This window comes from Microtus oregoni, unplaced genomic scaffold (genome assembly GCF_018167655.1).
Source record: "Microtus oregoni isolate MIOR12 unplaced genomic scaffold, Mior012 000036F_ref0000092, whole genome shotgun sequence".
In the NCBI taxonomy this organism is placed as follows: domain Eukaryota; kingdom Metazoa; phylum Chordata; class Mammalia; order Rodentia; family Cricetidae; genus Microtus; species Microtus oregoni.
The window spans coordinates 10,002,334-10,074,267 of record NW_024543095.1 but is presented as its reverse complement, the minus strand read 5'-3'; the positions used below and the strand labels follow the sequence as shown (position 1 = coordinate 10,074,267).

The following is a 71,934-nucleotide window of genomic DNA, read 5'->3' as shown; positions in this document are numbered from 1 at the left end:
TGGACAGCACCATTCCCCATTTCTTCAATAGGATTTATTTTTGAAATATTCTAATGAGTATATTAAATCAGAATAATCAAATTTCCAGAAGACAGAGTCTTCTTTCTCAGAAACAGTCCTTAAAGGGCAGTTGCTGTGATCCTGGCTAGTGAGTGTTTGTTTCTTGGTGTTGTTAATATTGTCCTGCCAAGCCTTCGTGTTGAGGACAGAAATGAACTCTATCCCTGATTTAATGTGCCGCTGACACTGTTGATCAGGTGCTTGGGGAATTTTTGTGTCAGGTTCTATAGTTATTTTCCTTACCACCTCCTCAATACATGGTTCACAAATGTTAATAAAATCTGAATCATGAATAAAGAACGAAATTGAGAAAAGCTAAGGCAGCACAGATCAGAAGGTAATGAATTAAGTTTGGGCCCATTTCTTCTAACCCATTGTGGGCTCCCCAAACTGCAGCCCCTAGAGGCTCCAGAGGTTCTCAGGCCCAGACTCAGACACCTCCCCGCCTTTGTGCAGCTTCCCCAAGGATGAAAAACAGTGCCACGCATGACCTTTGTTCTCACAACAGAAGAAAACAGCACTGCTTCAATACAGGTGATCACGACTGAGCTAGACGTCCCTCACACTTTTACCACCAACAGTGTCTGAAGTTTGAGATGTACTCCATTGCCAGAATATGAAGTAATAAGTGGATATTTTTTTAAAAAAATTAAAGAGCCAATCCAATAGTTTTAGGAGTACTGAGGCATTTAATGCTCATATCTTACTCTCTGTGCTTGTTTGAGTCTTTCAAAATGGCTTCTCTTGTGTCCATGTTTGCATTCCTTCAACGGTCAGTTATGCTGCATCTTACTTTCGTGTACAAGATGCATAAATGCACGCGCACCCACATACGTGTGCAAGTGCAGAACCGGTAAAACCCCTTCGGGACATTAATTTTTTTAGAATTGAAAGTTAAAATACTTCTCATAGCTGATATATATGACATGACTTTTTCTTTAGTCTAATTTCTCACTTTATCTCATTTTCTGTGGTCTGATCATAGTATCCTTTGGGGATCCATAAAATCTTTATCCTAGGCTTCTCCCCACCACAGGACCAGTAGATATTTTCAGTCCTTGACACACTTACTTACCTCTTTACACACAAACACACACACACACGCACAGAGAGAGAGAGAGAGAGAGAGAGAGAGAGAGAGAGAGAGAGAGAGAGAGACATACATACAGACAGACAGACAGACAGACAGAAAGCATTTACCAGGTTACTCTTCTCTCAGATCTCAGTTCAAGTCCATACTTGCCAAGAGCATTCTCCAAGCACCCCTTAAGCTGGGTCTAGTCTCCTGAGAGATGCTTTTACAATCTACACACCTGTGGTATCTAGAACACAGTAGACATGCTAGGAACATCCGCCCCATAAGAAAATCTATAAAGAGCATTTCATTGGTACAGCTTAAAAAGAGCATGAGTCAGACCGGGAACCAGGAGTTTTAGGCAGATGAGCAGCCAGTGGAGAAGCTGAAGCACCGAAGCGTTCCCTGAGGTAGCCATGCAGGGTTTAAGGGAACAGTCAAAGGGAATCTTGGTTTGGGGCATGAGAGATGGGTTATCTGAGGTAAAAGTCAGTATATGAACTTCAAATGACCTCCCCCAGATGTTGAGAGAGAAGCAGCCAAGTGCAACGAGTTAATTATGAATTCCAGGTCTCGTCTTGAAATGTTTCAAATAACTTTTACAAGCATGCATTTGACAGCATAAGATGAAGTTCATTACCAACAAGCAAAAGGCATGCAGAGTGTCTGTAGACAGCTCTGTGGTCCACGTAGACGGTCTTAGGCTTATAGCTTGACAGGCATAGAAAATCATCCATTGACTTCCAAAACAAATATCTATGACTATTATGGAAATCATGTTAATAAATATTATTCATGTTAAAGATGATGCATCAACCTGTGAGTACCTTTTCAAAGTTGTAAACTGATCTGGAGGAACATGTAGGTGCAATTCTGTTCATTATTAGAGATAGAGAGCTGAAGAGAGGGGATATAGACAGGCCAATTTTAGTTTTAGATTTCTGAACTTTTGCAATTAAAAACACATAAAACAAAGACTCTATAAGAAACTCCCCCTATACTCCACAAAGACTGACAATTTTTATGAGTGTATGTGTCTATTGGGATCTTAGCAATGTTAACAGCACTTCCAAGAGTTGGAATGTTTACTATCTTATTATAGCAATCCTCACAAAAGCCACAGAAGCAGGTGGAACCAGGCAAAGGGATAGCTCTATTATCCCTCCTTGAAAACTGAGGAAACAGGTAGGGAGCAAAGGGCATGACCTTTGCTGGCCAGGAGCTAAAGGAAAACAGCTTGCAAAGACAACTCTGGCTTCCTATTCTTTCCCCACTGTGTACTCTGTCCCATTTGTTCGTCGTTCACAGGATGGAAAACCTCAGCATTCAGAAGCTGAAATAAGGAAATATCTTTGGGTTAATACACTTGATTGCTCATAAAATGCTTTGCTCTAAAGTGTGCTATAACTTCTGAATTACAATACCTAAATGGTGTGAGGGTTTCTTGTTATTGCAGAACAGGAAAATTTACTGCTTTCATTTAAACTAACACTTTCTGGAGAGAAACTATGGTAGCTGACTGTGTTTATTATATTTGCCCCCAGAACTAATGTCTTAGGAAGTCCTGCTGGGTTGCAGAATAATGTTCAGGGCAAAATATTTCTCTATTTAGAGACATGGAGCATAAAACATATTTGACCACAATAGTCCTGGGCTGTTACATTTCTCTTAAATATAAACACTCTCCTAGAGGTCCGCATCACACACGTCTTAATCTGTCACGGTGCTTGGTGTAGCTTTTCTCCTCCCTCGCTGTAGTTTGTCTCTAAACACGTCTATGACAATGCCCCAGATCAGCACAGGCATGCCACCGCTTGTACCTGGTTCTTCCTTAAAACTGGCATGGTTTGTGACTTGTTTTGGCTAATAGAACGTGACGTTGCTGATGTTTTGCTGGCCCCATAACTACCTTTCACAAGAGCTCAAAGCACTACCATTGTCCTCTAGGTTCCGACTGACACTTGACACTTCAGGCTGGTGTACTGAACGATGTGAGTTCACATGTAAAAGGCCCTGGAAGACTCGAGTTTTAAGACGTTTCGTGAGCACCATTTTAGCAGCGACGACTTTCATTCAGTTAGTGAAGCTAGAGATGCCACAGCCCTTCTCAGGCATGAGGGGCGAAAGCTTAGGGAGAGTCACCCCAGGTGCTCAGGACAAGGCAGGCTGACGTCAGAGTCCCAGCACTTAATCCCTCATTCTGGCCCTGCAGGAACCCAGAGTGATTCGGACTACACCCAACACCCCCCTTTGTGTCTTTCTCTGGTGTGCTAGACCCTGCTTCTGCTGGTTTTTGGGCTGATAGAGGACTTGATGACAGCACTCCAAAGGATTTAGGCGAGGGAATGGTTTCTCTATTAGATTCAGGTCCCCAGTATCCTCACAATCTAGAAGTTTGACAACAGAGAATGGTTCAAATACATAACTTGGAAGATGGGAAAATGTGCCAGAGCAAGAGAAGGCAAGAAAGGGAGAGAGGGTGGTGACACTGAAGAAGGCATTCTGATCTGTTAAGGCTGTGCTAGGGATGAAGAGCATTGCTTGGAGGTCTAATATGGAAGACAGATTTTCAAGCAGAGCGGGTACTGGTCACTAGCAGAGACAGAGACAGGAATCTGGGTGTTAGAGAGATCTGAGGTATCAGGAAGCCTAAGTTTTATGAACAGGAAGTCCTGGCACTAGAGAAAGGACAACAGGGTAGAATCAGTCACAGCAGCTTCCCTTTTAAACATGGGCAGTCTTTATTTCTTCTATTCACACGGCTTCTTTGTTCTTATTGGACAAACAGGGCAGCTGTTATTCTCTTGATGGAGGAAGATGAAACCAGATTATGGAAGCTGCTCGCCACTCTCTTGTGCAAAACCACTAAAGATGGTGACCTGGAAAGTCTCTGTGAAGGCTTAGGTGTGGGAGAAAGTTATGATGAAAATTTAAGGCTCACCCCTTAAATGTTCGGTGCTTCCAATCTCTCACTCCTGTGCTAAAACAGCTTCCTATTTCAGGCCACTTGCCTATGTTGAACCTCCTGATTAATGGGGTATCTGGCTGTAGGATCCATACCAGCAACACAAAAAGTATCAAAAGACTTCAGAGGGCATTGAGTGGAATGTGTATTAAACTTTCAAAGAGCACACACACACACACACACACACACACACAATAGTCTTGAAACAATGACAAACAGTTGGTTCAAATGAATAAAAAAAAGCATCTTTTATGAAGGTTCTTTTCATTCTCGTAAATGACGTCAAAATTATATCTGAGTACCAAACTCCACCTGCTGAGTTTACATCTCTTAGCATTTGTTTTCTTTATCTCTCTATTTCTCCCGCTTTGTCTCCATCATCAACGTAAAGAAAGAATTTAAAATATTCTGTCCCATTAAATGTCTAACTTCTGGCTAACTTCAGGCAAAATCATATAGAAAGACATCCCAGATTTTTATTTTTATTTTATTATCTTTATTGAGTTATATTAATTTTCTTTTGCCAGTCTGAGTTCTAGTCAACCCACATGGAATCAATTGTTTGGATGTCACCATCACAGACAATCTTGTCACCTGAAGTTAAATTACTATCTATGTAACTACCCTGGACTACAGCTGCACAAGACTAAACCCAGACCTTAAAGAACTAAATTCCATGCAGGATTTCCAGGGCTAATGAGGATCAGTCTTATGAAACCTGAAAGCAAAACTTGATCACTAAACAGAAAGCTGCTGCTCCTTCCCTGACCCTCCCCCACTCCCACCTCACAGGACTCCAAGGCTCCTGCCTCTGTCCAGTCACTCTTCGAGTCCTCCCCTCCACTTATGGTGATCTGACACTTCATCTCCATAGTTACCCAACCATCCTACACATCTGCCTTTTCCCAGACACTCCCCCCCCCCCCCACTTAACTGAAACCTGCCTCTCCCTCTGAGGACACGGTTTCCCCATTTGAAGGTTGTTCCATATCCACTTGAATGGCCCTATGAGCACCTCAAACTCAGCAAGTATAAACTAAAAGATTCTCTTTCCTCCGTCGTTCAGTTTCTTCCTCTGTTACCATAACACACACACATTACCTGTCACTCAAATCAGAAACATGAGCGTTAACCCAGCTTCTACCTCTTCTTTCCATATCCTACCATCTCCATGTCCTCCAGCTTCCCTGCTAAGCAGCCTTCTAGCCCATTCTTCCTTCTGCGTCCCTGCTATTACAACCCAGCTCAAGTCTCCCTTCATCTCCTGCCTAGGTTATCGCCCCATTTTCCATTTTCGAATCCACCCAGGAAATCTAGCCATCAACCGGTTCCCATAGCAACCACTTTAACACAAAGTCGATCCTGCTGTTGTCCAGGGACTCTCCAACCTGGCTGAGCTCCCTGTCAGGAAGAGCCGACCCTCCATAGTCCGTCTCCACCTACTCTCCCAAGGTCCTACTTAACATATTAATAATACTATTATTAATATTAATACTATTAATGAAGCAGCAGGTCCTTTGTTGCATCTATCTAAGCCTTGACTCAGTGTTTCTTGCACTCCCCACTCTGTCCATTCTTCCCTTGCTAACCTCCTAAATGGCAAACATTTGCTGATGCTACTCTACCAGGAATCATTTCCCGGACTGTCACACCAAGTCCAGTGCCCCTCCATACAATCCCAACATCCCCTTCTTTGTTTGAATTAACCAAACGAGTAATATATGTGTCCTTCGTTCCCCTAGGTCTGTTCGCCCTGAGGCCATAGGTTGAATTTTTTTTTGCAGTTCCTTCCATGGATATAGCACAGTGACACAAGCATATTAGATGCTTAATAAATATTTAATGCACTAAAATAATTTGCACTTAAAGTGGATTATGTGAGCCCCCGTAGTCCGCATACATATATAGGCACGCACTTATTCTTCCTCAGCAGTGGAATAGATACTAAATATTTATCATCTATTCATCTAGCGTTCTTGACCTCTCTGCTATTTAGATATGTTGTAACTTCTTGAAATGCCTCAATTTCGTGTTCAGCCAAAAGCAACCCTCTCAAGCAAGCTGTAGAATCTGGTCCATGAAAAATATCTGGTACAGGTGGTATGAGAAGAGGCCAAACTTGGGAGAACCTGAGTTTTACCGGAATTTAGATTATACACACACGCAATGATTGGCAAAACATAGATCTAGCTTTTCAGCCAATGTAAATTACTAAAACACAAAATGAATTTACAAGTGTCAGGAAAAAAGTGGCTGGAACAGGGAGAAGAATTTAATCAGCACCAGCTGCAGAAAGTGAAAACCACCTTTAATATAAAGACTCAGTGAGCAGGGGTAACTGAAAAAGAAGAAAAATAGAATTTCAGCCTTAAAATGTCACTGGGGAGGGGGAAGAAGAAAATAAAAGTTGTGCTCAGAAGGCAGCAGGCTCATTTGTTTGGCTGAACTGCAGCATAGGATCTAGCAGAGGAGATGTGGGCAGTCAAGGGGACCTGCACAAAGGCCGTCTACCAAGGGGAAACGAGACTTTAGGGCTCAATGGGGAGGAAATCTCCAAATCAAGCATTCCTTCCCTCTTTTCATGGAGGAATATTTTTGTTTGAGTACTCTTGAGATATAACCCTAGCTTTCTTTCTATTGTTGTGATAAAACATTCTGGCCTAAGGCAACTTGGAAAGGAGAAGGTTTATTTCATTTTACAGGCTATAGCCTATCCCTAAGAGAAGCCAAGATACGAACTCGAGGCAGGAACCTGGGGGTGAAACTGAAGCAGAAATCGTGGAGGAATTGCTGCTTATTGGCTTGCTTTTCATGGTGTGCTCACCCTGCTGATAAAGATCAGGAACGTCTCTGCAGGGTTGGCACTGCACAGTGGGCTGAGATTGTTTTATCGCTTCTTAATAAATAAAAACTGTCCCACAGACATAGACCAATTGGAGGGAGGAATTTTCTCGGTTGAGGTCTCCTCTTCCCAGAAGATGTTAGCTTGTGTTAAATTGACCAAAACCAAAACCCAAACAAAACTAACCAGCACAATGGACACCCAAGCACATAACCACTGAACATGGCGTTCATTTCTTCTTACCCCAAGTCTCGTGTTGACATCATAATATAAAGCACAGCCCAACACTTTTAAATGCCCCCACGGTCTTTTAAATTGTTAACACATTAAAACTTCAGTGTCTTCTTAAAACAATCAAAGTCTCTTAACTCTGAACTCCAACATCACTTATATACTTTATAATTCCAAGGGTAGAAGAACCCGGGCATGCTTAGAATCATAACAAAACCCAAATTTAACAGTGTAAACAACTTGGTGCTGGTATTCAACTCATGGTGTTCTGGGCTCTACAAGGCTTGGGAGTCCTCATCTCTCCAGGTCTGAAGGTTATAGCACAAGCGGCTTGTCTCATAGGCCGCTCTGGTGCACTGCTCCACACCTACAGTGGCCGTGATGGTCAGTTTGTAGCACTGGCATCTCTGATACGCTAGGCCTCCACTGACATTGAGGATGCACCTGCACTAATGGCCTTCTGGCTTATCTGGAGAGATTCCAATCCAGCTATAAGATACCAAACCTTAGCTTCTATTCATGATACCTTTAATCCTGGGGATTTTATGCCACCCAAACGAGTACTATGTAGGAGATACATGTTACCAAGTTCAGCTTCTAGGTTGGGATGTGTAACATGAAGGGCCGGCTTGTTGGGGTTTCTGTCCTGCCTGGTACCCCACAGCTGGCAAGTCCCAAAGAAAATCACACAAAGATCTCCATAAGTTATAAAACTGATTGGCCCATTAGCTCAGGCTTCTTATTAGCTCTTGTAGCTTATATTAACCCATTATTCTTATCTATGTTAACCACATGGCTTGGTACCTTTCTCAGCTGGGTAGACTACATCTTGCTTCTCAGTGGTCTGGGCAAAAATGAGAGGAATGGCTTCCTCCTTCCTAGTATTCTCCTGTTCTCATCACCCCACCTCTACTTCCTGTCTGTTTGACTCACCTATACTTCCTGCATGGCCACTCAGCATTTATTTAAAACATGATTGACAGAATCCAGACAATTCTCCTGCTGGGATGCAGCCCTGGCTCCTTCTGTACCACAGCTTTTGTGTTCTGGCCCTGAGGAAATATTTCTGAGATTTCACTTCACTGATGCTGGTCCATTATTAATATTATATGATATTTCTGTTTTGTTTTTGGCCCCAGCTAATCGGCATTGATGGCCTTAAGCACGCTTCACTTCAGGGGTGCTGGTCTCTTATGAGTCATAGTTGATTTTTCAGCCACAGTCCACTGGTGCTGAGGGGGCAGGTAGGCTCCCTGGGGTTTGCAGCACATTCAGGCTAGCTAAACCAGCAAGCTCTGGGTTCTGTTAGGGACCTTGTCTCCAAACATCAGGCAGAAGATCTAGTATAGTGAAGGGATGGCAGGATGGTTCTTCAGGGAAGGCACTTGCCTTCCAAGCCAGGAGTCCTGACTTTGATCCCCAGGAGCCACGTAAAGGTGGAACTTGAGACTCCACAAAGTTGTTCTCTAATCTCTACAAATACATTATGGCATGTAGTACTCCCCCACGGACACAAATAACAACAACAACAACAATGTTAAAACAAAGGGTTGACTATCATTAAAGAAGATACCCAGTGTTGATCTCTTACCTTCAATGTGCAAACACACATGTGCACATACATTATACAAATCTATCTCTCTATCTATCTCTCTATCTATCTATCTATCTATCTATCTATCTATCTATCTGATACACACACACATAGCACACATATACCTGTTCACACACATACAAATGAATGTATACATTGCATCAATACCAGAAATATTGGAATTTTTAATGTATAAATGTCTGTGCTGGCATGATGCAAATAAGCATTTAATATGGGGATAGGGAGGATTGAATAAGTGGACTGAAGGCAAAGATGGTATGGTGTGGGATTCCCCTCTGTATGCTGTGATTACCATTGATTAATAAACTGCTTTGGACCTATAGCAGGGCAGAACAGAGGTAGGCGGGGTAAACTAAACTGAATGCTGGGAGGAAGAAGGCGGGGAGTCAAGAGATACCATGTATCCATTGCCAGGAACAGACATGCTGGAACCTTGCTGGTAAGCCACAGCCACGTGGCAATACACAGATTAATAGAAATGGGTTAAATTAAGATGTAAGAGTTAGCCAATAAGAAGCTAGAGCTAATGGGCCAAGCAGTGATTAATTAATACAGTTTCTGTGTGATTATTTCAGGGATGAGCAGGCGGGGACAAACAAGTGGCCTCGTATAACAATGGGAGATGTAGATGAAACTAGAAAACCATATTTAAAGTCAAGTTCAGCTAGTTGCTAATTGTGAGACATAAGGTATAACATTGAGACAGTAAACAAAAGCTGTCTGGGTGTTTGTTAAGGTCTAATGGTAGGAAATGAACAACTGAATGGGATATAACTATAGGATATAATAAAAAGAAGAGAGAACAGCACTGTGCAGTACAATTAAAGCCAATTTCCCAGTCTTTCTCCTCACAATAATTATATGATATGGCTGCTTTTGTGTCAAGATCAATGCCTTGGGTTCTGCTTCTATTTTCTTTATCTCTAACTGTCAACATTAAAAAAAACTCCTTTTAGATTTATTTATTTTGTTTTATATGTGTGCATGTGTACATATATGTTTGAGAACCACATGTGTGCCTGGCACCCAGGCAGGTCAGAGAAGGGTGACAGATCACCTGGAACTGGAGTTATGAGTGATTGTGAGCCACCATGTGGGTGCTAGGAACAGGGCCTGAATCATCTGCAAGAACAACAAGTGCTCTTAACTGCTGAGCTGTCTGTCCACCCCACCTAACTGTTAACTCCTACTTCTTTAGCAATACTGTCGAAAATGAATCATTTGAGACCCTCCTGTTTCTAAAATGTCCCTCACCTTGGTGTAACAGCCACCACAGAAAATCCTGCTGGACATTCTCCACATAATTCGTTGCCCAGTGTATTAACGCTTTGGCTGGGATATTCTGCCAGTAGCCCCAACTTGTTTAGTAATATCTGAAATTAAAAAAAAACAGGTTTATTCTCCTGCCAATATTCTCATTACAAGATATTTCAATAGAAGTTTAATTAACAGGGAGCAATACAATAAACAACACCAGCAAAAGAAGGATGGAAACAATAATCCTCAGGCTTGCCAAACTCTGACAACTCCTTGTGTACATTTTTACCACCTCACTAGCAATATTTGGGGCAGCCTAACTAGCTTGGTTTCCCCACTAGCTGCTGTACTCCTGGCTCTTTTTTTCTCTAGGCATCTCCGTTCTGGAATCCATCTTCAACAAGTTAGCATCTCTGAGAGGGTCCTGGCTGGCTACATACATAGTGTGGGATTGAGAAACTTGCCCTTCAGAGACCCTGATAGAAGGTCAGAGAGAAAAGGGTCCTCCATTCTCTGACTTACGCAACCCCAGTGGAGCCTTCATCCTCTGAAGGTTATTCCAGTTGTTATCTGGCAAAGTTGTCCAGTACCAGTTGGCCTCTATCAGCTCTACCTTAGGCTTCTGGCTCCCATTTTCTTAGGGACACCATCCCCTCCCTAGTATTTTGCTGCTACCACTGACCTTGACTCTTCTGTTTCCAGGTGTGCTGGCTGGTTTTATGTCAACTTGACACAAGCTACAGTCATTGGAGAGGAAGGAGCCTCAGTTGAGGAAATACCTCCATAACATCCAGCTGTAAGACATTTTCTTAGTTAGTGATCAGGCAGGAAGGGCCCAACCCACTGTAGGTGGTGCCCATTCCTGGGCTGGTGGTAGTTGGTTCTATAAGCAAGTGGGCTGACCAAGTCATGGGGAACAAGCCAATAAGTAGCACCCTCCATGGCCTCAGCTCCTGCCTCCAGATTCCTGTCCTGTTGGAGTTCCTGTCCTGTCTTCCTTTAGTGATGAACAGCAATGCTGAAGTGTAAGCCTAATAAACACTTTCCTTCCCAAGCTGCTTATTTGGTCATGGTATTTTGTTACAGCAGTAGAAACCCTAAGACACAGACATTGTGAAGATTTTCTCCTATGTATGGTTGTTTGAATGAGAATGGCCCTCGTGGGCTCATATTTGAATGCTTAGTTCCCAGTTCTCTCTCTCTCTCTCTCTCTCTCTCTCTCTCTCTCTCTCTCTCCCTCTCCCTCTCCCTCTCCCTCTCCCTCTCCGTCCCTCCCTCCCTCCCTCCTGCTTGTGGATTAGGATATAAGTTTTCAGCTTCTACCCCAAGGCCGGCTGCCATGCTCCTACCATGATAGTCATAGACTCCAACCCTCTGGAACTGTAAGCAAACCTCCCAATAAATTCTTTCTTTATCAGCTCCCTTGGTCATGGTGCTATCACAGTAATAGAACCACTATACTGTGTGTGTGTGTGTGTGTGTGTGTGTGTGTATACACAAACACCATACAAATCAGCCAGCCAAGAAAGGAGCCACTTACATTGTGCCATCCCTTAATCTCTACTCCATTGTTTCTTTATTTTAGACTCAATTCTCTTCTACTCTTCCCCTGTCATAGACTGGGTAGAAGGACAAAGGCTAAAGTAAAGGAACATGGGAGAAATCTATTTCTTCTTTGCAGGTTGATTTTTTTCCTGTTGTGCTTTATGTATGAATGTTGCTCAATTACCCTGGCTACTTGTATATATATATATATATATATATATATATATATATATATATATATATATAATCAGCATGGTTACCCTCATGTATCCCAGCAATTCCACCACCAACCCCAATATGTCAGTATAGCATTTGGTTTCTCGTCCATTCTCAGACTTCATTCTTCATTCCCTGGTGAAGATCAGTCGCTAATTTGTCACCCTACTGACCACCAGCTGTTAGAGTTAAATCACGTACACTGCTCTCATAGGAAGACTCCTCTCTAAACCCCCGAAGGCCAAGTTCTCCAGCAGTCACCTTGTTTATCACAGAAGATCGCACACCTTCTACCGCCACAGTGCCTACAATCCTTTATCAGCTTCCAGTTCCTCTTCTGCTCTCCTGGTCCTCAGTAGAGTCTGACCCTACTGATGCTGTGGCTGCCTGTTCCTAACGCTTTCCTACCTCACACCCGCACATCGTCTCCTGTCATAGCACCTACCTCTCTTTCAGAGAGTCTCTTGTATCTCACTTAGAAAACCAGTTACTTCTGTTACAAAAACTCAAGAAAAATTTTCAAATGAATCTTCCCTGCTTTGCCTCTTTAGTGACCAGATCATTACTGTTAGCAGGAGCTGATCCCACAGAGACTGATACTTGAAACAAACACTCCCTCACAGATTTGGACCTTGGTTATTGTGTCGCAATAACATAACACAGGCATTACTTCAGCTCCGTGGTGAATTACAGTGTGTGCCCTAGTGGCATCATCATTTAATCAGGTGTTGTGGGCTATCCCATGGGCTATCCCAAGAACCTAACCACAGTTACAGTGATATTGGTTTAGAACACTGAAGCTTCCCTTCTAAATAAGTACAGAGGAACTTTTGGGACCTTACTTGTTCATCCCTGGCATCTGTAGACATTGTCACCCTTTCCCCCTATGTGGCAATTTCTTCTGAGTCTGGAAGTGCTAGCTGTTCTGTTTCAACAATTTGGAAAGATCCAGAAGAAATTATCACCTGGAAGAAGCTAATCAACTGATAATAATCACAACACAACACTGATTTTCTAAATGTTTTTTTTTTTATTTTGTCCCAATCTAATTTTCAAAGCCACCATTAAGATATTCAGAACAAACGCTATGGATTTAGGCAAACAGAGAACTATTTAGAGAATTGGGGCCTGCCTCTGACATTTGTTAAATGTACATTAAGTAAAGCCACCAAATTCCTCTGAGCCTCTATTTCCCTAACAGTAAAGAAATAGTTGTAACAAAGCTTTTCATCTTCCATTTGTAAGACATCTTAGTAAAGGGTGGCCACTCAGAGCAAAGTAGATGCATTTGTAGAACTTCTGGGCCAGGGGAGGACCAAAGTGACAAGAACAATTGACACAAGTAAATAAGGCATGGAAACCAAGGTAATTAAACAGCATTTAGACAGAGCAGCAAGCACCGAGTGAGAAGACAGGGTGGCAGAACAGCCACTCCCTGGTTACGGCCGGTTGACAAAATAGTGAGTGGAATCTAGTAGTTCAAGGAAATCCATTCCAAGGCCAGGCTCTTATCCTGGGGAGAGAAACACCAACAAAAGGGCAGGGATAGAAGTTCCAGGAAAGCCAAGTTTTATGAAATGAAGGGTACAAAAACACTTGGAAACTTAGGTGTCAGACCACAAGGACATTGTAGGTTGACTAAACTGGGTACTTCAAGACAAGGGATTAGAGTGACCTGGGCTGCTGAGGTCATAGGTCTAATCAGCAACATATCTTAGACCACTGAAAGCTCACACAGGGTCAAGGTGAGACAGATGATAGTGTCAATACTGTGTGAACAGAAGCTAGGGTGGGGGTGTGTTAGGGGAAAGAAAGGAATCCCAGCTTCTCCCTGACATGGTGTGTGTCTCACTGACGGTCACACATGGGCTGGGATCTGGCAATGTTCAGATGTTGATGATCCACTTTATCTCTTAAAGTAAGGTTAAAGTTCTGTAAGTTAAATCAGTTAATTAGGGCTCTGTTTGTTTGGCTGGATGCTCATTCCCAGAGCAGGTCATGTCCCCTGTCCATAAGCCTCTTCTTTCTCCTTGCCAGGTGCTATGTAAATACTAAATGCCCAAGTACCTGGAACACAGGGTATGTAATAACCTAGCAGGGTCCCACCAAGGCTGGCGGGATGCTAGGAGACAAAGCTGCGGACATGTGCCCCTGTGTGCAGGAGGAAAGGACAATAGCTTGTCCCTTGTGCCAGTGGACATCCTTAGTCTTCTGCTGCCTGCATCTTAGAAGACAGAGTGCAACCTCCTCGGTGCCGCGTAAGAACCGTGATGAAAAGACAAGCAGGCGTAAGAGGAAACCAACAGATGAGGAATAGCCAGCAAAACCTTCAGAGTTCCCATTGAGAGGCGTCCAGGGCTGTAAATAACAAACATGGCAGTCAGGGAGGGCTAGCCGCTATATTAGTAGGCTAATACTCATTTGATTGACTTATCAATCCTGACATCTCCAGCACAGTGCATTGAAGAGAGCCTTCTAGAATGGAAGTCCAGGTGTCCCATTCCCAACTGCGTCTCTTCCTCAGTCTCTTGCTGATGGTGTGAGGAATGTGACTGGACAGGGCCACCTCTACCCTTGAAAATTGTCAGATACCAACCTGTGTGTGACTCCCAGTGAGACCCGCTCACGCGGGGAGAAGCTGGGATCCCTCTCCTCCCCCTTCAACACTCCTTCCCAGAAAAGGGTGCTTCGCATTTCCTAATTAGGCTATATTCAGTGTCTACAGGACTGGTGATGAATGAGATACTGAAGTGTAATCACAACTGATATTATTCATGTCCCAGGAATGTGCAGCCGAAGCTGCCTGCTAATTCCAACAGAAAACAATGGTGTGGTTGACAAGCTGCCCCTGTGCGTCGCGGATTCGGCTCCAAACTATTTCCTTGTGCTTCATCACGAAGGTAGAAGAGGTATCTTGAGAGACAAAATAAACATGCTATGAATTCCTGTCTCTTGGTTGTGTGTGGCTTATTATGTCTTATACAGACTGGTATGACCTGTTAGAATGGGCGAAATGGGGCCAACTAAAACACCCTTCACACCTACCTTGAGATGTTTGGTTGCCTAGAGGCCCAAGTAACTGCACAAAGGGTAATTAACTTAATCATATGTGTCCTGCCTGGTATTGTGCTGAACTATGATGAAGCAGATAAGTAGTGTCTTCTGAATTGGTTTGTAAATAGGTGAGATAAAGGGGAGGAGGGAGGAGATGGGAGCAGGTGCCCTAGAAGTACAAGATCACCCCTGGCTGCGTAGTTATTGAAACACTGTCAATAACAAAAACTATACAACACACAATAGTGAATAATATAAGGCCCAGACAACCCAGGGTTATAATGGAGATAAACAAAGCCTTAATGACTAATCAGAGGAGCAGATGATTAGCTCTAAAGGGAGCAGGGCTACCAAAGGGGTGGTCTAAGGATGAGTAAGGGTTTGTGAAGGACAGGAGATGGGTGCCCATTCCAGTAGCTGGGACAGAGTGGTGAGGAGCTCAGAACTGTAGTAGCCCAGAGGAGGGGTAGCAGCCCAGTGGGCAAGATCCTTACACAAAGGTGATTCTGCTGCTGAGATGCAAAGAACATTGAGTGGACAGATGGAGGGCTGGAGGGAAGGCAGGCAGGGAGTCCCGAGTAGGGCGAAAGACAGGATGGTGTAGGATAATACACCATAATGCCCTGTTCGGAACCTGGGGGTGGGCAGATGAGGCTATAGCAATAAACAGGGCCAGGCCCAAAGAAGATGTTTGCAGTCAGCTAAATGTTGCATGTTTATCCTAATGGTTGTGAGAAGCCATTGTTAAGGTGTTCCCATGTATTTGACTTGATGACTAACCAAACCTTGGAAGAGAGTAAAGGAAAGACGAGAGTAGAACATTATGAGGACTTTAACCAAAGGTGGAATTGGGTGTGACTGACAGGTAAATAGCTTCATAGGAGCCCATCCATTTTATTAAATATCAGGGGGAAATTGAATAATTACATTATTCTACTCTGCATTATTAATTGCCAATAATCACTCTCTCTTGTTTCATTATTTACATGAGACCATTTCCTCATCGGCTATCAGTTCCTTCAGGAAAGCTCAGAGAGGCCCATGTTTAATTCATCTGTCTGTTGTCCACAGTTTCCAGGACAGGCCTTGCACATCTCAACCATTCTGTAAGAAAGAGATGAATGGAAACCACTGAAACTGTGTGTGTGTGGGGGGGGGGGTGTAAATGACAGCATTGCACCAGGAGAAAGCCCTTCCCCTCCCCCATGTAGCAGAAGGTCGCTTTTCCTCTCTTTGCTCATGAGATGCTTGGGATCCACAAGAGCTTCCAGGACTACCCTGTCCTCCATCTCCTTAGCGATGATAAGAATAATAGTCTATGTAATTCCCAAGTAGACTGCCAAACATTTAAAATGAACCTAACTCATTAGCCAGTCACCTAAAGAGCCACATGGTGGCCAAATCTGGACCAAAGGAAACAGGAGCCTCTTATTAAAGATTTCACATCTACTCACCTATTCATTGAGAGGTAAGACTCCAGAGTCACCAGAATTTCCTAAAGCAGTGGTTCTCAACCTTCCTAATGCTGTAACCCTTTAATACAGTTTCTCACGTTGTGGTGACCCCCAACCATAAAATTATTTTTGTTGCTACTTCATAACTCTACTGTTACAAATCATAATGTAAATATCGAATATGCAGATATGAGACCCCTGTGAAAGGGTCCTTTGACCCCAAAGGGGTCACGACCTACAGGCTGAGAACCTCTGTTCTAAAGTCTTCTATGTCCAGTTGTTTCCAGTTCAGTAGTATTTTGTATATTGAAGAAATATATTAATACAGATGAGCTGAGTTTATTTTGTCATGGAGACTTTGTGTTTTCATTCCAATAATGCAACCACAATGGACATAAGGTCACTCTTATCATCAGTATGGGAAAAACGACATGGAGTCTTGGGCTGGAGAGATGGGTCAGCAGTTAAAAGTCTTCCCTGCTCTCCCAGAGGACTTGATTCCCAGCACCTCCATCACATGACTCACAACTTCCTTTAACTCCAGCTCCAGGGGACCGCACACTATCTTCTGGCCTCTGAAAGCATTACACATAAATTGCATACATTCACACAGACACACACACACATATACATTCATAAATGTAGTGATATTTTGTGTGTGGTCTAACAAATAAAGCTTGCATGATGATCAGAGTGCAGAGCTAAACCACTAGAGGTCAGGGAGTAGTGGCACACACCTTTCATTCTAGGAGACAGAGGCAGAAGGATCTCTCTGTTAGTTCAAGGTCACCCTGGGCTACATGAGATTGAATCTGTCATAAAGAGAAACAGAGCTCACACAAAAGTGATCCCAGCATTTGGGATCCCATGTCTTTAATCCCAGCACTAGGAAGGTGGACAGTAGTGATATGGCTGGATGGGAAGAGGAAAAACGATGGGAGGAGACAGGAGCTCAGGGCATTCGGACTGAGCATTCAGTCTGAGGATTCATAGGGACAGGATTGCCCCTTTGGTCTAAGGATTCAGGAGAGATAAGAATTAGTGGCTGGCTGCTCTGCTTCTCTTATAGCTCAGCAAGCTTTATTTGTTTCATCACAAGCAAAATATCACTACTAATAAATAAGAATAAATCTAAAAAATGGACTATTATACTTTTGTGTGTATATATATACCCTTCATGCTTTAGATTTTGGCTTACTTCGCTGGATTGTTAATTATAGTTTTCTGTTGTTTATTGTTTACTGAATATTTTCATCTCTTTGTTTATGAATTAATTTTTTAATTTTATTGTTTTATTATTTAAAGAGGCTAAATTCATAAGCCCTAAATTATAGAAAAACAAGTAAAAGACAGGAATGAGCTTAAAAAGTATCAGAGCACTTACCCTCTTCTCAGCATTTTCCCCCAAGATTAACTTTTCTCATTGTATATATCCATTAGACAGGACGTTTCATACAAATGCATGCTACACTGAGCATACGCCCCACCCTCTACATTTCCCTTTCTCCCTCCTCACCCCTCCTACTAGGTTTCCTGTTCTCCAAGACAGCTACACCCTACTTTCATATCATACTTAGACACACAGTTTTTTATTGTGTCTATATAAACCTTGGTAACCACATATAAGAGAAAGAAGACTCCATTTGTCTTTCTACAAGTGGCTTGATTTTTTTTTTTTTAAAGAGTGATTAGCTCAGCTGCCTCCGTTTTCCTGCAGGTATAATTCCATTCTTCTTAATGACTGGAAATAATTTCATTGTATATATATGCCACCTTTTCTTCCTTCCTTCCTTCCTTCCTTCCTTCCTTCCTTCCTTCCTTTCTTTGTTTTTTTAAAGCAGGGTTTCTCTATGTAGCCCTGGCTGTCCTGAAACTTGCTCTGTAGACCAGGCTGGCCTCGAACTCACAGAGATCCACTTGACTCTGCCTTCTGAGTGCTGGAATTAAAGATGTGTGCCACCACTGCTAGCTACCACCTTTTCTTTATCCATCCCTCTCTTGTTATACTCTATGTTGATCTATAACTTAGCTACTGTGAATTGATGTGTAAGTGGTTTTCTGATTTGGAGTGGTGTAGCTGGGTTTTTTGAGGACTCTCCATAGCAGCTGGACTATTTTACATTCCCACCTGCAGTGTATGAGGATCCCCTTTCCTCCTTACGAGCATTGTTTTAAACAAAGAAATCTTCTTAAATAGTTGTAGATTTGCAAATATACCATTCTCACCTATTAGCATTTTTACGTCAACATTATCTACTTGTATAAATTGGTGAATCAATACTGAAGTACTATTTTAAAGACTTTACTTTGTTTTAAATTGTGAGTGTGAGTGTGTGTGTGTGTGTGTGTGTGTGTGTGTGTGTGTTGCCCTGGTGCCCTTGGAGGTGACTGGAACAGGAGTAATAGGCAGTTGTGAGCACTTTGGTGTGGTGTGAGGAACCAAATTCGGTCCTGGGAATCCAACTCAGGTTCTCTGCAACAGCACTCTGTACTCTTAACCACTGAGTCACATTGCCAAACATGAAATGCTATTTTAATTCAAGTCCTCATTTTTTTCGAGTTTCCTGGGTATCTGCCAGTATCTTGTCTGTGCCTGGATCCCATACCACACACCTTGTTGCTTTTACTTATGATGTCTTCTTAGGCTAGTATTTATGGTGATGTGGGATGGTGGTCTGTGTTCTGTCAATTAATCAACACTAATTGGCCAGTAGCCAGGCAGAAAGTGGGGGGGGGGGGGGCACGACCAGATAGGAAGTAGAGGTGGGTCAATAAGAACAGGAGAATTCTGGGAAGGAGGAAGCCCATTCCTTTGCAGTCCTGACCAGCCACAGAGAAGCAAGATGTGACTGCCTCACTGAAAAAGTTACTGAGCCATGTGACTAACATAGATAAGCATAATGGGCTAATATACATTATAAGAGTTAATAAGAAGCCTGAGATAATGGGCCAATTAGTTTATAGTTAATGTAGACCTCTGTGTGATTTCTTTGGGACTTAATGACTGTGGGAACCAGTCAGGGAAGAAAACTCAGTCAACATTATGAAGCCACTCTCTAGTATTGTCTTGGGTTTTGATGATCTCGGGGGTCTGTTTAGAGACAGGGTAACCCAGCTGTCCTTAAATTCACAATCCTCTCAGCTCAGTCCCCAGTTCTTTGGGCTTGCAGTCATGCACCTCCACATCTGGCATTCTCCAGAGTCTTTGGAGTAAAATTTCCCTCAGTTAGAAACTGGTTTCTATTTTAATTTTTTTCAACATTGGATGGAGGCCATGCCTTGGGAAGGAGAAGATCACAGAGACAAAGCAAATTCTAATGACATCACACAAAGGTTGCTATTAGCAACAGGAGTTGTGACTATTGATGTTGATCTCAGCCACTTCTCCGGGAGAGGGTTTATTAGCTTTGTTTACTGCCCTCTTCCCTTCAAAATGTGCTCTTTGAATGAAGTCACATAAATGGGCCTGCAATGAAGCAACTAGGATTTATAATCTACTTTTTCAGTGACTGAGTAACTACGTAACCAATTTGACACTGTTCTGACAGGAACTGTACCCCGTTTACTTGATTATTGAGTCATTCACATGGTCTCGTGGGTATTGATTATATGCTCTGAACGATAACTCATTCTACTTTATAATGCCGCTCAGATTGTTCTAGAGCTGACCCCTGGGAACTTTCTGTCAACTCCTGTGTTCCTTTCACATAATCATGGTGTTTTGCAGGAGTCTTTTCTTTTTCTTCTTCTTCTTCTAGAACTACCAGATACTCAAGGTTCATTCACATGTTTCATCAGCCCCTCCAAGAAACAGCCAGTTCTTTAAGGAGTCCTGCTTCTCTTATTGGAGAATGGGGTTAAATATCAAGATCTGCGTGTTCTTCATGCAGCTGTGATGCTATGGCTCCTAGGGTCCACCCCACGTTTGTATATCCATGTGTTGACATGTGTCCATGTCGACCCATATGCATAGTCATAGGTCTATAAAAAATTCTATTTGGAATCATCAGTATCTACATTATGCTAAATATATATGTGCTAACATTCCAACTCCAGCCCACGGAGACACGTCTTGCAGGCCTGCACCCTCTCCCTCTTACATGAGGACCCAGACTCCCATTCCAGCTCTCTATTTCCCAACTGATGAACTCCAGTCTAGTTAAAGCACTTCTGTAACTTTTAACCTGTACCCCAATAGAAAACAATGTGGTAAACTAGCATGCCTTTAATCTCATGGACCCATTCCTTTCCCTAAGATTCACTTAGGTCGACACTTTCCCATCCCGCCTCTGTGAAGTTGTTTCATCATTTGCCTCACAGATAGATTGTTTTGTCATACTTTAAACTCCATCCAAAAATCTTCCAACCTCCTAGGTGACTTTTAAATCTTGCATAAAGTTTGTCATTATTCTGTAAAGTCCCATGGGTTTTAACACATGTATAGTCTCATGCTTCTAGCCTGATAGCAGCACAAAGGAGTTTTATTGAGTTGATGACGTGCCTGGGAGTTTCGTAGCCAACTCTTCCTCTTACCTGGAGTCCCTAGAAACCATTTATTATTTTTTAGCCTGTCTGTAAGAGTTTTGCCTTTTCAGAATGTCATTTAGATCAGGTGATATTGTATGTCACTTTCAGTCCTGGCTTCTTTCCCTTAGCAACAGGTATGTGAGATTCCTCTGGGCTTTTGTGTGATTTGATAACCTCTCTGCAGTATGGGTGTCGTGCAATGTGCACTACCAGTCTGGGGGAAGCTATAAGCCAACTGCTATAAACATTCTGGCGCTGGCCTTTATGTGGCTCTTGACTTTGCTGGTAGTGTGAGGTGTGTGTCAACTGGTGATAGAGTGTTTAACTCTGTCAAAGACCTACCCAGCTGTTTTCTAAAGTGGCAATTACTGTTTTGAATTCATGCCTTCAGTGATAGTTTCTATTATCTTACAAAGTTCTCTGGACCCTTAATAGCATTTGTGTGTGTGTGTGTGTGTGTGTGTGTGTGTGTGTGTGTGTGTGTGTAGGGGTGTCAGGATGAGAAGGGATGATCACTTTAATTGGTGTTTTAACATCCCATTTGGACACTGTTTGAAATGCTACAACCTTGTCTGTAAACACTGAAACCTAAACAGAAGACTTGAGTCACTGCCGCCAAGTGTTACAGACAGTTGGAAGCGGCTAAGACTCAAGGAGAAAGGCTGATTCTCCGGGGTCCTCTTCGAAGTGGAATGTGGGATGTAGAAACCAGGACACTTGCGATAATGCTGAGAGGAGAGGAAGGGAGGGAGGGAGGCAGGGAGGGAGGGAGGCAGGGAGGGAGGGAGGGAGGGAGAGGCAAGGCAGGTTTTTACTTTTGTTTTATTTGTTTGTTTGTTTAGTGTCTGTGAATAAAGTCAGGAGCCTCCTTCCATCAAGGGAGTACAAGCCACTTCAAACTGTCCAGGACGTTTGTGGCAGGACTCAAGGGGCTGCTTATCTAGCGCTGGTGTGTGTGTGTGGGGGGGGGGAGGACTAGGCCAGGATATCTTGAGTCTACAAAAGGAGAGCTTGATAAAGCAGGTGGCTGAGTGTGGACTTAGATTAGTTGATTTGTATTTGAAAGGCAGACACTAAGGCAAGTGGTTCCCTGTCTCAAGGAATTTGCCAAGCCTTTGAGAGACTAAAGTCAGCAGGGCTCCAGGAGGTTAGAGTACCTCCACCCAGCCTTCTTTTCATGGAACTGATTTTTGGGTCTAATGAGGCAGCTTGGCCTTCCTTGTTCCTGAAATCCAGGCTACAGCAACCTCCTCCAGATGCTTAGGACACCCCCTCCTTCACGACCTGTTTAAGGTGTGGTTACTTCTGGTGTGGGTGACTGTGGTGCACCTGTTCTGTCCTTCATGCTTTGCAAAGCTCATCCATGCACCTGTTATATGACCCTTTGTGACCCCTCTGGAAACGGAAGATTTGCCCTGCCCTTTTACTGCCGTTTAACATCTCTCAGCTCTTCCTGCACGTCACAGAATCTAAATGTTTACAGATGCCTCCTCTGTTCACCATTGGGTGATCTATGCTCTGTTTCCCTTTCTCTGCTAGGATTTAGGTGCTAGGCTTTCTCTCCCAGCCTGACCCTGATGCTTTCGCCACCCCAGGCTCATCTGCTCTACAGACTCCATAATAGGAAGCGTTCCCAGGGACGCGGAGTAAATGGGGCTGCTCCCGCACATACGTAGCTAAAACAGACACGAACATACATTTGAGAATAAAGGCAGACACATTCATCTTCACATCACTTTCAAAATATGTGCTGCAGAAACCTTCCCACACCAAGGCCACCCTTACAGATAAAACATAAAGCTTAGAGAGCTGGCGTACAGTGACCCTAGGTCACAAGACCTCCTGGTGGGGAAAGCTGGGGACTGAACCTGGTTGCTGAATCCACAGCATGTGTTTTTCTGGAAGCCGTGACCTTCCCACAGTCATAACTCAGGGCACTTTCCTATCCTTATCTTTGTGACAGCTCCACTGTAAATACAAGGAACATTATTTGTAAAAAAGAAAAACCCTAGAACTTCTATATTAAGGATCTTTATTACTAACAGAATGATCTAGCTGGGGGGATGCAGTATTGATTGGTTTTGCATTCCTATAATGAAATGCTTGAGATAATTAACTTTAATTTTAATGTTTTATTTGTTATTATCGTGTGTGTGTGTGTGCTGCAGCACACCAATGGATGTCAGAGGACAGTTTTCAGGAATTGGTTCTCTCCTTCTATTATGGGTTTGGGGTGGAGGTGAGGTCACCCCGTTCTCACAGCCAGTGCTTTATACGCTAAGCCATCTTGCCAGTCCCGAGACAATTAGGTTTAAGAGAATAGCTTTATTGTCTGAAAGTGAAGATTCTCGACCAGTTGCTTTCAGTCTATGGTTAATGGAATCAGTAGCAACAGATGAGAGCATACGATGGATAAATGATAAGACAGGCTCCTACACTCCCCTTCAAGAGCATCTCTCAATGACAAGACCTGGCTCTGAAGGTCTATAGTACCTGCTGGTCTCGAACTCACAGAGATCTGCCCACCTCTGCCTCCTGAGTGCTAGGATTAAAGGCGTGCACCACCACCACCTGCCTCCGACGATCTTTAGATGAGCAGATACCTTTATGTATTTTGCTTTCAGGATGAGAATCGTCAGAGGAAAACCAGGCAAGGCCGTCATCTGGTAATCATCGCAACTAGTGGTATTTTGGGGCAATATTTGTCTTTAAGTTCTGCAAACTCTGTGGACTAGGAGTAGACATTTATTTATTAACCTGAAAGCACATACACTAGAAATGCTTGCTGTGAAAAGTCACCATCTACCAAGCTGCCGGGGCTCACAAGAGCAAGTCAAGGGGCCCATTCCTTCCAGTTACCCCACTGACTGCTGTGCAGATTACCCATAAACCTGGTAAATAGCCCCAGAGTGCCAGCAATCCTCGAGTCCACCTTGTTCTTGAACACGGGCCATTATTTCCAGCCTCTGACCAGCCATTCTTGGCTCACTGCTGGTTTTACCATTACTTTGCATCTCTGCTTGATTACACTGCCTTAGCAAAAGAGCACTGGGCATTTTGTAACACTCCAAGACTGAAAAGAATCTTGTTTAGTAAGCTGCATCTCTCTACATTAGCTCATGTGATTTTTTTTGTCCTTTTGTTTGGAGATGAAGAACACAGGAACATAAGTCAAATGGGGGATACAGTCACACCCTTCCCCATGTGCACACGCGAGAGAGGACTATGGGGACCACTGTGAGTGCTGCTTTCTGCAAAGATAAGGATCCAGGGAAGGCAGAGCTCAGATGCTGAGAAGGAGAGCAGGAACGGACTCAGAGGGAGATGGAGAGGAAGAAGGTGGTGGAGGAGGAGGACACAGGCGGCCAGAAATGAAGTTTATCTTCTCCGTTCTGCTAGGAATCCCCTTACTCCACGAAACTTATGGAGTCTTTAATCCTCATAGACACTCTCTGTGTCTGGCCATTCTGCCTAGATGTAAAGATTCCTATCACGTGTGTTACGCTCAGACCTGCGCGATGGAAAGAAAGTTCAGGAATCATCCCACACTAATCAAGGCATTCTTGTTACTCTATCCAAAATCACTATCTCCACTAACAAATCACCTCAAGGTGGTTTCTGCTGTGCCTTCTGGAGTCTCTCTCAGTCTGTTTGGTTTGCTATACTAAAATGACAATTCTAGATACTGGGTGGCTTCCAGAAACCATCTATCTAGGTTATGAAGAATGGAAGGTCCAAAACGAAGGTCAAGATCTGTACTGAGTGAAGGTTCACTCTCTGGTTACTAGGCAGCTGTCTTCACGGTGATCTCATATTGCGGAAGAACAGAGGGCTTTCTCTGGAGGCTCTTTTCTAAGTACTAACCCTAATCACAAGGGCTCCATCCTGGTGTCCTTAATCTCCTCTCATGAGCCCCACCCACCTCCTAACACCATTACTTCAAGGATTAAGATTCTTAATGCATGAGTTTGGGGACATAAATACTGAGCCCATAAACAGAGCCCAGAAGAGTCAGGAAGGAATCTCAGTACACTCTGGCAAGAGGGTGGGGCGCTAAGAGAAAAAAGCTCCCCACTTGCACGCAGCAGGGACAGCTGCACCTGGAACAGGCATCACAGGTCCCACCTAGAATTCCATTTCCACAGGAGGAACCTTCCAAACTGCTCCTGGACAGCCCTGGGTCAGCTTCACAACACCGCACAGCCTTTATTATTGATGTCACGTGATTCTAATCTCGTGTATATTGTTCCATCATCAGATAACATATCAGAATACAGCAGACAGGAGACTCTGTGAGTTTGAGGTCAACCTTGTCCACATAGTTAGACCTTGTCTCAGAGAGACAGACAGAGAGAGAGAGAGAGAGAGAGAGAGAGAGAGAGAAGAAAATATATGTTGTTATTGGGGGCTTACAAAATATGGAGGTCATGTTTATTGCAAATTGTCTTGCATTAGTAGTTATATGCTTGTTTTTATCATCACTTCAAGTTCAAATTGCCCCTGAGTTGGAAGTGTGTTCATCTTTGTAACTCTTGGAGTTCCTGTCATGGTGCCTCAAATTCTGGCGTTCAATAAACAGAAGCTGAATGACATTAAGAACATTAGAACATGTTCACTAGCAAGCAAATCTGCACTATAAATCCTAGGAGTTCCAACGTAATGGAATGAATGAATACAACTCTTTGCTTTCTAGACAGACTCACCATTGGCAGTAACAAAGATATGATTTTTAAAATACAAGGAAGTCCTAGGTCCTTCTTTGGGGCAAAGATTTTACTTTAGGTTCTTGGAGGATGACTCTCCTGGAAGAGTTTAGCGTTCAGTGTTGTGTGGCTGTCACAGCATTTCTGGGCTGAGATGCAAAGCAAGGTTTTCTATGTGTCGGTCACTTCTCCTATGCTCATATGGGTGCCCAATTTGAACGTCTCCTGGCTCTCAGAAAAGAGCTTTGAGACACACCCAGAGGTGTCTAGATGCCCCGGGAAAGTCTTTGAGACCACAGCTTCCATATGCAGTCCTGTGCTGTGGACAGAAGAAAAAGATATAGGTCAGTCCTAGCAGAGGGCTGGTGTGCTAGCTTGGTAGGTTGGCACAAAGTGGGCACCTCACGAATGTGGGTTGAATATGTGGCAGGGTTCCCTCCCATTGCTAACCAACCTGTTAAGTCAGTGCTTGGTAGCTCAAAGCACTGTCAAGGCCGCATACCTGCTGTCTGTTGTTACCTAGAAAGTAAACAGCCAGGTGAAAAATCTAGCAAACAAGCACTCCACCCAGTAGGAGAGAGGTATTCAATAGCCCAGAGTATTAGCCAAGTGACATGTTGGTCCCTGAGAGTAAACCACCTTGGGGCCCTGAGAAGAAGATGAGCGTTGCTATCCCTGTGGCTCGCAAATATTGCTTAGTCACTGGTTCGCAGTAGTAATCAGATTGGGCCCACATCTGTATTTGAAGGTCACATCCACAGATATTTAGATATCGTTTTCTGTGATATAAATGCCAGGACGGCCCTGTGCGTACTCTAGTCTATTTCCTGGTTCTTTGGCGGTGGGAGTCCTAGTTGAGTGACCTGTAATAAACCCTCAGAAGAGGAACTGTCTGTGCACAGAGAGTCTGGACTCTGGGTAACAAGAAAAATGGCTGGTGGCAGAGAGACCTTGGCGACCCGGTGAATCTGAATCTGCGGTTGCAAGGGTTTGTTTTGTGTGTGCTGGAGGCTTATGGGTGTGTCTTTTCTGTGCCCCTGGAGGAGAGAAAGCACAGAGATTATCACAGCAGATATCCACTCCTCCCCCATCTCATTTCTCAATGAAATAAGTCGGAACTGAGATCTATGTAAAGCAACCGATCACTAGCTGCACGACCTGGAGGGAATCACAAATCTTTTTTTGTCATTTGCTCATCAAAGCATTGTTTCATTCAACAAACTCCAGGCAGGTGATAAGTACTAGGAATTTATTTACTCTTTCAGAAACCGCTTAAATTCCTGCTATGTGCCAAATGTTGATCAAGGGCTTGGGTGCAGCAGTGAATCAAGCAGGCAATGCTCTGTCCTCCTACAAGTTATGTTCAGATGATGTGGGGCCAGGGCAGACAATAAACAAACCCACAATCCGTAAGACAGGTGAAAAGTCCTTTGGAGAAGATTGAGAAGGTAAAGGGATAAAGGGGTCAAGACTTTATCTTGGAAAGCCACTGGGGAGCTAACATAAAGCAGAAACCTGAAGATAGCTAAGAGGCAGACATACAAATACGTGGAGAAAGAACATATCCAGAGATCATGATAACAATGATTCAATTAGTTATACTCTCAAAGCTGGGGAAGGAAGTGGATTGAGGAATGACTCATTGTACACAAAAGCCTTCTAAGTAGCCCCAGATCTCTTCTGGAAAGTGAAAAAAAAAGTTTGTTGTTGTTGTTATTTAACTTTTTAGCTTCCAGATTATAGGTCCAAGCACCTCACTACCTGGGGTGGTTTGAAAGAAAAGGAGGTGTGGCCTTGCTGGAGGGCGTGTGCTACTGTGGGGGTGTGCTGTGAGGTCCTGTTCTGAAGCTTCCCTTAGTGTGACAGTTGACTTCCTGTTGGCTGCAAGATGTAGGTAGCACTCTCAGCCCCAGCACATCCGCCTGCATGCTGCCATAGTCCCCTGTATGGCCATCATGGACCCAACCTCTGAAACTGCAAGGCAGCCACCCTCAATTAAATGTTGTCTTCATAAGAGATGCCATGGTCGTGGTATTCCTTCACAGCAATAGTAAACCCTAACTAAGACACTACTCAAGAAACAAAACCACCTGAAACCAAGATGACGTGAGATGTATGTAAATATATGAGATACATATGAAGGGTGACAAAGGTTACATAAACCTTAGGCATTGCTCGTCACCAGTCTCCACTAACCATCATCTAGGTCACAGCTGCATTATATCAGAAGGTCTCATCCACAAATGAAATTTGTGCTGACCTGCGTTACTAAACTCACATAAATGTCTTCAAAGTTCCAGGCCGACCTTCTGCCCTGTTTAGGCCTGTACACCAGGCCTACGGTCTGCAAGCGAACATAGTCTTGAATATACCATTTCCTGCTCTGTTTGATTAGATGAAACAACTCAGGCCCTTAACCAAAAGGTCACTTGAGCTTCTTTATTTACAAGGAAATCACCGGTTAGAAAATGTCTTAGCGTTTTTGGCAACTTGTGAGGCCAATTCATTAGTGCGGGTTAGTGTAGTTCCTCTCAAGGGCAGCTACAATCCGTGAGCCAAGGGGATCTCCAAGCCATAGCTGGAGATGCACTTACAACTCAGCTGGGGCTGTAGATCAGGGATAGAATAAGTGGCCAACGCGTGCCCTGGGTTTCATCCGGAGCACATCTTCCACTTTCTTAACACCGCATCCCCCCAAATCCCCAAACCCCCACACTTAGATTTAACTTGGGGGGAATAATGGAGAACATGCATGCTTCAGTTCAGTCTGAATGTGGCATTCGGGGAGGAAAACCCCAGCTGAGCACACACGAGTACATTTCAGCTTTGCCAGAAGAAAAATAGTTATGCATTATACATGGACTATAAAGACATTTTTTGTAAGCCTTACTTTCAAATGTTTGAATTTTAGAACTTAAAACGTTCCATGTGTTTTGTATTTCTTGTTCGGTTAGACTAAAGAGAAGGAACTGAAATTTTGGTCTCAGCACTCGCGCGGTGTATCCCAGGAATGTGTAATATAACATTATCCTGTAGCTCTAGAGTTCGTAAGCAGGACGTTCATACTCACTGCTGATTGCTATGAAGGGGTTTTTATCCAGCAGCTCTTACTGGTCTCCTACTATGTGCCCAGCCCTGTTTTAGGTACAACAGACCACGAAATACTTTATGTCTGCACATTACAGAAACCGGCCATGACCAAGACAGTAAATACAGATGATGTCAGGCCAGGTCCTGGAGAAACTGTTCTTTCTGTCTTATTCAGGGAAAGGGAATTTGGGCGGGGCTGCTATTTTAGAGGAAGGAAAGCCTCACCCTTGAAGTCTTATTTGAAAAAAGATCTTGATGAACAGAGAAAGGAGTCTTTGAAGCTGCGGGGAAAGTGCCGAGGATGGATGGAGGGCCGGGCTCCACCAACAGAAACTGCGGGCAGCTTGGAGTCTGGTATGGTCAAAGCTGAGTGAAAAGCCAGCGAGAGATGGAGAAAAGCAGCCTGCAGCGAAGCCCACGTGACAGGGTTCCTGTGTCTCCCTCCTCTCCCCGCCCCACCCCACCCAAGCCAGTGGAGCCAACACCAGCCTGGTCTGGCTTCATTTGGAGGAAGTTAAAGAGGTGATAAGGAACTGAAAAGAAAAAACTGCTAAGAGCCAGCCAGGGAAGGCAGTGCATGCCTGGAATTCCAGCCCTCTAGAGGCTGAGGCAGGAGGAAGAGTTCAAAGTCATTCTTGGTTATATAGGATATTGGTGGCGGGGCTAATTAGGATGTGTAGGACGCTGTCTCAAAAAATGAAAAGGGTTTCTGGATGTGGTGACATGCATCTTTAATCCTAGTACTCGGGGAAGGGAGGCAGAGAAAGGCAGATCTCTATGGTTCTAGGCTAGTCTGGCCTACAAATCCAGTACCAGGTCAGCCAAGGCTACATGGAACCCGCCACACTCTGTTGTGAGCAGGTGTGGACAGCCTCTGCCTATACATGCTGGCATGCTGTCCTCTGTAACTTGTATAAATTGGGGGGGGGGGGCACACCCAACATTTAGCTCTTCTTTGGAGTCAAAACTAATAGAAAAAGACTCATCCATTGGTCCTGTGTGCTATAGATATTAGTCTCAGGCTTCCAAGATCCTCACTGATGGTTTTCAAGGCTTAACCCGCTCCTTCAGAGTAGAGTGCGAAACTCCCCAGTCTTCTCAAACAGTTTTCCTTCCTCTTTAGCAGGAAAATCTCCCAAGAGTAATGTCTAAACCCATGAAACCTAAAAAGCTGCCCTAAGTCAGGAAACTCATTTGGAAAGAAAATTCACAGCATGATTTGTTCAACACAAGTAACACAGGGCCTCAACAAAGTCAGGGCAAATTAGACCAGCACCACCAGGAACCTCAAAGAGGTAGTTTATACGGGCATTGTTTAGGGCTCAGAGGTAAGGACCTATTTAAAAAGATAGATAGAGACCATCTCGAGTGACAGAAACACAGTGGAAACAGGGTTTGGGGCTAAAAGTCCTAACCTCGAGCCACCTGCCACCCTATGATTGCACAAACTGTAAAAGAAATTATTGACTTTGCATGTGGACATGGCCTGCTTTGAACAGCAGCTAACAATAGAACAAATAAAAAATCACACACAAGACATATGTGTAAGGAATGTGTGCAAAAGGAATTTTTCATATGGTATTTCATAAATGTATATGCATGCATATTTGTACTTTTAAAATACCATATGTAATGAAAGCTGTGCATAAATATTTATAAGAATACCTTTATCTAACTAGGCCCGTAGCATTTAATATTTTTCAATAAATTCATATATAAAATATATACATTAGTGCCAAATGGAACATATATTTTGAAATATGAACCAGTGTAAAACTCTGAGGAATCTGGAGTAGAACCCAGGTATCTGCCAAAGGAAACTTGGGAACACTCCTCAGTTGAAGAAAAGAAACAGTGCCGGGTCCCTTATCTTCACCGACTGTTTTACTTGTCAAAATTCTGATATCGCTTCTGCAGTTTTATATTTGACTTCCGACCTCACGGCCATTTAACCTGCCAACTATTATTTTCTTTGAGGCCTTTAACACTCCACCCAAGTATTTTTGCTTTCCCGAGCAGTTGTGTCCGCTTCCTTTTCAGCTTCACCTTAACATCGACAGTGGTTTACGACCCGGGCTTAACGTGTACCCCAGTCTAAAGTTTCAGATGACCTGAAGCCAATACCGCTTTGGGAAGCCAAAGTCTCCAGAGCGGCTCCCCGTTGTGCCAGGATTTCCAGGCAACCTGAGAGTCCCAGGGTTGGAGCCAGGCCCCGAGCGTGGGATTCCTTCGGGTTCCAGGTCCTTTTCCAGGTCAACCAAGCCGGCGGGGACCTCACCGCCGGAAAACGCCACCTTTTCCTGTCTCCTACCAGGCGGACGAAGGGAGAAGGAAGAGAGGGCGGCCGATTAAGACAATTAACACAATTCACAGGGTTCCTACTGAGGTTCAGGGACAGAGGGGCGGGACGTTGTGAAGCCCTGGGCGGGTGACCGACAGGCGCAGGTGTCGCCACGGGCGGAATTTTACGGTCCGGAGCAGCAGCAGCTGCGCCACTCGCGCCGCCTGGCCGAGCGTCCGGGGGAGCCACCACCCGCTTCCGCAGCTTTAGGTCAATCTCTGAAAGACCCGGAGGGAGGGAGTCGCCTCCCTCCGGACAGGAAAAACCTGCTGCGTCTGCGTTTCTCCTGATCCCGCAGGATCTCAGCCTCCAGCCACGCGTCCCCTGAGCGCCAGATCCACGCTCCGGGTTTTGGCGACAGCTTGCAAGGGGAGCGAGCAGCACGTTGACAGCACGCGACCCTCCCCTTCCCTCCCGGGAGCTACAGCGGCTTGGGGGTCCTGGGGGAGCTGCGGCCGCGCTGCGGCGACGCGATCAGGTAGCCCTTCCTCATCGCAGATCCCCTCCCTCTGCAGCGAAGCTTCGCTCTGCTAGATGGGCTAGGTAGGACAGGGAGAGGCGGGGACACGAGGGTGAGCACGTGGGGACACGAGGGGCCCGGGTGCGGGCGGAGTCCTATTGTCCTCCCGCACCGCACGGGCAGCGTCGCTCCGGGGCCACCTCTTTGAAGAGAGTACCCCGCCACTTTTCTTTGTGCCCGAGAGAGCCCTTAGGCGGCTTTGCCTCTGGAGAGAAGCCACATCCCGGGGGAGGTGGGACTGCAAGGTGACAGTGGGCTCCCATTGTCCTCCAAGAGCCCGCGGCCGCGCCTCCTGTCGCGCGGGACCGGGGACAGGTACAGCGGAGGGAAGGTCCCCCCGCTGCCAGCACCCTTCTCCCCGCCCTGCCCCACCGGCCCCGCCCAGCTCCGGGCCCCGCCCCCCGCGCCCCGCCCCGCCCCCCGCGCCCCGCCCCGCCCTCGGCAGGTTGAGACCGCGCGTCTGGCCGCCGCGCGCTCAGTGTCGCGGGCACTTCCAACCGCCGCTGGTAGCACGGCAGCGGGCCGCACACCGACAACCCCGTCCCGGGGTCGCTGCCTCCCGAGAGACTCCGCGCGCAGTCCCCGGAGCAGATCGTGCAGTGAACCGTCGCCCCCGCCCCCCTCGGAATCTGCTCGCGCAGACCAGGACTGCCTGCGCCCTCGGGAGGCGACCCCGGCCGACGCCCGGCCCCCGGGCAGAAGTGAGCCTCGGCGGGCGACTGCGGGTGAGTGAGTGTGGAACCCAGGCTGCCTCTCCACCTGTGAGTCTGTCCCACCCTCAACCTAAGTTCCCTCCAGCTCGTGCTGGTGCTGGGCTCGGAAGACTGAAAGGGTGCGAGGATAACCTAGGGCACTGAGCTGATGTCCAGAGGACCAAATGGGACGTGTAGCGATCGGGGAGGGAATCGGGTCGCAGAGCTCCGCCAACCGCTCCGACTTCTTTAGGGTGGGGCTGCAGGCAGCAGGGCCCCCACCGAGTTAATGACAGCCATTCTGGACGCCTTTGCGTTTTTCCTTCAGAACAAACCGCACTTGGCTACCGCGCCCCTTTAGTGGTGTTTGCACCAGGGCGGCGCATGTGGGTGCCCAGCGCAGCTCTGCTGTTTCCTTGCTGACAGAGGCAGCGCATTGTAGCTGAGGCTCCAACCTGCAGATATGGCAGTTGAATTTTTTTTCTTTTTTGAGTGCAGTTTCTGAACAGCTGAAGCGTTTGCAAGACCTTTCTTCCTCCTCCTCCTCCTCTTTTTCTCTTCCTCATCTTCCTCACTGTCTTGACACAAACATGTGAGGACGAATGGAGATGGCCAGTCATTTTTTCTTTATGAATTATTATACTCCACCCCCCTCTCGCCTCTGGGAGGGGAAGGCATGTGTTTCATCTTATAAATAGAAAGTAGCATTTTTTTTGGCAGGACCTGCTTTATACTGCACCGTCTAGGAGAGGTCAGTTTAAAAATAAATATGCACTTGAATGTTACATTACCGAGCCGGCTGTGGCATGGACGAGCTATGCAGACAGCAGCATCAAAGCTGGGAGGACATCTGTGTTGAAAGGAGTAAATGCCCCAGAGTGTAGCCCAGGCTGACAGTCAAGTAACTACATTGTGTTTTTAAGAAAAAAAAAAATGAGCGAATTAAAAGGAGAGTGGGAAGAGGAATGTCAGTCCTGGACCGGATCAGGAATCTTTACAGTCTTGGTGTGTTTGGGGGAGCGGGCTGCTGCTGTGTGTGCAATGTGTGGGGGGCTCTAGGGAGGGAACTGATGGATGTGTTAGGGAGAGAAGATTTTTTTTTTCTGCTTTTCTCCCACCCTGGCAGCGTGTAGCCCTTGCAAAAATCCTCGAGTTCTGGGAGGGGGATGGAGGAGGGGCACTGGCCTTGAAAATATTAGGAGGGTAGCAGATGTCCCTGCTTTAATAGCAGACCCGCAGACTTAGGACTTCCCCTTAACATCACAGGGAGAAGCAAGCTCCCCAGGAAGAGGCCAGCTAGCCCCAGGGGTATCTCTTAAGTCCATTAGAAAACTCCAGCAATATTCGGACTTATAAAAAGATCTTTCATATAACGACCAATCCAGGAAGCCCAACTTCTGGACTGTTCTAGAAGTCTTCACCGTTGTGGTTTGATGGACAGTTCAGCTACAAGTATACACAAACACCTTTTTCAGAATGAAGGGCTCAGACATGAGGCAGCTGAGAAATGTCTAGCTGGCATTGTCAGGTGTGAAATAAACGAGGAGATCTATATTCAAGGAATGGTTGACGGTCCCTCTGAATGTGCCTGGGTTTCCCAGTAGGCCCCACCCATGGCCTGAAACAGGACTAGCAGCCCTTGGGCTGGCAGCTAGGATGTCTAGAGGGGAGCTCTGGAAGCCTTCTGGGTCCATGCAGTTTCTATTTTCCAGCCATCTCATCTGCTAAAGATTTGCATTCTGAATTCCATGATTAGAACATGGTGCTGAGGCTGTGGCAGCCCCTGAAGACGTGAAGTAAGATGAGCTCCCTCCCACCCCGCTAATCTGAGTCCTGAAATTCTCCCTTGCTTAGAAGGGGACCTAGAAAGGCAGCTAAAGTACGGCTTGTTTTCTTTTTGCTTTTTATTGCGAACTCAAATGGGATCCAGGATGCATAGGAAGCTGGACCAGGGACTGCAGAATGGCTCCCCGAGCCGGTTGGCCCTGTCTGCTCTCCATCTTCCCCTTTAGCAAGGTGTTTTGTTTTATGTCTGACATGTTCACAAAAGCTGCCCTTTTCCACTTGTAAAATTCCTGCTATCCAATAGCATTGGGGATAAAATCGCTTTAACCTATATCACCCTACAGTTCTTAGCCAAGCCGTAAAGTTTTCACAAGCTTTTTGCCCATTAGATGTAGCATTTATCCAGTGGGTGGAATACAACTCCTGACCTAAAAAGCCCCCAGGAATACTGCACTGAATTATTATTATTAGTAGTAGTATCATCATCATCATTATTATGGCTCTTGCTTTAGTCTGATTTTGTATAGGCTCAGCCTAATTTCTTTCTAACTAGAATCCCATGGACCTGTTTTTATTTTCATTGAATAAGAACATAAAATTGTATTATTTATTTATTTATTAAAGATTTCTGTCTCTTCCCCGCCACCGTCTCCCATTTCCCTCCCCCTCCCCCAATCGAGTCCCCCTCCCTTGTCAGCCCAAAGAGCAATCAGGGTTCCCTGAAACACACTATGTTTCCTGTAGACAAAGTTGAGCCATTTGAGACTAGCATCAGATTTTGTCAGAAACAAAATCTCTTCAGGGCGCAGGTCAGAGAATTCTAACAGGCCATGTTGTGGGAACATCAAAGGTAATTCCAGTATAAAACCTGCCCTAAACTAAGCTAATCACTCTCCCCGTTGCCTGCATTATCTCCTTTGTTTCTAAATCATTCCAGAAAGTGTGTTAGATCTGCACTGTAGTGTAGGTGTAGTGACCGAAGATAGGCCAGTTAGCAGCTTGCCCAAATGTCCACCTCTAGACAGTAAAGAGCGTACCTAAATGGGGGTGTGCCTGAGGGGCTAATTCTACATGGAAGTTGGTGCCTTTTTAAGTTTAGGGACTGGGAAAGCCTGAAGTTCTTGACTTGGTGTCAGGCTGCCTAGGCACATTGTTTGGATCTTGCATACTGTGCTTGTGGGGTGCTGGACAAATGTCTTGTCTTAGGTGATGGTCTCATAGAACTCCATAGCCAGTCTTTCAGATAGATTGTGGGGTACTTATTCTCCAGATGAGAACTTAGGCGCTGAAGGTTACACAGTGAAGCAGCAGAACAGGGTTTGAACTCAGGTATGTTTGACCCAGTACCGAAGAGCACACCTCCATTGTCTGGGAGGAAGGGTAAGAGAGCTATTAAATATGATTACTGTTATGGCTTTTGGCCTCTGGAAAGGAACTCATTTTATATTATTCTATCTCACCATATCACCACTCAGAGGAAGTAATTGCCAGCCTTAGGGAATGCGACTTGAATTACTTAATTATTAAGGGTGGCTCAGTCTTGTATGTGGTGACTTTGTTGGGCAGAGCTAGCATGGGACTGCTAGAATTGGTCTAAGCAGTTTATACCACAACCGGCGAGATGCACTAGGTGACAACGTGGGACTTTGACACCAGACAGTCATGCCCCAGCTGGGAACGAGGCATTCCAGCACCCAGAAATGAATCCACCCCCCATGTAGGCCATGTCCTTGGATCAGTCAGAGGTAACAGGGCTAAAGGACCATGCCTGGTAAGTCGTTCTACCCAGGAGGCTTGGCTTGCAGCCCCTGGCCCTCACTGGTCCAGGGTAGTCAGGAACTGAAGGGGGTTGGACAGGAAGGCCCTGAACTCTGTCCTTGGCAGTGCACTCACCCTGGATGCTGCTGATAGATATCTGGTGTGAAAGATAGAGTAAAGAGGCGTAATGCACCCTTGCCCGGGACAGTCCTAGCCCCTGCTGCTCGTCGGAAGTCGGTCCCCAGGACAAGGTCTGGAAATTGCCCTGGAGTTGGGGCTGTCCAACTTGATCTGGAATTTTCTCTCTTCCTGCTCTCTTCCTTTAAAGACGACAAAACAAAACAACATCCTGAAAACTATGAAAAGAAACTAGCCAATTTTACAGCAAGTAGCAGCTAATCAGGGAAGGGTTTTTGTTGTTGTTTTCTCTTTAAAAAAATAAATGTTTTCTTTGGCCTCAATGTACTTCAGTGACAACTTTTGCCAGAGTGGAGTGATAACGTGAGTGATAGGGCCTCTGGTAGAAAAGCTCTTAACTGGATAGCTTTGTAATAGAAACAAGAAAATGACGGTTATTTTGTTGTGGTTTGTTTTTGCTTCTTGTCTTGATTTTGATTTTTGTTTTCTTATTTTTTTCTTTTTCCTTTTTTCTTTCTTTTCTTTTTTTTTTTTTTTTTTTGAGACAGGGTCTCATAGCTTAGGCAGACCTCAAACTCCCCACTGCTGTTGCTGCTGCTGCTTCTTCTTCTTCTTCTTCTTCTTCTTCTTCTTCTCCTCCTCCTCCTCCTCCTCCTTCTCCTTCTCCTTCTCCTTCGCCTCCTCCTCCTCCTCTTCCTCCTCTTCCTCCTCCTCCTCCTTCTCCTCCTCCTCCGCCGCCACCGGCCTTCTCCTTCTTCTTTTAAAGACAGGGTTTCTCTGTAGCTTTGGAGCCTTTCCAGGAACTCGCTCTGTAGACCAGACTGGCCTCGAACTCACAGAGATCTGCCTGCCTCTGCCTCCCGAGTGCTGGGATCAAAGACGTACAACCACCACTGCCCTACTTGTCTTGATTTTTGAAGCAGGGCTTCTATAGCCCAGGCTGACCTTGAATGCTTAATCCTTCTGCCTCAGCCTCCTGAATCCTGAAATTATGTGCAAGTACCCCAGTACCCAGCAGCCTCCACCCCGTCACCCTGAAAAAAGACAACTCTTAAGGAGCCAAACTGTTTATGGAAGCTAATGAGCCCCACCATGAGTTTGTGTGGTCGTTACTGCTGGCCTAAATGATTAGTTCACAATACAACTCTGAAGCGGGGAGCTAGAAACAAAAGATATTTTGTGATTTGAAAGCTGTTTGCATATTTCAAAAAGTTAGGACTGGCCTTCCAGCCTTGGGCTCCTTATTAAACAGTGTTGCAGTGGTCACATTCCTGCAGTGACCCAATGGGGTGACACACAAAGCATTCCTGAAGACTCAGAACACTCAGGAAGAGTTCTGTGGTAAGCCAGTCTGATGATGTCCCCTTCCTACCGGATGCTGCAGAGTCCCTGCTACACAGGTGTGCAGTGCCCCTCTGTAGAGAGAGAACCCCTCCTCTGCCTCAGGTTGTTTGGCCCTCACAGAGGCTGCAGGACTACTCTGGTAGAAAGCTCACTCTGAGGCGCACCAAGTGACAGCTGTACAGACTTCCACGCCTTGCAGTCTGCCCAGCTGCAGGCAGTCCAGGAATAGAGCTGGAAGAACATGCCGGAAGGATGCTGGCAAATCAATGGTGTGGTTCTGTTTGGTAAAACTAACCCAGATTTACCTGGGTTACTAAAATGTAGCAAGGACTAGATCTGAAAAGAGGTTGGTATCTGGTGTGGATCTGAACGGTGTGATCCTGGCCTCTCTCGGAGTCTATTTTTCCATCTCTAACAGGATTTGGTGTTAGGTGAGCTCAGATCATCCCTAGCTCGAGATTTCAGTAAGCCAGGAGCCACGTGACCTGTTAGCAGAGCCTGTCCTGCTAACAATAAAGAGTGGCCTTAAGCTGGAGAAGTGCAGTTCTCGCCCAAGGAGCCAGAGCAGGCTGGAGGACTTCAAAGGCAGGCGCCTGTTTGGACAGCTTACACATTTGGGAATCTGTCTTGTTCTGGTGACATCCTGAAGGTCATATTTATAGACGCATTTTGTCAATGATAGATCTCTGTCATGAGTCTAGTTGAGAAAGACCAGTACTTTTCAAAGATGTCACACTCATTCAGGCTGCACTCATCTTTAAAACACACAAAGACATTTCTGGTGGGATCTGGTTTGGTTATTTGGGAATGTATTTGATTTTTCCCCCTTCATTTAATTTTTGTCTAGGGTCAGTTCAGGCTGAAAACATTTGGTTTGTTGTTGTTGTTGTTGTTTTTCCCAGCAGGAGTGGAGGCCATACCCTTTTGGGGTGGTCAGCTGTTCACGAGGCAGATACTCCCCTTCTCCAGGTGGCTTCTATTCTCATCTGAAGAAATGGGAGGGGCAGCCAGCTCTAAATTCCTATAATTATCATTCTTTTTCCTTTTCCGGGGCATGTCATAGTATCCTGGCTTTTTTTCTGTGTGGTGCTTACTGAATTTCAAATGATCTTTTAAAAATATTCGTTTATTTTTTGAGAGGGGGTCTTGTGTATCCCAGGCTGGCTTAGAACTAACTCACAGGCCCCGTTCCTCTACTCCCTGAGTGCTGAGATTGTGAGAAGGAACAGTCGTAGCAATAATTCATTAATTCCTATGCCTGCCTAATTAAGCCGTATGGAGGCAGAGCCTGAGCCTGCTTTATCTAAGCATTCTCATTTCCCCAGTGAAGCTATTATCAAGTGGACAGTTTAATCCCAGCCATACGGTCCAGCTCTTCCTCTAGTGTCTTGTCAAGTGTTAAGAAGTTATTATCACTTGCCTGGCTTATTAAAGTCATTTTTTCTTGGCTATAGAACATTCAAATTCAAGGGGAAGTGGCCTGGTGGCCATGTGGCGGCCGTGCCATCTGAGGATGCTATGGACCTGGGGAGCCTGCACCAGAACATTTCTGGAGAACAGCTGAGAGGCAGTAACCTCCACTGAGGCTTCTTTTGCCCTGGGAACTGGGATGCCCAGCTGTCCACTGAGAGCACCGGCTCCTTGGAGTTCCTGGCACTGTCGCAGGCCACGCCACAGCCTGTGAACCTTTTATCCGAGACAGCGCTCACTTCTCCTTCTCAGCGCGTGTGTCATTGCTGTGGCCTCCTTTTCCAGAGCAGCGCCTGGAACCTGCACAGGTTTTCCTGGCTGATGGCTGTTGATGACTATGTGAGGAGCCAGCCTTGGGCTAGGTGACTGTACCCAGACTGTACAAGCTGAACCACTGGGGTCTCTCTAGGAGGTCATAGCACCAAACTAGGCATGGTTTCAGATGTCTTTGGAGTAAAATGTCTTCTGGTCATGCTGAGCTGGGTTTTGATGGGAAGCTTGGTCATGCTGGTGGCTTTCCTTCTAGATCCTTCATGAAGGACCCCTTAACCCAGTGGCTCACCTGGGAGGAGGAGATTGCTGCCACCAGCCTGGTGGGACACATCAGGTCTCAGCTGCTGTGTATGGATTCAAAACAGAGAAGGTTTCGTGTTCAGTTTTGTCTTGAGTGGAAAGTTTTACTTTTAGAGCCGCACCACTTGGAAGACTTTACACTTTAGTTAAAACAATCAGTTAGGTGACCAGATTCTAAAGTTTAAAAGAAATAAAATTGGAAGAAACTTGTGTTACAGCTATTCTTGGTTGTCATGGTGACTATATCTGGAATTAAAGCCAAAGCAGCTGCCTACCCTATGGATTGGGGTTCATTGCTCACCAACCCTTTGCCAGGTGTTCATCCTGGCACCATGTATTTCAGGTTTACAGAGGAGGAAGCTCAGATCTTAAGAGGAAGCCGCGGGCATTGATTAGCACCATGATACCAGGAATGGGGGAAGACACAGTGTGAACTGGTAGAAAGTCTTGTGATGGGCCCTGGCATCTAGAACACCATAGAACATGGGGTCTCCAGATGGGGTGCAGCAGAACAGGCTATGGAAAAGTCTTGGGCTGCTTGGGGTCTGTGCAAGGAACCCCCAAGGGCTTTAGCTTTTTCAGCCAGCACCTCCAAATGTCAGCTCACAAGTAAGCTTGTGGTAAGCTAATGCCCAGGTCTGTTTTTATAAGAGCTGCCAGCCACATCCTGCCTCTTTCTGATTATGTAATTAGCTTTAACCCAAATGCAGGACTTCCTACTTATTCATTTGATTCCTGTTGACTTCATCCTGCCCTACTCGAGTCTTTTAAGGTAATTTTATACCCAGTCTGCCATGGGCACATGGAGGGATCCTTGTGGGTCCCATGTTGTCTAGAGATGAATGCAGCTGCTATGTCCTTCAAGGCATCCTTCCTATCATTGCCAAAATCAGTTTCATATGTACATTACCCCCTAGCAGCTTCACCAAAGAAGCAAAGAAACGGGGTTCTGCATGAACTTGCCAGTGCATGCTTAGCTGTATTTCTCAATTTCACTAAAAATAGACGCAACAGTCAACAAGGAGTCTCATCATCCCTTTTGTGAAAACAATTTGTTTTTAACCGCTCGCTATAGTTTTTCAAAGGCTCTTTAAGTGACCAGATGGAGACAGGTATTTTCTAGGCCTTAGGACACTCCGTCCTCCTTAAATCCTGGGAATCTGCTCTCACACCGAGTGGAGTCCTTTCCTATGGCCGTCACCTGCTCCTCCTCGGGCTCCTCTTTGCTATAGAATGCCCGTTGTAGTTTGCTGAGAGTGTTTCTCATATGCTATTAGGCCACCTAAGCCAAGTTCTCCCGAACTCATTTCCTTCTAAGAGGTGGGCTCATCGTTTCAACAGGGTCTCACTCTTGGACCTGAGTGTAACTGCAAGATTTGAATGGTCCAAGATAGTCTTGTTCACACTTGTTCTCCACTCTGCAGTCATGGGTAGAAGCCATTTATTTCCCCTTTAAACATCACTTTCACAAAGATATGCTCTCTTTAGCACCTTCTATGAGTAAGATAGTTTGTTCTCGTGGCCAGCAGCCTAATGGGGGTGTTGGGCATGGAAGCAGTAACTACAGTACAGTGTGGTAGTTGGTGACGTCAAATGCTGACATGGTCATGGGCTAACCTCTCTCCAGACTGTAAGGGTGGGCCTGGCCCTAAAGGGTTTTAAGATGTTGGGGGGATGCTAGGATAAGATAGGAGGCAAATGTGGGGCGAGTGAGGAGAGAGACCCGCTGGTAGGACTTGGGACTTGGCAGGAGGCTGTGGCTGGGGAAAAGTTGAACAACAGCTGGGTTTGGCATTTACAAAGAGAAGAAAGTGCAGGAGGCCCTGACCATGGGCAGACAGAGGGAGGAAAGATGGAGTTTCCCGGGAAAGCAAAGTGGGGAACCCCAGAATGCAGGAGAGAAATCTAGAGCTTCCTAAATTCTCTGAAAAAAGCCACTGTTTTGCACAGTGAGATCTGCTCTCGGACCCCACACATTAAGTTCAACAATGTACAACCCCCAGACCTATCAGGAGCCAATTCGGTGAGAAAACAAAACATCAACTATGTGTTTCGTTGCTATGGCAATGTTTTTAAGAGCTTACTTTCGATTTCTTTACCTGCACAGCAGCCCTGGTCCATAGATGACTCTAAGTGGTTCTGGTCTAGGCTTACGTAGTTTTACTCTGAAAGTTACCATCAGAAGTGGTAGTTGAGGCCATGCGCAGGGCGTCATTGAGGAGCTGAGACAGACAACAGTCCCCTCGTCCTGAAGAGATCCAGGCTTCTAAAGCCAGGGCTCAGACCCTTTCAGTAAGGGGTCACTTGATAGTTCATGCTTTGAGGGCCACCTGCATTCTTTGCCCAGCTGTCATTGCAGACCTTGTAGGGCAGTGGCAATTCTGCTGTGGTCTCCCAGCTTCAGTTTTATTGAGGCTCAAGGCCTGATAGTTATTTCTCTGAGGGACTATTCTAGGAAATAGAGGGCATTCAGCAGCATTCTTGTCTTGTGTCCATGAGGTTCTACTAACTAATCCCTTCCACCTAGGGCTGCAGTATCAAAAATGTCTGCAGATGTTCATTACATGTTACTTGCTGGGGTGCAAAACTGCCGCCCGCGGAGAATGGCTGATCTGAGAAGGCGCAAACACAAATACCTGTTCTTGGGGTGTTCCAATAAAACTTTATTTACCAAAACAGATAAGGGCCTAGATCTGGCTCGCCTATTGTGGGCTCTTGACATAATAGATGGGCAGAAAGAAAATAAGAGCTTAGACAGTGAAAACTGAGGGGCTTCTGTTAGTGGCCAACATATTTAAAGACTCAACCGTAGCTCTCGTTTCTAGCACCATGGCTCACCTTACTCTTGAGATAGGCCTAAAAACCACAAAGCCAGAAAACAGGAAAATAACAAATGACATAAGTTCTACACAAACCTAAGAATGCCTCCAGGACACACAGCAGTGGAGCAGGATTACGTGAGGTGAGTTTGCGAAAACTTCCTCCAGGAAGGAAGTGACTGGGAAGCAGAGGATGTTGTGGGTAGTGTTTGATGGTGAGAAGGTGCAGAGGACATTCCTAGGAACACAGAATCCTTGGTCTCAGAAAGTGGGGAGGGGAGCAAAGTGTGAGCAGTGACGGAAGAAGCCATTGTCCCCTTGCAGTTGAGCCCCAAGACTGCGCGCTGTCACGTGCATGCGCTTCCTCTGGAAAAAGAATTAACAGCATTAGATATTTTCTAAGAACAGGATGTTTGTTTTCTTTCCTTGAGGCTCAGAGGTTTTCTTGTTGCTTTAAATTTTTAATCTTTTGACCTTAACCACAAAGTCAAATTCCTTTTGAGATTATTTTTCATAATAGCAAAAATACTAAGAAGTTGTAGCCAGCTAGAGCTGCCAGGGCAAGTGCGCAGGCCTTTTCCACGCATTCTGGGTGTCTGGCAAGGTCAGGTTCGTGTCTTCTGATCGTTGCTGCTGTGATCTCAAGGCATCTTTCCTTCTGGTGCTGCTGGACTTGGGGGAGAGATAGTGTCCGTTGATAGGTGTCATATCAAATCAACAGTCCAGAGGTGGAAGAAATTCTGGCTCCTGCTGATTGACCCGAAACACAGACTTAATTCAAGACCGTTTCCTAGATGGTGTGGTCTAAGTATTCCATGAGCTAAAACCTGCCTGGGCCACAGCAAGCGCTTGTCTGTCTGTTCGCTATTACATGTCTAAATTCTTTAGAGAGCCGGGCATTTCAGATTTGCCTCATCTTCAGAGTAATTTGCACTGTGGGTTGATTTCTTGGAGCCAATCAACCTGTCTCTTGTGATGGAGAAATCAAATTGGTTATGGATTGATTATTTGCAAATTTGGAGTTTACTGTGTGCTGTGTGATTGTTGTAGGAGACAGGATGATAAATAAGATCCAGTTTGTGCTTGTAGAGGAGCTTTCAGCCTAGAGAGCATGCGCACCCTCATTCAAATATGTGCATAGTCAGGTGTGTAAGTAACCTAGGGCAGTCTTCTGTAGACAGGGTTGACAGTGGAGTGGCCACTTATCCAGGGAGGATGTGATACAGAGACGCCTGTTATAACCCATCAGGGAGTGTGTGTGACTATAGACAGCCCCAACAACTTAGGAGGATAGCCTGGAAATTCCTATTGTGGCCCCCAAACGAGTTTTCAGAATGCACAACTTGAGGATGTAGCATAACAGCAAAGCTTTGCCTCTCTATAGTGCCCTGAAGTGTCCACAGTCTGAATTCCTAGTCACCTGGCAACCTACTTTGCATCATTTCTGGTACTACTGTCAGAACTGGAGTCTCGCACAGGCAACTGACAATGTAAATGCTAGCAGGGTTTGGGCACCTAGCCAGTCTTGGGAGATCATGGCTTTGGGGCAAAGGTGGTAAGGACTGAACAGTGCTGAAAACAAGAGGGTCATTTCTTTCAGTATTGATACTGTCCTTGTATCATCACGGACCAAGTTGGATCCAGTAGTTACGGAGCATGTGAGCAGCTCATAGTAATGGCCTTGTTGGATTCCTACTTGTCAAACTAGAGAGCCTGCTTGCTGCTCCTGGCCAGCACTGAGGCTAAATCCCTGTAAATCAGTCATGCAGAATGAACCAGGCATGAGAGAACTTGCCCTCAGCTTGCCTTGTTATAATTCTCAGGAATCAATGCCCATATAGGCTGCCCTTGTAACTTACTTTTTATAAGGAAAAGACGCCCTAATGGGCTCTCTTCACAAGTGTTAGTACCTTGGGAGGTGGGTGTCCTGTCATTTAGTTTTACTTTAAAAAAACCTTTCAAATAGTGCAATTAAGTCCTGTAAATGTAAGGAGTGTACGTAAATTAGCAGTGAGTCTCCCACGCGGTTTTTGTGGGTCCCCGTATAATTGGGGTTGTAAAAGGAAAGTAAATATAAGCTGTTGTTTAATCATAAGTGAGAAGCCCATTTATAAATAATTGAAGGTGGCTGTCTCAGACTTTCTGAGTGGTCCATAAAATACAGCCTGCTCAGTCTGGCAAGGGTGTGCAGGGCAGAGCTCAGCAGTTAGGAACTTGGGGCTCACAGAAGCTCACAGTCTTGCAATATGCTGGTCTGTCCTCAGTTTAGGAACCATGGGTAGGAGATAAGACTCTAAAGATAGAAAAGGCATCTAATCTTCTGGTGGGTGGGGTAGAACAGACCAGAACTATGAAAGGCATGCCCTTTAGGGTGCTGGTGCGGAGTTCTCTGGGCTTGGATTATTTTCCCCTTTAAGTTCAGTGTTGAATGTCTAATGCCAAAATTCTTCTCTCTGTGAATTTTAAAATTCTTTCCTGGGAGAAACCCCCTGCTGAGGTTCGCAAAAGGACTGGCCTGAGGAGCCCCTTTGTAGTAAGGCTTGGGTTTCCCCAATACCAAAGGTTGGCTAGTCATTAGCAAGTGAAAACCTCGCTGTGTTAGCACAGAAAGCCTTTTCAGGGGCACGTCTGTGGGTCTGTTTATGGGGAGTGTGAAATGGAACCCTGGGGAAATTAGTGAGTGTGTTCCCCAGTGGGAGGGTTAACGCTGTACTGGCTCCTTGGGGGAGGCTCTGGGTACAGACTCCTCCCCCTGTGAGGTCCTTGTTCTTTAGAGTAGACATTGTCCACTCTCCACCCCCTCTGGCAGCCCCCTGGGTTCCTCCCTAGAGAGGTCAAGACTGTGTCCTGGTATTTTCTGCTTAGTTGCTCTAGAGCCCTCTTTGAAGAAGTTAATCTCTTTTTCATTACAAATGAAACGAAGCCTTCAGATCACTGAAAATTAGTGTTTCCTTGGTTTTCTTTCAGCTGTTAGAGTTCTGTCACCTTCCTCTGCTCAGCTCCAGTTCCCTCCTCAGAACATGCAGAAACGTGTTCCAGGTAGCCCTTATGCTTCTGAAGAGTCGAGCCCAGAGACCAGGGCTGTTCGGGAGTTTGGAGCACAATGGCGGAACAGAGGAGTTACCACCTTCCTCCCGGTTGGTGGCAGGGAGATTTATGCAGAAGATGCTCCGGTTGGGAATAAGGTGGAGGGTGGTTATCCCATCATTCTTCCTAAGATTGTTGGTTTAGACAGGAAAGAGTAACTATGCTTTTGCTTTTTAACGTGCGGATAGTGGTGCTGTTGCTGGGTGCCAGGGGAGGGCTCGTGGCCACTTTTGCTGGGGCAAAAGGGCAAAAGGGAGATACCATCAGAATTTGGGCATGGGATATGGCTTGGTGATTAGTGCCTGAACATATGCCTAGACCCTGGGCCCCATACCCAGTACACGTGGGGAAAAAGTTGGGATGCCCTTGAATGATGTGTAATGAAGTCAGAAAGGGCGTTTGAATTCCAACTCATGTCCTACAAGGAAAGGAAAAGAGCAAGTCCCTCAGGAACCTCAGGAAGACACCCTCTGCTCACACAACCTGCCCTTTGTTTTCTGGGGTGTGTTTTGAATTAACATTGTAACCTGTTTTGAAGGATGCAGGACATTTTTTTGTGTCCTCTCTCCCAACTAAGGATGAATCTAAAAATAATTACTAGACAAACCAAGCATTCCTTTCTTAAAATAAATGGATTTCCCCCACTAAAATTTCAACTTCTTTGTTCTTTCCAGCACCTAGTAAGTTGACAGTACTCTCAATCCTGAGTAATTCAGGAACTGATTTCTCAGTCAGTAATTTGTTTTTTATAACCCTTGCCCCACACACCCTTGCTGTCTGCTTACTTATTTGGTATGTGTATTAGTCAGTGTTCTCTATAGTCAAAGAACTTATGGAATGACTCTCTCTCTCTCTCTCTTTCAATATACATAAGGGGAATTTATTGGGCTGACTTCCAGGCTGCAGCCCAGCTAATACAACAATGGCTAGCTGTGAATGGAAAGTCCGAGAATCTAGTAGCTGCTCAGTCTCACCAGGCTGGGTGTCTCAGCTGGTCTTCTGCATATTCTGGAAACCCGAAGAGGTCGGCTCCAGTGCCAGTGAAGGAATGTGTGTGCTAGCAAGGCGAGGGTAAGCGAGCAATGAACAAAGGCTTCCTTCTTCTATGTCCTTATACAGTCTTCCAGCAGAAGGCATGGCCCATATTAAAAGTGTGTCTTCCTTCCTCAAGATCTAGATCAAAACATCTCTCACGGATGTGCACACCATTTCTAGTTCATTCTAGATGTAGTCAAGTTGACAACCAAGAACAGCCATCACAGTATGTGCAGCATTATTTTGTTTGCCGAAAGAATGACAGAGGAAATAGATGATAAAGATCATTGACCTAGTGGGGAAGCGAGCTGATAGGTGCCTCCTGCCTGCAATGTCAACACATGGCAGGCCTCCAGGCAAGAGTTGCAGCCTGCCTGAATTACGTAGTGAGTTCTAGGATTGCTTGGGCTACAGAGTGAGACACTATTCCCAAGAAATTAGATAAAATGAAAGAAAAACAAAGCTGGACATAGTGATACATATATATGACCCCAACAGAATGGAAGCTAAAACAGAGGTTTGGTTATGAAACCTTGTTATCCTGCCTCCCCCCCCAAAAAAAATTAGCAGTGAAGAAATGCTTCAGTTTTTTTCCATAATCAAATTATTACTGCTGTGCTTTTTTTTTTTTAAAAAAAAAAAAACCATTGTCTGCCTAAGGTAGTCACAAGTACATACATAGAATTACCTAGACTTATACAGAAATGGCAACCCTGCTGTCTGCCTTCCCTATCAGAGGTATGCCTGTACTATCCCCTACGGTCTTATTCTGGGTCTTGACATCTGTCTTAGAGTTTCTGTTGCTCTAAGGAGACACCATGACAACAGGAACTCTTATGAAGGAAAACATTTAATTGGGGTGGCTTACAGTTTCAGAGGTTGAGATCATTATCATCATGGTGGGGCATGGTGGCATGGAGGCAGACATGGAAAGCAATAGGAAGTAAACTGAGATACTGTGTACTTGAGCACAGAAGACCTCAAAGCCCACCCCCACAGTAACGCATTCCCTCCAACAAAGTCATGCTTCCTAATAGTGGCACTCACTATAAGCTTACAAGGGCCAATTACATCCAAATTACCACAACGTCCTTGGATTTCTCTCAGGTACCTGAAAGTAGGAGCATGTCTGTCAGAAGCTGCATATTCTCTAGAGACAGGATGCCTCATGGCTGGCTGGGAGCTGGGCCTTTTGTTGGCAGAGCTTCCCTTGCCAGTGCCCAGAGTGTTTGTCTTCTGAGAAATATAACTTCCCAGAGGAGTGCTATCAACTCCCATCATAGAGAAGAAGAAAAACCATGGTCTGTCGCTATGAGAATGCAGCCATGAAGACTTCAGATTTCAGAGTCAAGGGATGGGTGTTTGAGAACAGTATGTGTGCAGAACCTTTTCTTTCTGTCTTTAAAAGATCAGGAAGATAGAGTGCACAAATGCTCGGGAGAACTGGCGACACTGGAGGTTGAACAGCGAGCTCTTGATGGAAGGAAATGGGGAAAGATACAGAGAGGTAGCCCAATGCCGTGTGAGTGCCCAGCACCCTCAGTGTTGGCTGAGTCAGTTCGTGCTGGCAGTGGAATGTTGGCTGAAGCACAGTAACAAACTCTGATCATGGGGCACCTAGATTTTGCCAGACCTAAGTACCACGTGCAAAATTGGCTCTGTAAGCCGGTGTCTGAGTACTACACATTTATTTGTTGTATTTTTGTTGTTACAATGGCCAGTTTGTTCACGTGACTCAGAAACCTGAAATCACAAAGGATCATCACAAATGTACCCTTTCCACCTAGGTCCCTTTCCATTCGCTCCTGCTCCCTGAGGACACTCACCACTGTTAGTGTCTTACGTGTTTTATACATGTACAAGCCGAGGCAGTTAGATTACAGACTTCACTTCTGCACCTACCTTTTCTTCCTTTGAACATGTACATCCCTGAGCTTTTTGCCTATGGCTGTATTAAACGTTTCTTTCCTTCTTAGATGCAAGAACTACTAACTTGAGTGGTTGGACCATCTGTACAGATCTGTAGGTTGTTTCCAACTCTTAGCTATTACAAATGTTTGATTGGATAGCCTGTACCCAGAATGTCCATATCTTTAAGTGAACTGAGCTCCTGTATATGGAACCTGAGTCCGAGGGCACATGATTTGCCACCTGGAAAGACATCATCTGACTGCCCTGGATGGAGGCTAGGGCTGGTCACACTCCTACTGTCATGTGGGCAGGAACCTTTCTCCATCCTCCTCGGCTCTGCATGCATTTGTGTCTCCACCAGACTCTGGAATGCAGTTCTTTATTAACCAGGGAGCTAAATTCTCAGAGAATGTGTTTTCTGAATGTCTTTCCACCTCAGACTGGGACCTAGCCTCCTGGATCAGTCCGCCACTCCTGACAGGGTGACTCAGTGTCTGTGCCCCTGTAGTGTCTCATTTGTAAATGGGACATTTAGTGTTCTAGCAGGAGTCTTTTGGATTTTTGTGAGTGGGAGAGTGAAGCATTGTGGGAACATAGAGAGGCCCTCAGTAAATATCACTTCTTACTAGGGAAGACTCAAGCTGTGTAAGCAGTAGCAGAAATACTGTCCAAAGAACCAAGAGCCTGGGAAGGAAAGTAGATGCACTAGCTGATAAGCAGGGATGGGAGGATTTATGGATCGCAGGAGAGGACACAAGAGAGAGGACTGGACCAGAGCTACTGGGTGCTGCCTAACACTGTACTCTTTTAAATGGGAGAGTTGGTGTTTCTGTCCGACATCCCCCGTTTAAAAATCAAAACACCCTTTCATTGTATTTGACAGCTGTTAGGCCTGGCACATGGTGTCTGGCATCTTACTCTCTGCGCATATGTAGCCTTGTCACAGCCCCCTCCTTGTCCCCGTCCTCCCCTGCCCCACCCCCGTTATCTCTGGTCTCTTTTTGTCTTCATGCCACCAACATAAACCTCAGCATTTACCAATCCTAGGGAACCTCTGACTAAAAGGCCACAATGTCTGTAGCCAGGCAGGGATTGCTTTAAGAGGCCCAACCAGGAAGCCTTCCTTGGTACTGAACACCCTTCCCCCAGAGAAGAGCAAGTACTTCTCTGTCTCCTCCCCACCATGCCCTACCCTTGTTCATTTGCAGAATGGCCGTGTGTGACCCTGTCAGAGGCAGAGAACTGATCTCTGGTGTTCTGGAATGCCCTGCCCTAGGTACTTCTTGGCCTTCCATAACCTGAGCAGACCTAAGGCAGGCCTCAATGACAAGCTGCAAATCTTTTCCCTGACAGCTGCCATCCTGGCCTCGGTGCTGATAACACTGCCCCAGGGAGAGTTCTTCCCTGGGATTGCCTACCACTTTCTGGGGCAGGACTGTGTCACGGAAGCCCTAGAGTGGGGCTTTGGGCTGTGTACCTATCAGGTCTTCCCAGGGTTCAGCTTTTTGTGTTCGTAGGTGTTGTGAGTTAGGGCCTCAAGTGCATCTCAGAATGGTTTTGAACTAGTCCAGGATGACCTTGAAGTCACGCCCCTCCTGCCTCCTCCTGCTAGAGCTGAGTCACAGGCATTTACCACCACACCGTCTATGTAAGGGTTCACCTTTGTTATTGAGACAAGACCCAAAGCAGCACTGAATAAGAACATCAGGACCTGAGTCCTCAGATGTTTGGTAGCTCTGTGGTCAGCATACTCTTGGCAAGAGCAAACCTGTTGCCTCCTCCTCACACACAGAGCCAAATGGGGCTGGGTCTCTTCTACTTCTCTGCCTTCTCAGGCCTGGGAGACTGGACAGCATGCCAGTGCTTGCCGGATAAGCCGATTCCCAGACAGAGTAAGCTGTTAACCTTTGCCAGTGGGTGGTGAAGCCCAGCCCTTGTCACCTGTCACTGATAAGTGAATTTAAAACTTGCTGAAAGGAGAGAAATATGGAACAGATGTAGAGGGCCTCCAGCTGCTACCAAGCAAATGTGACTGTCTTCAAGCCACCGTCTGACCCAGCCCTAGGAGGATTGATCATCAGTCTCGGTGCCAGGGGACAGGGAGGGGAAGCGGGGTGAGAGAAGGCAATTTTAGCTTCTGGGGTAGGTGGGATGGAGGGGCATTTTCAAAACGTAGGTTTCACATCAGCTAGGGAGGGGCTGACATGCCTGGACCCTCTTGACCCTCTTTCAAACCACTCTTCCCTGCCATACTGGTTTGAACAATTTACCTGCCTTGGTATCCACTTACTTTAAGTCATGGTTTCTGTGGGTGTCTGGGTAGGGTTTTGAGCCCAGGCCTCACTAGGATGTGACCAAGTTCTGGGCCAGAGTTCTGTGTCTCATCAGAGGCTAGCTGGGGTAAATAGATTTCTATGTCCAAACCAGCATGGGAGCTTGGCCCAGTGTGTGGGCATATGTGAGCACCCCTACCCTCTCTATGTGAGCACCCCTACCCTCGCTATGTGAGCACCCCTACCCTCGCTATGTGAGCACCCCTACCCTCGCTAGTTCTGTTCTCGCTTTCTCCCCCCCCCCCTTTACTCTCTTCTTCTTTCCCCTTCCCACTCTTCAGCTCAGAAGGGATCTTCTGTAATGTTACCTAACCAGGGAGTGACCGCTGCCATAGTTCTTTGGATAGAAGCAGACCACCATTGGACCTGTGAAGGCATTAACACCAGGAAGCGGCATTGGAATACTGCCCCCCACCACCTGTGTGTGTGTGTGTGTGTGTCTCGTACTCACCTTATAGTGATGCTCCCGAGGAACCTCAGGGGCAGCTCGACTTAATATTAATGGTCGGAGTGTGCTTCCTTTGAAATGAACCAGTTCTTTCTCTTTCATCCCAGGATACTATCAAATCCTCGAGTCCTTGGGGCTCAGCATTCTGTGACATCCCCCTAGACCAACAATGTGTTTGTACCCCTGGCCTTACCCTTAGTCATGTCTCCCCATTTCTAAGAATGCATTCAGGTGAGGTTTTCTTGAACCATTATATAATAGTCACTGTCGATTATTAAATGATAATTTCCAGCTTCCTTCCTTTTAGTCATTTAATTTCATTTGTGTGCAGAATTCAGCAACACACCACTGTCAGTCTTGTTAATATGCATGCAGAGTAAAGAAAATACAATTTTAGAACTGACCCAGGCGCTCCTATGTTGATGGCAGTTTTTTGTTGCTTTGTTTAGTATTCTTGTGTATGTGTGAGTGCCCTCATGTATGTACGTGTGCCCTCATGTATGTACGTGTGCCCTCATGTGTGTCTGTATGCCACCACATGCATGCCTACTACCATGGAGATCAGAAGACATTAGATCTCCTGGAAGTGGGGTTACAGACAGGTTTGAGCCTCCCTGTGGGTGCTAGGATCTGAACCCAGATCTCCTAAAAGAACAGCAAGCTCTTCTAACTGCTGACCCATGTCTCTAGTCCCTTGACAGCAGTGTTTAGAAGAAAGAGAAACTGCCAGTTTAGATGTGCTCAGAACCATGGCCATGTTTAAAAAGTACTGATGTTTTAAGTTTAGGGGCTAAGTACCCCCTTTTCTGTTTTCCCCTGAGCTAAGAGCAACATTAGTGACTCCTTCCTGAGAGTAATGTTCTTATCACAGTTGGGGGAGCAAAGAAGTTGGCTCTAGATGCAAAGTGGCCTTGCTGTTATCTCCGGGCACTGGGATAAAAGTTCCTGAGGAATGGCAAGCCTGAGTGGACCCTAAAGGATGGGCTATCCCAACCTGCTTTGGTTTCTTTTCCAGGCTTCTCTGTGCTGTGGAAGGAACTGGATGATGTAACCAGCTCTGCAGGAAGACACACATGATTTTACACTGAGTAAGAGCTCTCGGACCCTGTTCAGAGTCACTTGAGGAAAAAATAATGTGACGGTTGTCATCAGAAAGGCTTTTCTGAAGTGGGGGATACCCGTGAAGAAGATCGCCTCTCCCCATCTGCGAAGTGGACTTTCTTAGACTCCAAAATGCCAGCCAAGACCCCAATTTACCTGAAAGCGGCGAACAACAAGAAGGGAAAGAAATTTAAACTGAGGGACATCCTGTCCCCTGATATGATCAGTCCTCCCTTGGGGGACTTCCGTCACACCATCCACATCGGCAAAGAGGGCCAGCATGATGTCTTTGGAGATATTTCCTTCCTTCAAGGGAACTATGAGCTCTTGCCTGGAAACCAAGAAAAAGCACACTCCGGCCAGTTCCCTGGACATGACTTCTTCCGGGCCAACAGCACCTCAGACTCAATGTTCACAGAAACGCCCTCCCCAGTGCTCAAAAATGCCATCTCTCTGCCGACCATCGGAGGATCCCAGGCTCTCATGCTGCCCTTATTGTCACCAGTGACATTTAACTCCAAGCAGGAGTCCTTTGGGCGTCCTAAGTTGCCAAGGCTCAGCTGTGAGCCTGTCATGGAAGAGAAAGTTCAGGAGAAAAGTAGTCTGTTGGACAACGGGACAGTCCACCAGGCAGACACCTCGTGGGGCTCCAGTGGATCTGCGTCTCAGTCCAGCCAGGGCAGGGACAGCCACTCCTCCAGCCTGTCTGAACAGTACTCCGACTGGCCCGCGGAGGACATGTTTGAGCATCCTGCCTCCTGCGAGCTCATGAAGTCCAAGACTAAATCAGAGGACTCCCTCTCTGACCTGACAGGCTCCCTGCTCTCGCTGCAGCTGGATCTGGGGCCCTCACTTTTGGATGAGGTCCTGAATGTCATGGATAAAAATAAGTAACCTGGAGTCAGCTCTTTTCCTTTGGAGTAAGAGGTACCAAAATAAGCAGAAAACAAAAAACTCAGCTAACCACAGCTGATGGAAAGAGCTGCCCGGCCTGGTTTTTGCAGCCGCGTGATGCATTTTCTAAAATAACGTTCCTGTTCCTACGAAATATTTTTTTAACTGCCTTGCCCTGTTTGCAAAAACAATTTTCAAAACAATAATTTTAAAAATTAAAAAAAAAAAAAAAACCTGTCCTGGCAAAAAGAGAGAGGAAATGAGTCAGAGCTCACATTGACCGGGCATTGCTAATGCTCGGCTCAATTTTGTTTGCAGGCACGCGGAAACCAGAGCTGTTTGAAAGGGCTGGGCCATGGGTCTCTCCAAGGCGCTCTACAGCATGTTGTGAGAAGGAAATCAAAACTCGCTTCACACCTAAGCCTTCTTTTTTCCTAGACTCTTTTGTATATTGTATTCTTTGGGCTCACCATAGCAAATTCCCCAGTGTTAAGATTTTACTGTTTTCATATTCAAACAACCTTAAGGGACCGGGTTTTTTTTCTTGTGGTTCTTATATACCCCTGTATATTATTTCCATGTTCCAGAAGTTTGACTGTCAGCTACATGTTGGTAAAAACAAGCAAGGTGTTACTGTAACTAAGTTATTTTTAAAGTTGAAATATATTTTTATGTGCCTTTGGCTTTTTATTGCAGAGTCTACATTTTATAGATAATACATCAAGTGTTACTTGTCTTGTTTCCGTTGGGGCTTCCTTGCAAGCCCTGTTTGTGTATTTGGAAAAAAAAAAACCTATTCATTACTATTCATTATCAGTCCCCCCCCCCCCCCTTGTTCATGTGTTATCATACTTCTAATAGTGCCAAGAATGGTTTGTAAAGTACGGGGCACAGGGTGTCCACAGTGCTTTTGCAGAGACTGGAGTTGGATATTAGGACAGCTCATACTCCCAATCCTAGGTACGTCATACCACACAATAAAGAGTAAATGCTAAAACGAACTTGCTCATTTATAGTTATAAACAAGAACCAGAAAAGAAGATTCTGAAGACTAGCTAGTAATGTACCCAAGCCTTTAAAATATGCTGAGATATGACTCCTAAGTGTTCTGCAGTTTTGGATTATTTTTATTAAGGTTTGATTCTAGAAATAGGAACACAAGAAATAAATATGTGAGGTCATTTCTGTTGTTTTATACAAACCTTAGTGCTGAGAGAGAGAGAGAGAGAGAGAGAGAGAGAGAGAGAGAGAGAAGGGGTGGGGCAGGGCTGAGACTGTAGGCCTTTGCCACAGACCCTGCTTATTAACCCCATCCTGTGCGTGTCTCCTTCCCACACCCACACAGCCTGTTCCTACAGACTCAGATGTCCTGAAGACAGCGGCTTGTCATGCTCTGTAAGTCCTGTGGACAGAGACCCAGCAAGGGGATCCCCAGATGCCCTGAGGCCATTGATTAAGGAACCAGAACAGAAAATTACACCCAGATTCCTATCTTTCATCAGCTCTCCTCCCTACTCTGCTTGTCTGCCAAGGGTGGGTGCCAGCTCCAGCCCCTTGGTGTGTCCCGGAGACTCCTCCTCAGCAGCACCAGTGACTCCTTGGGGTTCAGAGTTCCTGCACCTGTATCATGTGGTGTGTGAAATAGCCTTTGAACTTAGCAGACTCACTTTGGTGGCTAACCAATCAGAGGAGGAAGCAGTTTTCCCCTAGAGCCCTGAGTCTGTCCAACAATCCCCAAGTCTCTTCCCTTGGCCCCTCGTCGTTCCTTTCTGTGGAATCCCACTCATTCATGGCTCAGAAAGTCTTAGCCTCTCTAAATCTCACCAGGGAGATGAAGCCCCATGAGCTCATTTGTTTGTGTGTTTTGTAGCCGGTGTCGGCCAAACTCTGTCGACACGTTCCCCATGGTAATTACTGATCGGATGCAGCCTCACTGTATTCTTTGTCTGCTGCACGATCTGAGGGACGGGGGAGGACTGTTGCCCTCGTCTTGGTTGCCGCCTCTCCGGAGGGCAATGGTGGAGAATAGTCCTGGCAGGGTCTCATCTTCTAAGTGGCCGAGTGTCCCTCGTGTATTTACCCGTTTGGCTCTTTCCAAACCCAAATACACATTCTCCAAAATACACACGTTCTCTAGACCAAACAACTCAAATGCACGGCACATGTTCCCGTGGGTGTGGTTGACATAGCAACAAAGACCCTTCTCTTTCCAAGGAAACAAAGCCTCCTCTCATAGCTTTCCGATGGCCTGGTCCATTCCCCAGGGAGCAGGCACCTTGGTTAGGTTCTTTCCTACGGGCACTTCAGACTCATGCCTGCTGAGAGCCGATTCCAGTTCTCAAGCTGTGTCTCCCACTGAAAACCTAATTTATCTTCACTTATTTAAAGAAAACCCAAATGCCCGTTATTTTTAAGCTAAAAAAGCATAACGAAGCCACCTGTGTGTGACCCAACCACCAGAAATATGTCATATCATTTGCATAAGTGGGCACCCCTTTAAAGTAGGCAAGACGTTTTGTAAATAAATGTTTTTGTGAGCAGTAAGGCCTAGCAAAGAATAAACTATATTATTTCAGCCAAAAATTATATGCTAAAATAAAAGTGTGAGCATACTTAGCTCTTCATTAATACAAAGTCATTAATTCCAGTGGGTCAGCATCACTGTCAACAAGCCCATGGAGGACCGACCATTGGTGAGCAGGAAAGAGAACCCAGGTCTCCAAGATAAAGCCTCATCCTCTCACACGTCACCATGAGCTAGCACTTTTTCCTGAAGGCCATTGCAAATGTGTCCATCGTAGAATTATGGAATGGCAGGGATCTATGAGCCCATGAATAAACTTGATAACTATTTTTTAAAAAAATTAAACATACATTAGGGTGTGATTCTAATCCTCCCTTTAATAGAGAGGCTGGGAAGACTGAGTCCTGTTACTTTGAGCTGCAACAACAATAGAGCAGGTCCACATGATGCCCTTTCTGCAGACGGCTTCACCTTTGGGAATTATCCTAGCAACCTAACTGCAGATAAAACCCTCCGATTTAGGACTGATCTCTCAGATTAAGAAGAGTTCATTTTTTTCCCCCTTAAGCCAGTAAAGTATACAAAATCCTGTGTCCTATGCCCCTTTTTATAAATATAAGACAACTGTCCTATGCCCCACCTGTGCTGTTAGGTTAGATCCAACAAAACAAAAGAACATTCTAAATGTCATATCACATGGTGAGCCACCTGAGGACTTGTTCAGCTGTGCAAGACAGACGCGTGAAAGCCATAGTGTTGAAAAGTAGTCATACACATTAGCTCAGAGTGCTGGCTGAACAATACGCTCACTTCGTAAGGGAGAAAAAGGGTTGCTTCTAAACACGCTAGCCCAGTTGTCGAAGCTGGTTACTCTGAAGATCACACACTTTGTTTTGAAAATGCAGTTTCTTCCAGAGAGCTTTTCATCTGAGAATGTTCGGTTTTCACTTGACTCTTTGAGCGAGTCTCAATGTGTCCTGCTCGCGTTGTCGAGTCACTCTGTAGTATGTTGTTGCTCAAAGAGCACCGTGTGGGGGGCTGGAAGCTCTTATTTCATGAAGTGAGGTGTAGCAGCGAGATTTGCTCTGCAACCACTGTGCCGCGCTATCACCCATATTTACTTTTAAACTTCGGATAGTGGTGACCCTTTTGGTAGCTTCTGAGGGGAAGTCAATCATCTTCATCCCTTGAAGGTCAGCCAGATCTCTCCCATGGGAAGTAGACTGCCACAGTTGATCGAAAACACCTGCCCGGGTCAACGCCATTGTACAGTTGTAGCCTTAATACTTCTGACACCATCCATCAAAATTAAAAGCAGAGTGAGCACATTGGGTCTGGCGCTCACCATAATAAAATCACCGTTGGGGCAGGAGATAGAGTATGTCATCTGTTGTCAAAGGACTATTGGGGGAAAAAAGAGCTCTGAGGTTTCTTGAAGGGATTACCGCGGCAGTTTTATGGAAGAAGAGTATCCAAAGAGATTCCTTGGGAGATGGGTAAGATTCTCTTAATGAAGAAGGGCAGACGGGGAAAAAAAAAATTAAGGGCAAACAAAGGATGCATCTCCACTCTGAGTAAGATTTCTCTACAGGACATTCCAGGTATAGGGAGTGCGTTTTAAACACACATTTTCAGTCCTTAAGGCTTAGACTCACATGAAGACCCCATGGAAGAAGAGGACACTTTGGAATTAAGTTGCTGAAAAGCTGGTTCCCAGAATTGTTATCAAAAGTTGGTCATCATCTTGGTTTTTAAAGCTCTTTTATTTACATTTTCATGGAGAAGTCTTTTTTTATCAGAAAACACCAAAAAATGTTCATTAAAACTCCAAAGGATGGTGTCTTCGTACCCTTGGTTAGCCTCGTTTATGAGCTAAACAGGTAAATGCAGAGTGACTCTGACCAGACAGTTCCACCACCAAATAATTCCTGCACTGTACAGCTGCTCCGTTGTGGGAGATGGGTTCATTTCAGTGAGCACCGTTTAAACATGGAGTCCCCTGCAATGATCTAAGGAGTAACACCTGAGAGTCATCAACAATGGGGTGTGAGCTTGCCCATCAGATGCTGAGTGTAGGAACGTGTAGGTACCCAGCAACTGGAGCGAGTCTGGCAGGAGGAAGAGACCAGTTCTAGAAGAAGCAATGAGGTCATTTATTGCATCTTTTTGCCTGGGATCAAACAAAGACCAGGAAGCAAAGAGTGAGGAGATGAGAGAGGTGCTTGTCACCAAATGTGGCTCTCACCAAAGGAGATGATAGAAGTTCTTGTTAGCTGGTCTCCCTCCCTGGTGCTGGAGAATTATGTGCAGCTCTTGTGATTAAATCTAACTTCAAATCAAATTAGGCACGACAGAGGATTAACATGAGCTTCCCATGAGTGACAGTATTCCCCTCCCACTACAGTCTCAAGCCTTCAAGGCATTATGTCTTTGATGCCAAATGGTGATGTTTCTAAGTCACTATCTGAGGACTGCCCTGCCCACCTGAGCAACAGCAGCTGAGTGAGGGGATTCTTTTGGTTTGGTTTTGGTTTTGTTTGTTTTGTCCTATAAGACTAGCCATTAGGAATGTCCCATAGACACATGAAATTTGGAAAAGTCTAAAACCACACTAAAAAGTAAATATTGGTGTTTTCACAGCAGTAATGTCCAGTCATACTTTTTTCTTAAAGAAAGAAGGGGTATTGTTAAAAGTAGAAGAAAACCATGCTTGACTGCGCACTTTTACCCCTCGCTGCATGGAAATGGAATTGGGATGGGATCAGAAACAAGAAGCAAGCATTTATGGTGCTCTGGCAGCAGCTTTTTCACCATAAATGGCAAGAAGAAAGAATAGATGAACACAGTGTTAGATAGTAGATTAGCATCCAATAAAATTCTCTCCTCACAGTTTGACCATAGCCCCCGTGACCAAATAAAGAAACGTAGTGAAGCAGCGTTCTACAGTAACCCCACCGCATTTCCAGGGACCGGGTGCTGAGCTTACTGTTATTAAAAACACAACTGGCTCTTAGGACTCCATAAAGACACTGGATGTCCATCAGCTGCCTCGGCTGAATGAGAGGAAACCTCTCAAGTGATTGATAGGAGAGCAAAGACGGGACTTCCGGAAGTGAAAAGCTGAGAGAAGAAAGATCTTCCCACAGGAGCCTCCATCCCTAGAAAATTTCTAACCAGCGTTTAACGAAGGAAGCATGCCCAGTGAAATGGCTTCCAACGGGAGAAGATTATCTTTCTAACCAGTCAGGAAGTAGAAACATACAGGCGGTCTCCTGACTTCCTACCCTTGAGCATCACTGGTTTTGCCTTTCAAGGGACAATCCTGAGCTTTCCCGCTTAGTCCTGCCCTTCAAACCCCAGATAATGACAGTCCAGAGTGCCATCAAAGGATGTGATCTAGGTAGGATATACACCTCCGAATCTCTTTCCAACAAGAGTTCTTTGTAGGTTGACTCCACTGTTAAAATGTTTTAATGAATAATAAACAGCAAGACATGAAGTCCTCATTTCTGTAACCTGAGAATGAGAATTGACTTTTGAGGGGGGCGGCTGGGGAAGACTTGAGAGGTACAATGGAGGATTTTGAGATGGAGTTACCCTGAATTGCCCAAATGGACCATAACTGCAATCCCAATGGTCTGTATAGCAGAGAGGTGAAGGGGAAATTGTCCCGGAGAAGAGGAGGCGTCAATGTGACCATAGGGACAGAGACCAGAAATGCATCCACAAGTCAAGGAATGCTAACAGCTACCAAGAGATAGAAGCATGTTTTCCTGGATCCCCAGAGAGTTGCTCTCCAGCTGACAACTCCAATTTAGCCCCACAGAACTGGAAGTATACAAGATGAAGAATGTTGAGCTACATCCTCTAAATGTCCAGGTGGCTGTTTGGAGTGAGGGCTTAAAAGTTTCAATTAAGGTTGAATAAGTTTACAAAGATGGAACCCTAATTGAGTAGGACTTATGTCCTAAGGTAGACAGGAAGAGTCTACACTCTTACACACACATGCGTGAATGCATGTGCGTGCACGCACACGTGTGTGCACACACACATACACACACACACACACACAGAGAGAGAAAGAGAGAGAGAGAGAAGGCTATAGGCTATGCAGGGATACAACAAGCAGGTAGACATCTGCAAGCTAAAGAAACTGTAGCCTCAGGATACACCAACCCTGCTGGTACCTTGGTCTTGAACTTCCAGCATCCAGAACTGTGAGAAAATACTTCTATGTTTAAACCACCTAGTCTGTAGCATTTTGTTATGGAAGCTCTGACTATCTAAAATGGAAAGTTAACAAAAGAGCCTCTCTTGAAATGTTAGGTTCCTTAAGGGGATAGGGCCAGCAAGACCCTCACTCACATTGTCCTTCACGCCCCCATCTTAGTCTGCACGGTATGGAAGGTCCCACAGCCACTCTGGCAGCAGTTAGGACAGGTCCTCCTAAGCAGAGGCAAAGCCTAGCTCTGCAGTGACCGCTACAAGTGCAGAGAAAGCTGTAAATGTGTGCCACATGTTGGAACAGAGTACTCAGACACAGGAGGGACACCCAAGCCCGTAGGCAGAGCTCAGCCTCCTTCAGGAGGGCATTGTCACTCGTAATGTGCCAGCCGTGAGGAGAGTCAGGGGATGCGGAGACCTAAGGGAAAGAGCTAAAGCATTTTGAATCATGTGTACAGCCCCAGAGAGCCTTTGATATGGGCAGAGGCCAAATTCTAACTCTGACATCCAGCTAAGAACAGGAAGGAAGCAGAAAGACTGAGGAAGGGATGATATGTTGTTGCTAGGGAGACAGAACGGTGCTCTTCTTCAGTGCTTCTTCCCACACAGGCAGCAGGCAAGTTAAAGAGGCCTTTCCAGGATGCAGAGGGCAAATCAAAGATGGGGCCAAGAGTGTTCTCCAGAGGGCTGTTAAATACCATTGAGGACACCAACTGGCAAAGAAAGTCAGTGTGCTGGAATGGGCAAAGCTTCCCACACCAGTCACACACACACACACACACACACACACACACACACACACACACACACACTGGTTATAGAAACGCTGTAAGAAAATGAATGGGCTGTGGGCTGTCATGGCAACCAAGCCCTGGTTACCTACATAGGCATGGAAGGCTCCATTCCTTGGTACCCTTGTAGATATTGGACTGCCAACACTGGCAACTGGAAGTTCCACTCCAGACTGCCTCCCGGCTCCCTAGAGGATTCAGGCTCCTGGCTACTCCAGTGTGGTACAAGCTGGTGAAGGAGAAAGTGTGGCCTTAAAGGAGATGAGGAATGTCACACCAGGTGGGGCGTGACTGCCCAGGCACCCTGCACCTATAAGAGAGGTGCAGACAAGGAGGGAGACAGAGGACCTCAGGAGCCCTGGAACTAAAGAGACCTAAAAAGAGCAGGACTCAGTCCAAAGCGTATGCCTGAGCCAAATGACTAGCATGGCCCACGAGTGACACTGATGGCGGCTTCTTTGGGAACACTCTCTGAAACCAGGGACAGCCTTGCCTCGCCCTAGAAGCATCTTCTGTCCCCTCCAGGGAGTCGTTTGTGCCCACGTCTCCATTCCTTACCTCGCCGCACACTCACTGCGCCCACTATCATCCCGACGCTGTGCCACCGTCCCACTGACGCTGCAATTGACAAAGTCGCCAGCAAACTGCTGTCCCATAGTCACATCGCCCGAGCCCCCTCCCCCTCCTCTGCAGCTCTCCCTCCAAGCTCAGCTTCTCCCTCTCTTCTCTCAGGATTTCCTCCTCCCTCTTTATGCCAGTCTGTATCCTTCCTAGTCCCTTCCTTCGCCTGCCCTGACTCGCTGTCTCCATGGCCATCCTGGTCCTTCTTCCTCCACCTGCCCTGACTCACTGTGCCTCCATGGCCATCCTGTTCTGCCTTCCTCCACCTGCTCTGACTCGCTGTGCCTCCATGGCCATCCTGGTCCTTCTTCCTTCACCTGCCCTGATTCGCTTTGCTTCCATGGCCATCCTCACGGCAGTATACAAACCACAACAGGCACCCACAGAAGGTGTTTGGGATAAAGCCACAGTGGCAGCAACATGGTTCTCCCCTGGAGTGTTGCTTATGAACCCCCGTTAGTAGCAGAGAACGGGAAAGAATTGGGGACTTTACATTTGCCTATTGATTCTTTGTAGATTAACCAATATTCTTTAAATTGTTACCAAGTGGGCATTAACCTTTGGGCCACTTGGCATACTGCCAGTTCACCTACAAGAACCATAACATTAAGTGCCACGAGTACCTAGCTCAGTGTGTACCTACATTGTTGCCACTCACAGTGGAAAAACAAGCAGGGTACCACAACAAACAGCATTTAAACCATGTCTCCCCTAGTTTTAGCCACCTCTCAAAGAAGAACTCCAACAGAAACCCATTGCCAGTCAGCAGTTCTGCCAGAATTTTCCTGGAGAGTCTAGAGACAAGAAGGAAAAGCTATGGATATTTATACATTAATATTCTGTTGTAATACATTGTAAGTTGTACGTCAGCTTGTGCAAAGTCTTAGTTTTAAATCCCATTTTTAAGAGCCTTTGATTCTAGTATCGTCCCCTTACAGCCACTCTCCCAGCTATAATCTTCACCAGATCCCCAAGGGAAAAGAGGGGCTCAGAACTTTCACAACAGATGTCAGGGCCTTTGTTTTCAGGTTGAGACTAACATTGTGCTTCAATCCACGCTGTCCCACTCATGGTCGCTGACCCCACCAAGTTCCAGACTTTTCGGCCTCTGTGTCTCGGTATGAGCCTTCCTCTTCTCCTAACACCGTCCATCAAAAGTCTCACACTGGGTGGGCGATGGTGGCGCACACCTTTAATCCCAGCACTCGGGAGGCAGAGGCAGGCGGATCTCTGTGAGTTCAGACAGCCTGGTCTACAAGAGCTAGTTCCAGGATAGGCTCCAAAGCTACAGGGAAACCCTGTCTCGAAAAAAAAAAAATCTCACACTGTGTGTTTGAACTCTCAGCAACCAGTTTGGAGCCTATCACTCCTTCCACGGTCTCTATTCACAGGGTCTCCAGCAGTATCAGAGTCCACCCTCCTGGTAAAGGGCATCCGTCTCCCAGGTCGACGTGGAGCTACTGTTCAATAAAAGACGGTGAGATACAGGATGAATGAGTGGATTAAAAAGTAGAAACTAACATTAATGGTCATCAAAGGACTTTTCTTGACATCTCAGGGACCCGAAGGGGAGAAGTGGCATCATTATGGACGAGCATTTATGAGGAAAAGAGAACAAGGAATTATGAGTTTCCCTACTGTGGCAGTTTGAATAAGAATGACCCGCATAGGCTCATAGATTTGAATGCTTGGTCACCAGGAAGTGGCTCTATTTGAAAGGATTAGGAGGTGTGGCCTTGTTGGAGCATGTGTGTCACTAGTGGTGGGAAAGCCCAAGCCAGGCCCAGAGACTCTCCCTCTCTCTTCTGTTGCTGTCTGTGGATCTGGATGTAGAATTCTCAGTTTCTTCTCCAGCACCATGTCTGCCTGCATGCCCCCTTGCTTCCTTCCCTGCCAATAATGAACTAAACCTCTGAAAATGTAATCCAGCCTCAGTTAAAAGCTTCCTTTTGTAAGAGTTGCTGTGGTCATGGTGTCTCTTCACAGCAATAGAACACTGACTAAGACATCTACCATATTAAAATACAGACTAATAGGATTAAAACAATTTCCAAAAATACACACAAATGTTTTTATGGATCTGGGTGTATTTCTATGTTTAAAGATTTTACCTGATAAAAGAAAAGTAGTCCTATAGAAAAGCATTATTATTTACACAATAGGCTAAAGCGGCTATAGCAGGCTTTTAAAATGCTCGAAGGACAAGAATGTGACTTGGATCTTGTAGGAGTCCTGAACAAGCCTAAACAAACATTTTTAATCAACATCAGTGCTCTAAGAACATTTTAATCTGCCACTTAAGACGCGCTAATGTACAAGTTGGCACAAAGGAAAATAAAATCCTGTCGCCTTCACCATACATTATCTTCAGATGCTCTGCCCTGCCCTGCATGAGCACACAAGGGACAGGAAGTCAAGAGCAAATGATTTTACATCCTAATTGGGATCTGTGGTGGTTTGAATGTGCCCTGAAGCATGCTGTGAATTGAATATAAGCTCTAAGAAAGAAGGCAAGCAATTCCATCTTCTCTTTCTTCTGCTGAGTGTGTGTGGACTTCGGTTCATAAGTATCGTAGTTCCTAAAACAAGGAGCAGATTCTACACAGACATGCCTATATGTTAACACAAAGTATTCATCAGCGTCTGTATGTAGAGTGCGTGCGTGTGTGCGCACGTGTGTAGAGGGGCGGGGAGAGAGAGAACGAGTAACAAACTAAGGCAGGGAGATGATGGAAGAGACAGACAAATGGTAACAGTAAAACAGTGAAGAACATGTAAAATGGTTACATATTTCAAAAGAAGTTGAACAACACACAATCCCACAAGTATTAACAGTTGAAAACCAGACTACAAAGAAAAAGCAGTCTAAATGAGGAAAAGAAGAAAAAGCACATCAGTACCCGAATGCTTGCACACACAACACATACACACACATACACGAGAAGGAGAGAGAGACAGACAGACAGACAGACAGACACAGAAAGAAAGAAAGAAAGAAAGAAAGAAAGAAAGGAAGGAAGAAAGAAAGGATTGAGGGATAGTGATTCACTCCCCATGTTAGGTCCCAGCTCTTACTTTTTTCCACCTTCCAAATAATGTCATCATATTATGATCTATCAATGGATTCATCAATTGATTAGATCTAGGTCCTTATGGTAGAATTAGTTCTGTTTCTGGAATTCTCTCCCAGACACACCCAGAAGTACGCTTTTCTAGTCTCCTAGATGTTTCTTAATGAAATTGAACCAATAAGATCAGCCATCACGCCAACTCTAAGGGTCATGGAAAATCCAATACACTGCCTCTCTAAGCTAAAACTGTGCGCACGCGTGTGTGTAAGCCAAGGGCTTGCAGTTTTAGCTTAGAGAGGCAGACAGTTATGGGTCCTGGGGACACACTGGGTCTAAGCCAGTTAAAGTCCCTGCCTCTAAATAAATAAAATGAGGGCAGTGTTTGAAAAACTGATACCTGGTATTGTACACACACACACACACACACACACACACACACACACACACACTGTTGAATTTGGTCCACAGGCCTCCTTAGTTTACAAGTTAGTTGGCTGGAGAACCAGTTCAGACAACAACAGTAAAGGACTTTTGCTAGTTACTGGTACTTGTGAACATTCAATAAACATTCACTATTATTATGCTAACAAAATAACTACATTTTAAACTTGCTAATTTAAGGTCCTTGCGTGCTTGCCATGACAAGAAAAAAATGTCTCATTATTTTAGAGCAGCTTGAAGGGAAACGGGGAGCAAACGCTCATTCTCACTACTCGAATTCTTCCTCCATAATGTCAGTTTCTCAAAACTTATTAGAGATACTTTCCACCGAAACCTGTCATTATGTGAAACATGAGTCAAAAGAAACAGATGATGACAAAATTAAAATTGCAATCGTGTGCCCCTAGAATAGGTACATAAAAGGAGCCGCTGTCGCTTGCTGCAGTTTTCCAATGTGTTTTAAATGCAATGCGTCCTTCATATTCCCTTTTCCGGGTACACAAAGCAGTAGGAATTTCAGATGCTGCCAGTGTTTCAAACCTGCATTAGCCTATCTGTTGCCAAATCAGCCTCAGTGTCATTTCTTTGTGGGCCCCACGGTCCCTTTCGTGGTCCTGTATCTGAAACCCACACACCTTTGGTGAGCAGCAGTCCTTGGGGCTGGAAAATGAGCTCCTCCCCCAATCTAGGACTGTGATCTAAAGCAGCTACCATCCACGCCAACTGGTTATTGGGGACTGGGAGGTGGGGGTGGTGCTTCTGTTAATCTTAGGTCCAACTGTCCAGTAGATGTTTGACAGACTGGAACCTGTAAGTACAGGACAACAGAAAGCAAGGAGGAGGGTAAAAAAAAAAAAAAGCCAGGCTTCTGATGATCCAGTCCTCCTTCTAACCATCTTGTAGGTCCAGCCTCTTCCCTGTCATCCTGAGGTTTAGTATAATGGCAAGGAATTCCCCTTCTGCCTAAGCAAGTTTCGGTTGATCTTGGACTGTGATATTACCCAGAGGGATATGAATTCCTGCACTCGACATAGCTCGACCTCATATGTCACTCCAGAGGGCCATGGCTTTGTGAAAGCTGAGAAGCTCATTGAAGGACAAGAGAACTCAGCTGAAAATGGCAGACTTTGACCTCTCCAGAAGACCAGGGAGAACAACTGAGTCAAGAAGAGATTTCACGATCACACGCAGTTTTTACCTTTGCCTTTCATGATGAATACAAACAGGAACGCGGTGCCTAGCAAAGAAAAGAGGGGTGATCCCAACTACTCTCAAGGTTAAGGAATTACGGATCTCTTGTAGCAAGTGGCCAGCCCTGAGACATAGGCAGCAAAGCATACTTTTGGAAAAACTTTGTAAAAAAGAAATAGCAGAATTCACTGAATTTCTTAGTTGTAGTTCTTTCTTGGATTTTAGGGAATCACTGTATGGTCAGTTGGGAAGTAGAGAGTAAGTATCACGCCTGTTTGGTACGATGCTTGTGGTACAGGTTAGACTACGAGATATCCTTAAGGGTGAGAAGAGTCAGTTTTCCCATCTATTTCTATCTGCTATTCAGTATCAGGTGGGAAGGAATGAAGGATGAGCAAGACCGCTTGGGGCCAGAGATCCTTGTTCAAGTTCTGCATCATTCTTTAAAATTCAAATGTGTTACTTAAGTTTAAGAATCGGTTTCTTTTTGCGTAAATTCAAGTGATAAGATTGCGTGTCTCAAATAGGATAGTAGATACAAAGACAAGATGTAAAATTATTCTCTTATACTAAACAGCTAGTAGGGTATCAACCACTTACACATTAGTGGTAACCTAACCAATCGACTGATTCTCCTGGGACTGGCCCTGAGAAAATGAACATTCTAAAGAAGCAGAGGAAGAAAGTTTCAGGGAAGTGGTGTATAGAAAAAGGGAAGAAGAGCTTGATGGTCTTCCGGCATATTAGCACGTGAATACCAAACAGTCCTCCATTGATTTTTATTTTACATGTCTGCTCCCCAGCTAGAGGTGCTCTTTCTGGAGGTTGTGGGATTTTTTCAGGGGGCAGGACCTGGCTGCCTGAAGCAGTCACAAGCAGTAGTTCTTTGGAGATTATACCTGGACCCCTGTTGCAGGCCCTATTTCCTCTGCTCCCCTTATTCTGCTATAACACAAAACAACTGACCCCCAGATTTTCTCCCACCATGGTGTGAGTGCCCCGCACCATCAAGGACGGAATTTCTGAAAGTAGAAGCCAAAATTAGCTTTTCCTCCGTCAGTTGCCTCTCTTGGGTGTTTTGGTTATGGCGACACAAAAATACCCAATAGGAAAAGGTCGAGAGATAGGTGTGGTGGCGCACGCCTCTGATCCTAGTGCTTGGCAGGCAGAGGCAGGTGGATCTCGCTGAGTCTTAGGCCAGTCTGGTCTGTCTAGTGAGATCCAGCACAGTTAGGGCTATGCAGAGAAACTGTGTCTCAAGAAGGAAGAGGAGGAAGAGGAAGAGGAGTGGGGAGGGAGGAGGAGGGAAGTTGAGCAGTTAAGGGGTTAAGGGGATGGTGGTAATCTTGATTGCCAGCTTGACAGGATTTAGAACCACCATGGAAACAGGTCCCCTAGGCACATTTGCGAAGGATTATCCAGAGTACATTAACTAGGTAGGAAGATCTACTTTAAACATGAGTGGTACCATTCCATGGGCGGGGTCTGGTTTTGATAAACAGGAAAAAGAGAGCGAAGAAGGGCACTCACTGTCCTCTGACTCCTGACTGTAGAAGAAAAGTGAGCACCTGCCTTGAGCTCCTGCTGCCACGAACCCCATCGAAGTGGAAGTCAAACTCTAGGCCAAAATACACTTTCCCTTCCCTGGGTTGCCTTCATCGAGTATTTTGTTCAAACATCATGTAACTGATCTAAGACACAAGGCAAACTGGGCCTATAGCACAGGCCTGTAATACAGCTATTCCAAAGACTAAGGCAGGAAGAGAACAACCTGGCCTACTGAATGAGTTCAAGGCTAACCCAGGCAACTTAATAAGACCCTGTTTGGGGGACACCAATTGTAGGCAGACATTTCTGTCCCACCAGCCAGTTACAAATCACCTCTCAGAAACTTATTATCAATTATACATGCTCACCTAATAGCTCAGGCTTGTTACTAGCTAACTCTTTTTTTTAACTTTTTTTTTATTGAGAAAAGAGAAAAAAAAAACAAATTTCCTCCTCCTCCCAGCCTCCCATTTCCCTCCCACTCCCCCCACTCCTCTCCCCCTCCCTCTCCAGCCCAAAGAGCAGTCAGATTTCCCTGCCCTGTAGTAAGTCCTAGGTCCTCCCCCCTCCATGCATTTCTAGGAAGGTGAACATCCAAACTGGCTAGGCTCCCACAAAGCCAGCACATTACGTAGGTTCAAAACCCCGTGCCATTGTCCTTGGGTTCTCATCAGCCCTCATTGTTGGCCATGCTCAGAGAGTCCAGTTTTATCCCATGCTTTTTCAGTCACAGTCCAGCTGGCCTTGGTGAGCTCCCAATAGATCAGCTCCACTGTCTCAGTGGGTGGGTGCTCCCCTCGTGGTCCCGACTTCTTTGCTCATGTTCTCCCTCCTTCTGCTCCTCATCGGGACCTTGGGAGCTCAGTCCAGTGCTCCAGTGTGGGTCTCTGTCTCTGTCTCCATCCATCACCAGATGAAGGTTCTATGATGATATGCAAGATATTCTTCAGTGTTGCTATAGGATAGGGTCATTTCAGGTTCCCCATCCTCAGCTGCCCAAAGAACTAACTGGGGACCTCGGCTTGGGTATCTGGGAGCCACTCTAGGTTCAAGTCTCTTGCCAACCCTAAGGTGGCTCCCTTAACTAAGAACCGTGCTTCCGTGCTCCCCATCCAACCTTCCTTCATCCCAATCCTCCCCCTTTCCCAAGCTCCCCCCCATTCTCCCCCTCTCCCCCCTCTCTCCCCATCTCCCCTTACCCCCATCCCACCCCACCCCCAAGATCTCAATTTTCTCCCCGGCAATTTTGTCTACTTCCCATAGCCAAGAGGACAACTATATGCTTTTCCTTTGGTTCACCTTTGGAGAAATGGTTCAGTGGTTAAGAGCACTGGATGCTCTTCCAGAGGTCCTGAGTTCTATTCCCAGCACCTACATGGTAGCTCACAACCATCTATAATGAGATCTGGCACCCTCTTCTGGCCTGCAGGGAAACATGCAGGCAGAACATTATATTCATAATAAACTAGCTAACTCTTACAACCTAAATTAACCCATTTATATTAATCTACATTCTACCACATGGTGCTGCCTCTTTCATCTTGCACCTCCTGTTTTCTCTGTATGTCTCGCTGGTGACTCCTCTGACTCACCCTTCTTCTTCCTAGAGTTTTTAGTCTGGATTTCCTGTCTAACCTTATCCTGTCCAGCTGTTGGCCAGTCAGTTTCTTTATTAAACCAATCACAGTGTAATTTACACAGTGTACAGAAGGATTATTCTACAGCACCCTATCTTTAAAGTGTAAAAAAAAAAATCCTAGGCAGAAAAAGAGGTGGTGGACTTGCCTAGCATTGATGAACTCTGGGTTCAGCCCTCCAATCTCACACAGATAAAAAAAAAGTGTGCAACAAAGGGTGTGTGTGTGTGTGTGTGTGTGTGTGTGTGTTATCTGTAATGAAAAGGTCTGAAAACAAGAACAAGAAACAAAAGGAGGTCAGAGGTCATTGAAGAACCATTTCATGGTTTTTTAAAAATCAACTCTAAAACCAAAATTCCTGGCTCACCACAAAGTCTTTTACCCCCATGCTTTTCCCTTCATCCAGAAGAAGGTAAGCATCCCTGTCAGACAGCCTTACTGTGTCCGCAGCAGGAGGTGAGCAGAGAGCACAGGGTCCTATCTGTCTAAGGCTCATCACTCCACAGCCGCATCTGACCCGGAAAGTCACAAGGCACACTCAGCACCAGCTGCGGTTCACCAAGCTTCAGTTTCCTGAGACACATCATTGTTGTATCTACCCACCAGGAAGCGTCTTTGAAAGGCCAAGAAACAGAGAGCAGACATACAACTTCATAAAAACTAACAAGTGTCTGGTCGTCCCAGCAGCTTGCTTGTTCAGCTGCAGCGGGGTCTATAGCATCTTCTTCATGCACGCTAGTGCCAACCCTAACACTGCGGGGAATGCTCTCCTGAAGGGCTAGTGGGAACCCAGCCCCACCGGGGATTCCTTCCAAAAGTGATTGCAAATGCCTTTCCCCTCAAGACTCCTTGGTCCTACCACATCTATCTTGCTAATAATCTTCTGTCAGAGGCTGTGAATTTGAAACTTCAAAACTGTGTTTTCCAGAATCTTCCAAGTTGTAACTGCCTATTAATTACGTCTACTCTGTCAGCTGGCCTCACAGGCAGAGCCTAACTGTTTAGTCTGCAGTTTGTATAATCAGTCTCCTGCTCCGTAATTACCCTCCAGAATTATGGCTGCTCTGAAGGCACCACCGCAAAGGCTGAGGCTTTCATGCTTTACAATAGCGCATTATCAGGTCTGCATTCGTAATGCCTCGCTTAGGGGCTGGGATGGCTCCTCACAATGCAGATCGCTTGAACAAGTTCCCCCACCTGACACCTACTTTCTCAGGCTCTTGAGTGGGGAGCCAGGTGAGCCCGGGAGCAGAGGCAGGTAAAGAAAAGCCCTCTGTGTTTGCATTGTGTGCAGGGAAGGAATTCCCACACATCCTGGGGCAAGAGGAAAGCAGTCCATTTTCTGAGCTAGGTCAGCAAAGAGTTTGGCAGGGTTGCCCACCAGACCTCACACGCTCACGTGACATGTCCACCCTTCAGATTAGCTTATCAGTGGAGTCAGGAAAGATGGGCCTACTGAAAAGGACTGGACTTCTGGCTTCAGAAGAAAATCCAGCAGGGAGAGGGACCAGAGATAGTCTTCCGGGAATCAGTAAGGTGGTGGAACTGCCTCTAAGTCTCACAGTCTGAGTTCCAGTCCTGGGATCTCCATGGTAGAAGGACAGAACTGACTCCACAAAGTTGTCCTCTGGCCTCCTCGTGTATGCCCTGGGATGCATGTGAGACACCACACACACACACACACACACACACACACACACACACACACCACATATACACACACAGGCTCTGGAGAAACGGGGAATTTGGAGATGACCTTCTTAATAGAACAAGTCTTCCATGGTTCACAGAGAAACTGCTGCCGCCCAAATCAAGGCTTTTGTGATATCTAGTGCCATCTCCAATTGTCCATTACCCCAAGCTTCAATTCAGTCAGATCGGCTTGCTTGTTTTGGTCCTGCACACAGCATCGTTCACCTCTGCAATTCCACTCCTGCCTCCTGTCTGCCTGGGATCCCTTCCCACACTCCAATCTATCTCCTTCAGAGAGATCTTCCCTCTCTAGCGTAGAGATCTACCTCCTCATCTCCACCAGATCCTCCATTTATAAACTAACCACTAAGTTAATGGTCTTTCTTGCCTTCCTCCTCCTGCCATCTTGAGGTGTCTTTCAGTTTTCTATGGCTGCTCAGCCTGGCCCTGCTCATTTTCTTTTTCCAGTGCTAAGGATCAAAACCTGGTCTTTGCATCGCCAGACATATTTTCTTTACAAATTTAAGTGTCTCGAAGGTGGATCTTATTAGACTTTCTTCATGTCCCACGGCATCAGCCATATCAATTACCGCCTTCCTTTGGCTCAGCACATTGGCTGTGTCGTACCCAGCGGTGCCAGAGTAATAAGCAGCCAATGAGGACAATGCAGGCCCTTTCGCGCGGACACTTAACGCGCTTACTAATTGGTACTAGACAACTTCAGGCTTTCACTCGTTTTCTTATTCCTTCACTCCAGCTATATGCCTACTTCCAGAATGTAAATACTAAACACTTCTCTTTTCCTAGGCCGGGCCAATTTGTTCTCTGCGCCTTGAAACAGAGAATTAGTCACGCTTACTGAAGAACTGAGAACACATTCTGAGGAAATATTGGTGCGTGAGATTGCTTCTCATTCCAAATCTGCACACCCACTGAATTTGTAAATATTTACTGTAACTTATGGTGAAAAATATTGGCTTCCTAAGCTATACTGCTGCCAAAATGTCTCCTTCCCACAAGTCTGCCCAGAGTTCTTGGCCTGTGGCTGGCAAAATACACTCTGTCTTAAGTTCACTTCCTCACAGAGATAAAGCTGCAAACGGAGAGAAGGGGGATGGAAAGTGGGAGACAGAGAAAAGTGGGGAGAAGAGGAAGGAATAAAGGGAAATGGACAGGAGAATATATTCCAAAAATAAAAAGAGACAACATACTTAGCCACAAAAGTAGAGCGGGATAGTGCCTCATGTAGCACAGGCTGGCCTATAAATTGCTGTGTAGCTAAGGATGGCCTTGAACAACCTGTTCCTCCTC

General features: G+C 45.6%; 1 protein-coding gene across 2 annotated transcripts; it reads left to right on the top strand.

Annotated features, from left to right (window-relative positions):
• Positions 1–31,110: 31,110 nt before the first annotated feature.
• On the top strand, positions 31,111–53,897 carry Cdc42ep3 (CDC42 effector protein 3). Of its 2 annotated transcripts, XM_041631317.1 has the most exons (3): positions 45,062–45,211; positions 46,036–46,232; positions 51,904–53,897. In XM_041631317.1, the coding sequence occupies exon 3, from the start codon at positions 52,122–52,124 to the stop codon at positions 52,881–52,883; it is 762 nt and encodes a 253-aa protein (XP_041487251.1). In that variant the 5' UTR covers positions 45,062–45,211; positions 46,036–46,232; positions 51,904–52,121; the 3' UTR covers positions 52,884–53,897. The 2 variants fall into 2 exon arrangements, with proteins under 2 accessions (XP_041487250.1, XP_041487251.1); XM_041631316.1 differs by lacking the exons at positions 45,062–45,211; positions 46,036–46,232 and adding an exon at positions 31,111–32,220.
• The last annotated feature ends 18,037 nt before the right edge of the window (positions 53,898–71,934 follow it).

What these genes read in the sequence shown, in the direction of transcription:
- Cdc42ep3 (XM_041631316.1), top strand. Translation starts at nt 52,122, where the DNA reads ATGCCAGCCAAGACCCCAATTTACCTGAAAGCGGCGAACAACAAGAAG.